A 72,089-nucleotide genomic window follows, 5' to 3' on the forward strand; every position below is an offset into this window, starting at 1 on the left:
TAAGTTCCTCTTTAGGTTGAGCTTCAGAGGGTATGATTTCTCCAGTTCCCATAAGTTTGATTGATTCACTGGATGGAACTTCATCTAGCACATTTGGCAGGTGCTCTCTTTGTGAACCGTTAGTCTCATCGAACCGCAAATCCACTGTTTCAACCACTTTATAATGAAAGAGATTGAAGACTCTGTAGGAGTGCGAATCCTTTCCATATCCAAGCATAATACCCTCATGTGCTTTTGGTGCAAGTTTTGAAGTGTGATGTGGACCTTGATCCAGCACCTGGCGTCAAATACTCTGAAGTAACTGACATTTGGCTTCTTGCCAGTAAGGAGCTCATAAGATGTCTTGTTCAGAAGCTTGTGAAGATAAACACGGTTGATTGTATGGCATGCAGTATCAATGGCTTCAGGCCAGAATTTTCTTGGAGTCTTGTATTCATCAAGCATCGTTCGGGCCATCTCAATGAGTGTTCTGTTCTTGCGTTCGACGACGCCATTCTGCTATGGCATGTACGGAGCTGAGAATTCATGTGTGATGCCCAAAGTATCAAGATATGTATCAAGGCCAGTGTTCTTGAATTCAGTGCCATTGTCACTTCTGATGTGCTTTATCTTGGCGCCATAGTTGTTCATTGCTCGATTGGCGAAGTGTCTGAAGACATCCTACACTTCAGTCTTGTAGAGGATTATGTGCACCCAAGTATATCTAGAATAATCATCAACAATGACAAAGCCATAGAGACAAACAGTAGTATTAAGAGTTGAGTAATGAGTGGGACCGAAAAGATCCATGTGGAGCAGTTCGAAGGGTCGAGTTGTTGTCATGATTGTCTTCGAGGGATGCTTGGCCCTCGTCATCTTTCCTGCTTCACAGGCACCGCATAAGTGATCTTTCTTGAACTTGACGCCCTCGATGCCTATGACATGCTTCTTCTTTACAAGGGTGTGGAGGTTCCTCATGCCAGCATGCCCTAGCCTCCGATGCCAGAGCCAGCATTCTGAAGCTTTTGCCAGAAGACATACGGCAAGCTGTGGTCCTGCTGAGAAATCTACCACGTACAAATCATCTTTCCTATACCCTTCAAACACTAGAGACTTGTCAGATTCCATTAGAACAAGGCAACGATATTTTCCAAACATCACGATCATGTTTAAATCGCAAAGCATTGAGACAGACATTAAGTTGAAACCAAGGGATTCAACAAGCATGACTTTATCCATGTGTTGATCCTTTGAGATTGCAACTCTACCTAGACCCAATACCTTACTTTTACCAGTGTCGGCAAATGTGATGTGACTCTTGTCGGATGGACGTAAGGTTGAGTCCATAAGAAGGCTTCTCATGCCAGTCATGTGATTGGTACACCCACTATCAATAATCCATTCTGAAGCTGCTGGTGTCGTACCCTACAGTGCAGTTAGGGGGATAGGCTTCACGAAGAGAATTGTGAAGCAAAAACATTTGACGAACCAGTGGGTTATGAAAGCTTAGATCGAGATTTGGACTGATAGGGCGAGTAGCAAGCGATTCAGGAACAAAGTACATAATAAGACCATTCGGGCATTTGATCTTGCGCCCTACAAGATGTTTAAGGTCCCCAGCAATAGCGTCAGACGATTTTGGTTTTCTGCTGGAGACCCTTCCCTGCAAAAGAGAGTTAAGCTTTCTTAGCCACCCACATCTTCAAGGGTGGCTTAGAAGCAATAAGTCTAAGTGCAGCATCTGAGAACTTTGTCTTTGGAGCCCTAGCAAAAAGTCTTGCAGGAGGACAATAGTACTCATAATAATAAGCAGAATAGTTCTTGGTCTTATGAACATGGCGGTTTGATGAACCGCGCTCATATTCATAGGCCTGAGTATGGCTTCCCTGCAAAACATTTGCGTTAGTGCGACTCAGGTGAGTCCTCTGTCTGTATGAAGCCTTTGGACCGTATGAAGCCTGTGGTCTGGGGTTTATCTTCTTCACCTATGGTGTCATGATGACATTCACAGGAAGATTCTCCAAACACCTTTTCGGCACCCAGATCTTCTTCACAGGCGGTCCATTCCTGCAGTTAGTACCAATATACATGGCAAACACTTCACCATTCTGATTCTTAAACAGTTTATAGTTTGTATCAAAGGATTCATCAATAACGATGGGATTAGCACAAGTGAATCCAGATAGGGTGGATGGATCCGCTGAGGGTTCCTTTGCAGCAACCCATGTGGTTTTGGGGTATTGCTCAGGTTTCTAGTAAGAGCCATCAGCATTCATTTTCCTTTCGAACCCAACACCCTCTTTCCTAGGGTTTCGGTTCAGGATCTGCCTTTTGAGGACATCACATAGTGTCTGATGCCCTTTGAGACTTTTGTACATCCCTGTTTCAAGCAGTGTCTTCAACCTAGCATTCTCATCAGCAATAGCAGTGGTATCCTCAGCGGAGGGGTTAGTTACCACATCAACAGTTGAAGATATTGCAATAGTAGCAGCAGTAGAACATTCAGCAACAGAGGTAGCGTTATCACGCTCAATGCATTTAAGACATGGTGGTTCAAATCCTTCCTGAGCGGAACTGATCTGTTTGGCGTGAAGTGACTCGTTTTCCTTTTGAAGATCTTCATGAGCCGCTCTCAATTTCTCAAGATCTTGCTTACTTGAAGATAATCATAGGAAAGCCTTTCATGAGTTGTTGAGAGCGTTTCATGACGACTTTCAAGTTCCTCATACTTAACATGAAGATTTTTTATGTCTTCAAAAAAGGACTGAGATCGAGTCATTTCAGTGTCTAGCAGATCATCACTTTTGTCTAACAGTTTTTGAATATGTTCCATAGCTTTCTGTTGTTCAGTTGCAATTTTAGCAAGTGCTTTGTAGCTGGGTTTGGAATCACAATCAGAGTCATCTTCACTAGATGTTTGATAGTGAGTAGTGCGTGTGTTTACCTTGGCACCGCGTGCCATGAAGCAGTAGGTAGGAGCGGAGTAGTCCTTGTCATTTGCATTGGTGTCGGTGATGAAGTCGTTGTCTTCAGTGTTGAAGATGGACTTGGCAACGTATGCTGTAGCCAGACTCGCAACGCCAGAATCGGACTCCTCCTCAGACTCCATTTCCTTGCCAACAGACGCACGTGTCTTGCCAGATGAGCTCTTCTTGTGTGATGAAGACTTGGAGGAAGACTTGGAAGAAGACTTTGAGTATTTCTTCTTCTTCTTGTCGTCAGAGTCATACTGCTTGCTCTTATTCTTCTTGTTATTCTCATTGTCCCACTGCGGACACTCAGAGATGTAGTGGCCAGGTTTCTTGCACTTGTGGCATGATCTTTTCTTATAGTCATAAGCAAAAGCTTCATCATTCCTTGAGCTTGATCGTGAAGACTTTCTGAAGCCTTTCTTCTTGGTGAATTTTTGGAACTTCTTCACAAGCATAGCAAGCTCCTTTCCAATGTCTTCAGGATCATCAGAACTGCTGTCGGATTCTTCTTCAGATGTGGAGACAGCTTTTGCCTTCAAGGCACGAGTTCGCCCATAGTTGGGACCATAGATGTCTCTTTTCTCAGAAAGCTGAAACTCGTGTGTGTTGAGCCTCTCAAGTATGTCAGACGGATCGAGTGTCTTGAAGTCAGGACGTTCTTGAATCATCAGGGCTAGGGTGTCAAACGAGCTGTCAAGTGATCTCAGGAGTGTCTTGATGACTTCATGCTTGGTGATCTCAGTGGCGCCGATCAAATGTGATATCAGTGAGTCGATCAAATGTGAGCTGGACATTCTCATTGTCATTTATCTTGAAGCAGTTGAAGAGGTTGCGAAGGATGTTGATTCTCTGATCTCTCTGGGTTGAGACGCCTTCATTGACCTTGGAGAGCCAGTCCCATACTAGCTTAGATGTTTCCGAAGCACTTACACGGCCATACTGTCCTTTGGTCAGATGACCACAGATGATGTTCTTGGCAATGGAGTCCAGTTGAACGAACTTCTTGACATCAGTAGCAGTGACACCTTCACCAACCTTAGGAACGCCATTCTTGACGAATACCATAGGTCGACATCAATGGCTTCAAGATGCATGCGCATCTTATTCTTCCAGTAGGGATATTCAGTTCCATCGAAGACGGGACATGCAGCGGAGACTTTAATTATCCCTGCAGTCGACATAGCTAAAACTCCAGGTGGTTAAACCGAATCACACAGAACAAGGGAGTACCTTGCTCTGATACTTGAAAGTGCGTTATATCGACTAGAGGGGGTGAATAGGCAATTTCTATTGAAAGTCTTCAAAACTGTGGAAGTTTCGAAAACAAACGATAGAAATAGACCTATTACCATGCAGCGGAACGGTAGACTACACTAGGCAAACCATAGTCAAGTATTCAATGAAGTGAAAGCACAATGACCTATAGCAGCTAGGTAGTTAGGATCAGGTAGGAAGATATTATGAAGCCAAACAGAACACGCAGTCACTCAGTGAAGACAAAAGATAGTGCAATCATACAATGACTTCACAAGGACCAACAGTAAGTAAAGGGAAAGAAGGATGAAACCAGTGAACTCGTTGAAGACAATGATTTGTTAGGACCAGTTCCAGTTGCTTGTGACAACTGTACGTCTGGTAGGGCGGCTAGGTATTTAAACCTGAAGGACACACAGTCCCGGACACCCAGTCCTGAACAGGCAGCTCAGGACACCCAGTCCTCACCGTATTCCCCTTGACCTAAGGTCACATAGACCTCGTCCAATCACTCTGGTAAGTTCTTCAAGTAGACTCCCAAACCTTCACAGACTTCGTTCACCGGTGATCCACAATAACTCTTGGATGCTCAGAAACGCGACGCCTAACCGGCTGAGATTCACAGTCCTCAAGTGTAATAAGTCTTCAGATCACACAGACAGGAAGACTTAAGTGATGCCTAACACTCTTTGGCTCTGGGTGGTTAGGGCTTTATCCTCGCAAGGAATTCTCTCTCAAAGGCTTCGAGGTGGGTTGCTCTCAAATGACAAAAGTCGTACTCTAACTCTGAGCAGCCAACCGTTCATGGTTGTAGGGGGTGGGCTATTTATAGCCACTAGGCAACCCGACCTGATTTGTCCGAAATGACCCTGGGTCACTAAGGAACTGACACGTGTTCCAACCAGATTTCAAACACACACGACAACTTTACTTGGGCTACAAGCAAAGCTGACTTGTCCGACTCTGGACAAGATTCGCTCTCATAGTCTTCACTCGAAGACATAGGTTTTGGTTAAGCATCACTTCAGTCATTCTAACTGGTTCTTTTGGACCCCACTTAACAGTACGGTGGTTCCTATGACTCAACAAAGAAGAAAAAGAACTACGAAAGATCTAAGTGTTTGAGCTCCATAGGCTTCATGTGATGTCTTCTCTTGCCATAGTCTTCAATGTGAATATCTTCACATGCCACCTTTGACATCAATGTCTTCATACATTTTTAGGGGTCATCTCTAGTAGGAAAACCGAATCAATGAGGGACTTCTACCTGTGTTATCCTGCAATTCTCACAAACACATTAGTCCCTCAACTAGGTTTGTCATCAATACTCCAAAACCAACTAGGGATGGGACTAGATGCACTTACAAAGTGGGAGCAATTAGCTAGAGTAGCTCCGTGCAGAGCATTGTAGACATAGAAATTTGCAAAATACATACGGTTCTAGATGTGGCAGACCCATTGACTAAACTTATCTCACAAGAAAAACATGATCACACCTTAGTACTCTTTGGGTGTTAATCACATAGCGGTGTGAACTAGATTATTGACTCTAGTAAACCCTTTGGGTGTTGTTCACACAGCGATGTGAACTACGGGTGTGAATCACATAAAGATATGAACTATTGGTGTTAAATCACATGGTGATGTGAACTAGATTGTTGACTCTAGAGCAAATGGGAGACTGAAGGAAATATGCCCTAGAGGCAATAATAAAGTTATTATTTTATATTTCCTTATATCATGATAAATGTTTATTATTCATGTTAGAATTGTATTAACCGGAAACTTGATACATGTGTGGATACATAGAGAAAACACCGTGTCCCTAGTAAGCTTCTACTAGACTAGCTCGTTAATCAAAGATGGTTAAGTTTCCTAACCATAGACATGTGTTGTCATTTGATGAACGGGGTCACATCATTAGGAGAAGGATGTGATGGACAGGACCCATCCGTTAGCTTAGCATATTGATCGTTCAGTTTTATAGCTATTGCTTTCTTCATGTCATATACATATTCCTTTGACTATGAGATTATGCAACTCTCAGATACCAGAGGGATACCTTTGGTGCTATCAAACGTTACAACGTAACTGGGTGATTATAAAGATGCTCTATAGGTATCTCCGAGGGTGTTTTTTGGGTTGGCATAGATCAAGATTAGGATTTGTCACTCCGAGTATCAGAGAGGTATCTCTAGTCCCTCTCAGTAATGCACATCATAATAAGCCTTGCAAGCAATGTGACTAACGAGTTAGTTGCAGGATGATGTATTACGAAATGAGTAAAGAGACTTGCTGGCAACAAGATTGAACTAGGGATTAATATACCGATGATTGAATCTCGGGGAAGTAACATACTGACGACAAAGGGAATAATGTATGTGGTCATCCAGGTTCCGTTGTTGTTATTGACCAGAGAGGTGTTTCGGTCATGACTACATGGTTCTCGAACCCGTAGGGTCCGCACGCTTAACATTCGATGACGATTTTGTATTATATGAGTTATGTGATTTGGTGAACGAATGTTGTTCGGAGTCCCGGATGAGATCATGGACATGACGAGGAGTCTCGAAATGGTCGAGAGGTAAAGATTCATATATAGGATGATGATATTCGGACACTGGAAGTGTTATGGGGGTACCAGGTACATATCGGGTCACCGGAAGGGGTTCCGGGCATCCCCCCGGCAACTACATGTGCCTAATGGGCCAAGAAGGGGACAGACCAGCCCCTATGGGGCTGGTGTGCCCCATGTAATCCAAATAAGGGGGAAGGAAAGAGGGGTAGAGAGAAAGGAAGGGGAGCAATTCGGCCACCCCCTTCCTTCTCTCCTCCCACCTCCTTCCTTCCCCCTCCGGATGAATATGGAAGGGGGGAGGTCAAATAGGGAGGCGCCCAAGTAGGATTCCTCCTACTTGGGGTGCCCCCTTGGCTGCCTCTCCTCCCCTCCAACCTATATATATGAGGGTAGGGCACCGCTAGAACACAGATCAAAAGTTTGTTAGCCGTGTGTGGCGCCCCCCTCCATATAGTTTACTCCTTCGGTCATATTCACGTAATGCTTAGGCGAAGCCCTGCGCTGATCACTTCACCATCACCATCACCATGCCGTCGTGCTGACGGAACTCTCCCTCGACACTTTGCTGGATCAAGAGTTCGAGGGATGTCATCGAGCTGAACGTGTGCAGAACTCGGAGGTGTCGTACGTTTGGTGCTTGATCGGTTGGAACTCGCTCGCTTCGCTAAACAAGACGTCCCTGATGAAAAGAGCATGATTTATCAATTCAGAGGTGGCCTCAGAGAAGATCTACAATTAGCACTCGTGCTTCTTGAGCCGACTAAGTATGATGAATTCTACAACATGGCACTAAAGAAAGAGGCTGCTCAGCTTAAGTGTGATGCTTCTAAAAGAGAGTCAGGGATGCAGCTCAATCATCTTCTTCAACTCAAGTGGCGGCTAAGAAACAGAAGTTATGGTTGCCTCCTCCTCCTCCGTTTTGTTAGCCTTACCAGCAAAAGAGCAAAGGTAGCAATGGATCTTCCCACCCACCCAACCCAGGCTATCAGAACAAAGATTAGTCTCATACTCCAAGGTCAAGTGCTCCTTATCACCGTCCGCTCTCAGAGGTTACTTGCAATAAGTGTCAGCAGAAAGGGCACTATGAAAACAAATGCTTCAACCAAAGGCGCCTTCCGCCTCCCCCTCCTGTGAGATCTGCCAGCAATGCAGTGGTCAAGCATAATCTCAAGCATGCTAAGGTCAACATGATGAACGCAGCTCAGGCAGAGGATTCTTCAGAAGTGATCATGGGTAACCTTCCAGTTAACTCCATTCCTGCTAAAGTTCTTTTTGATACTGGTGCATCGCACTATTTCATTTCAAAACCTTTTGCATCAAAGTATGAGTGGGGTTATCAAGAATTGCCTAGAACTTTTTCAATTGTGTCCCCGGGTAAGCAAATGTCAGCTAATAATTGCGTCCCGGATGTTTCTATCGAGATGGGCGACTACAAATTTCTGGCTTCTCCAATTGTTCTTGGTAACTCGGATATTGATCTAATTCTCGAGATGGACTGGCTTTCTAAGCACAAGGCTCAGCTTGATTGTGCTGCCATGCAGATTCAATTTACACACTCTTCTGAGGATGTGATTGTGACGCCCCCGATTCAATCGTACACTAATCATACACGCAAACGTGTACGATCAAGATCAGGGACTCACGGGAAGATATCACAACACAACTCTATAAATAAAATAAGTCATACAAGCATCATATTACAAGCCAGGGGCCTCGAGGGCTCGAATACAAGAGCTCGATCATAGACGAGTCAGCGGAAAGAACAATATCTGAGTACAGACATAAGTTAAACAAGTTTGCCTTAAGAAGGCTAGCACAAACTGGGATACAGATCGAAAGAGGCGCATGCCTCCTGCCTGGGATCCTCCTAAACTACTCCTGGTCGTCGTCAGCGCCCTGCACATAGTAGTAGGCACCTCCCGAGTAGTAACAGTCGTCATCGACAGTGCCGTCTGGCTCCTGGGCTCTGTCGTCTGGTCGCAGCAACTGAGTATAGAAAGGGGGAAAAGGGGGAGCAAAGCAACCATGAGTACTCATCCAAAGTACTCGCAAGCAAGGAGCTACACTACATATGTATGCATTGGTATCAAATGGATTAAGGGTATCATATGTGGACTGAACTGCAGAATGCTAGAATACGAGGGGGATAGCTAGTCCTTTCGAAGACTATGCTTCTGACCACCTCCATCTTGCAGCATGTAGAAGAGAGTAGATGGTAAGTTCACCAAGTAGCATCGTGTAGCATAATCCTAACCGATGATCCTCCCCTCGCCGCCCTGTGAGAGAGCGATTGCCGGTTATATCTGGCACTTGGAAGGGTGTGTTTTATTAAGTATCCTTTTCTAGTTGTCATAAGGTCAAGGTACAACTCCAAGTCGTCCTGTTGCCGAAGATCACGGCTATTCGAATAGATTAACTTCCCTGCAGGGGTGCACCACATTTCCCAACACGCTCGATCCCCTTTGTCCGGACACACTTTTCTGGGTCATGCCCAGCCTCGGAAGATCAACACGCCGCAGCCCTACCTAGGCACAACAGAGAGGTCAGCACGCCGGTCTAAATCCTATGGCGCAGGGGTCTGGGCCCATCGCCCTTTGCACACCTGCACGTTGCGAACGCGGCCGGAAGCAGAACTAGCCCCCTTAATACAAGAGCAGGCTTACGGTCCAATCCGGCGCGCGCCGCTCAGTCACTGACGTCACGAAGGCCCATAACTGTCCCCGCGTAGATGGTTAGTGCGTATAGCCAGTGGCCAGACTCAGATCAAATACCAAGATCTCGTTAAACGTGTTATCTTGAAATAACCACGAACGCCGACCAGGGCCAGGCCCACCTCTCTCCTAAATGGTCTCAACCTGCCCTGTCGCTTTGCCACAAAGATCCACACAGAGGGCTGTCGGGAAAGTATGTCCTTCCAGCCCCCAATTCGTGAATCAACCGCGGGTACTCCTCGAGCCAACCCGACTTTAGTCATCAGATGTATCATGTATAAAGTATATAGTATATACCCGTGATCAACACCCGACGTGATCACGGCCCGATAGTATAGCATGGCAGACGGAAAAGAATGTAGGACCACTGATGATGAACTAGCATCCTATACTAAGCATTAGGATTGCAGGTAAGGTATCAACAGGTGGAGCAACAATGACAGGCTATGCATTAGAATAGGATTAACGGAAAGCAGTAACATGCTACACTACTCTAATGCAAGCAGTAGAGAGAAGAATAGGCGATATCTGGTGATCAAAGGGGGGGGCTTGCCTGGTTGCCCAGGCAAGAAGGAGGGGGTCATCGACACTGTAGTCAATCGGGGTACCAGCAGCAGCGTCAGTCTCATAGTCTACCGAAGAGAAGAGGGGGAAGAAACAATGAATACAATGCAAACAGATGCATATCGATGCATGACATAACAAGTAGCGGTGCCAGGTGTGCCCTAACGCGGTAGGAGGTAATACCGGCGAAGGGAGAAAACATCCGAGGAGGTATTCCCGGTGTTTCGCGTTTTCGGACAGATGAACTGGAGGGGGAAAGTTGCGTGTTTGATATGCTAGGGATGTGTGGCGGATGAACGGGCTACGTATTCGGATTCGTCTCGAAATTATGAGCAACTTTCATGTACACAGTTTTTCCATCCGAGCTATGGTTTATTTTATATTAATTTAAAAAGGATTTTATCCTTTTCTAGAATTAACAGAATTAATTTAATTAGAAAATGGTAATTATGACGTCGGCATGATGTCGACATGTCATCAGCAGTCAACGTTGACCGTTGACCGGTCAACTGACGCGTGGGTCCCATTTGTCATAGTCACAGTTTAATTAAACATAATTAATTAGTTAATTAATTATTAGGTTATCCAATCTGAGTTAATCAGGTTAATTTGACAGATCTAATTAAGTTAATTAATTATTAAATTAATTAATTATTAATTGTTTTTAGTTATTTTGATATTCTTCTTTTTTTGTTCTAACAGGGGCGAGCCCAGTTAGCACTTAAACTAATCTGGGGGTTTATCCCCACTAATCCAACACGGACCGGCTTGCTCGCCCAATAGAAACCATGGCGGGGTGTGCCGCCGGCGATGGCGCGCGGGCAGGCGTCGCAAAGGCCAGCAGTGGGCGTCGCCGGCGGAGGGCGGGGCGCGCGTGGCAGGCGGGCGGGATGGCGCCAGCGAGCGGGGGCAGCCGTGGGAAAAGCGATCGCAGCGGGGTGAGCTGCAAGCAAAGTGAGGCACGGACATAGGGCGCGAGGAGGAGGGCTACGCAGGCAACATGAGGAGGCGACCGGCGACTGGAGACGGGAGTGGGGCCGGGGCGGTTGGCCGCGACGAGCAGCGGCACTAGCGGGCAGGAGCGGCAGCGGCGGACGGGCACGCGCGCGCGAGTGGCAACAGGCGAGCGCAGATGCAGGGTAGGCGCGTGCGGTGCGCAGAGAGGCGTCGGGCCAGTGTGCATGCGTGCGATGGACGGCAAATGGGCACGCGATGTCGAGGGTGACTGAGGCGCGGAAGCCGGACATCGCCGTCGGGCGCAGGCAGCGTGACGGCCACAGGTGTAGGGAGCAGAGGGGAGTGGAGAGGGGCGAGGCTCACGGGCGATGTAGAGACTAGGGGGCGGCGAGGCTCGAGGTGGCCTTTGGGGAGGAGGACGAGGAGGCGAGCTACGGGGTCGAGGCGGCACCGGATATGATGAGCGACGCTAGGGGAACGTCGATGGTGAGGTGGGCAGCGGGGCACCGGGGTCGGAGCCCGAACTCGATCGAGGGAGGGAGAGGGAGAGGGGATCGTGCGGGGGTTGGGGAAAATATCTCGGGCTGGCGAGGTCGAGGCCGAGGGGGAGACTTATCCCCTCGGGGGCGTAGGTGGGCTCGAGTGGGCCAAAGCCCAGGGGGGCACGGGGCTGCTCTTGTCTTTTGCTTTGTCTTTCTTTTACTTTTTATTTAATTTTCTTTTCTATTTTCTTTTAGTTTCCTTTTATTTATGTTTTAGCAAAATACCAAAAGGGGACCTAATTTGAGGTTACCAAATATGCCACAGCCACACTAACTTGCTACCCAAACTAAAGTAGTTTCTTAATTATTTATTATTTAAAAGTATTTAGATAATATTTTCGCTATTGTTTTATTCATCTAATAGTATTAAATATTTTATAAAGGTGAGGTTTCTCCACCACAATTACCTGTGCACTATTTGGTTCACTCCGAACATTTCAGTTTCAATATTCGAAAACTTCTATTGTTTGCTTGACACTGAATTTGAATTCGAACCGGTTTTGAACTAACGCGAGATTAGCAACAGCAATCAAAGTGATGTGGCATCATTAGCAGAGGTTTACTGTAGCTTGATTATCCGGGCGTCACAATTCTCCTCCACTACAAGAAATCTTGTCCCGAGATTTAAGAGGGGTGTAAGGGGAAAAGTTCTTGTTATGAAATTCTAACGGATCTTCTCGTCTTTGGTTGCTCTTCTCGAAGAGGTCGATCCATTACATTGACATCTTCATTTCTATTCTTCGGGTCATCATGATGAAGTCATCATCCTTGCTTCGGAAATTTCATCATACTTACGAAAGGACAAGGGGTAACTTCGAAAGAACGGACCTTACAAGGGTGACTATCTGGCAGATAACTCAGGGAATGTGGTAGAAAGTAACTCTCGAGTAGATACATAAGAAATATCGAGAGTAAAGTAAGAAGGTGCCATGAGAAGTTTCCAATGGGCAGGCAATCGTTGGATGGCCTAATCAAAAGGTGAAGGGGTTCAGAGCAACGAGAAGAAGTATTGCTTCTGATATCAGAATAGATCACTTGCCAGGTGGCCCGTGAATTACATAAGGAGTCAAGCGCGAGGAATAATTTTGACAACAGGGTGTCAGGAGAGTCAGGTTTCGATCGTGTGGAACTGTTGGTTATGGGCCCACCATGTGGGTTAAAAGCAGGAAGGGCGGTGACGTCTTGCACGATCATGAAAAGCAAGGCATGTCAGAGGATAGTCTATCGGTTAGGTCGGCAACAACATCGGTACCAAGGGCGAGGGACGAAGAGAACCATTTTCTTGCTCATTGAACAAGGCGGACCAATAGGCAAAGTTCTCGTCCATCGGTGGTTACCGGAATGCTATCAACAAAAGCAACAGGGTCTTACTGACAGAGTTGTACACTGAGGTGCTTATAAAAGCATTGAAGTATTACTGCTTAGATCATATAAACCTCAAGAAGGTTAAACAGAACAATGGAAAGGAAAATGTGTTTAAACACATATTTCAGGGGTATATCCTTCCCAAGAACAAGCAGAGCATGATATCCAAGACGAGATAGAAGGTAGAAAACCACTTAGGTAAGGGGAGAGGAATTTCATGACATTACCCATACAGTGGTGTTTGGGTAATTGAGCAGGAAACATTTAGCATTGGGCTTCAAATGTTCTCTTTGAAAATCGGAGTACCACAGACAAGCTTCGAGATAGCATTGACATGGTCACTGGGTAAAGATCAGACTTTGGATACTCAAAGGATCCATCAGGAACAACTTATAGAATAAGTCATACAATTTCCTCATGGAAGAATGGCTAATCTTGCTAAAAAGGAAACCATAAGAATAGGTCTTCCGGCCAGGTGTGCTAGGCATGACCTCACCTTACCGGATCATATAAAGACCAATGTTATAACTCTTGGGAATATGTACCAACCATCATATCTGACTAAGATTCAGATCTGATTGGTGCCAGGATACCTCAAACTCGAGATGCATGAGAAGAAAAAGTGTAACACAAATTGACGAGATGACATTGTAAGATCCTCGGGAAATGAAGTATGGAAGCGAGTTCCGAAACAAGAGTTCATCATTAAATCAAGGAGAGGGTGAGGAGGTGGATGATGGCTCAGCGACCATTCCTCCAAATTTCCAAAAAGATGGGTTTCCACAATAATGTGAACAAGGAGATAACATTTGTCAGATCAAATGATATAATGGGGTGCTCGAGGAAAGCATTCACAATCGAACATTGATTGAAAGGTGCACACGAAATATGGGCTGGGTCGCACGATCAATGTTAGAATGGTGACTAAATGATCAAAAGAAGTAAACTATCGACCATTCACTTCCAGGCAATAGAGTTGCTAGAAGTTTTGAATTTACACCTCAAAGTTCGATAGCCGGTATTCCGATTAGAAACCACACGGGGACCAAGAAACGAACGGAGATGGTGAGAAGTAATACTATAACAAGAATTCTTAAGAGGTGGAGCATTTCTCACAACATCCTTGATATAAAAGATGATGATAATCCAAGGTGGAACATAACACAAGCTAGATAGCAAGGAGCTCCATAACAAGATCAGGTTTGTGTCGGAGGGAAGGCAATGATGTCAACGATGATAATACAAGTCATCGAGGGGCAAGGATGGTATTTCTCATCAAGAATTCAATTGATATCCTGGAAGACCTCAAAATGTTGATGATGATCACGACACATTTGTCGAGAGGTGTCAAGAAGATGTAACTGATCGGCGAAGACATCAAGCCAACGGAATGATGGAGCGAAAAGTTATTGAAACCATAGGTACGACACAAACTTGAAATCAATCTTGTTGTCAAGGACAATTGATATGATGAGGAAGATCGACGTAAGATTAGCTCACCGTCGAAAATTTTGCTCTGGGAAGAAGGACCAGGTAGCACAGTTAAAATCGGCATGATAAGGATATAGCCAAGCAGGCTAGGAATGACGTGATCGAGTTTATCACCTCAAGAGTTGATTAATCACGGTGCAAACTTGAGTCAGTTATCGGTGTCTTTGAGTGTTTAATAACTCAGAGCCCGTGAAAAATTGGAATCAATGGGAATGTAGTACTTGATGAAGAACTCATAAGAAGTTATGTGGTTCCATGATAATCTCGAGATACCAGGGGGGCAATACTCAACGACAGATCAAAGTAGAGGTTGGACTAGGGTAAAGCTCCGCAAAAGACAAGTGCCAAACTTGCAAGAGAAATGGAATCATGGAGAAACATGGTCGGATCCACGTCCACAGATACAAGATGAATTTATAACAAGGGGGTAATTATTTGAAGAAAAGCTTCCATGATAAGGTATACATCGGGTCCATGAGCATGAACACAGGATTCAAGGTCGACTCCCACTTGTTCAACGCATAACCTTTCATTCAACTCCCGTATTTCGAAAATGACATTAGTTGTTGAAATTTTTACCTGGTGCAATACCAGATAAGTATGACCCGTGAAATCTTTCGGGTTCACACGTATTAGGGAAGGCGTAGGTTCAACCCATCAGAGCATCTTAGGAACATATACCACAACTTTGGAGTAATTAATACAAGCTCGAAAGTAGAGTATGGTTCACCAAGCAGAGGATACAATTTACCAAAGGCATTATATACCCATGGAAAGGCTCACAAGGTTATTCAATATGAAGGACACAGTCGGATAAAATCCGACAAAGGGTCTGGTGGTCCACAAGGGATTTGATGTGAGCATCGGTACTCAACTAGAGGAAGAAAGAGTGCAAGGAGGTCAGATTATAGAAACAACTGACTAACTCAAAGCTCAAATGCAAAGGAATTATGAATTCCAAGACAAGGGGTCAGAAGCAATGCTCTGATTAGGGATGAATAAGTTGAATAGCCTTAGGGGTACAGTCGATGGAAATTTGATTAGTCGAGATCTAGCTCATGTTTAAAATGACGTCTAAGCCGGAAGGATAATCCTAGGATTTGACTGATGATTGTGAACATTTGCAACTTATTGAATCAATGGACTCAAAGATGATAGTGACCAAGGATGCCACTAAGATTAGTATACTTATGGGATTAACCATATTGCAAGCAAGCAAGAATTTCGAGAACAACTGACGGTTGAGGATTTTCGAAAGATCAATTAGTATTTTGAAGACTTTGGTGAAACACATGAACAACCGGGGAGAAACAAATCCTTGGGGTGTGTGAGGATTAATTTATAGGTGTATTCAGGTGACAAGAAACTGCCAGGCAGTAGGCCCAAGGATTCTCGGAACAACAACGAGTATTTTGAGGTATCTCATAATAAAAGGAGCAACTGGGGTCCAATGTAAGACTGGCAAGTGCATGTAGTTATCTATAGGGTTGACGGTGGAAGGGAAATGCAAACGCAATGAGCACAAGTTCTCGGGATAATATCAGAGAGTATCTTCGGAATCCTTCGACGCACCAAGCAATCATCTTGGGTGAGGGGCTCTCCAGGAGAAAGTAACTACAAGAACCTAGAGTCAAATTTAGTAAAATCATTTAACCCGAATAGAAGAGAGATCAGAGTCCCAGAGTATAGGTTGAGGAATAAAATATCCTAATACCACCCAATGGCGACGTGGGCCCATGGGCCGCACAACCATGTTAGTAAAAGTTTTGGCAATGTCTAGACTCGACTTCGGCCAAGGAGTTTGGAAGGGGGATTCCTACAGGCAGTCGGCTTTGATACCAACTTGTGACGCCCCCGATTCAATCGTACACTAATCATACACGCAAACGTGTACGATCAAGATCAGGGACTCACGCGAAGATATCACAACACAACTCTACAAATAAAATAAGTCATACAAGCATCATATTACAAGCCAGGGGCCTCAAGGGCTCGAATACAAGAGCTCGATCATAGATGAGTCAGCGGAAACAACAATATCTGAGTACGGACATAAGTTAGACAAGTTTGCCTTAAGAAGGCTAGCACAAACTAGGATACAAATCGAAAGAGGCGCAGGCCTCCTGCCTAGGATCCTCCTAAACTACTCCTGGTCGTCGTCAGCGCGCTGCACGTAGTAGTAGGCACCTCCCGAGTAGTAACAGTCGTCATCGACAGTGGTGTCTGGCTCCTGGGCTCCGTCGTCTGGTCGTAGCAACTGAGTATAGAAAGGGGCAAAAGGGGAAGCAAAGCAACCGTGAGTACTCATCCAAAGTACTCGCAAGCAAGGAGCTACACTACATATGTATGCATTGGTATCAAATGGATTAAGGGTATCATATGTGGACTGAACTGCAGAATGCTGGAATACGAGGGGGATAGCTAGTCCTTTCGAAGACTATGCTTCTGACCACCTCCATCTTGCAGCATGTAGAAGAGAGTAGATGGTAAGTTCACCAAGTAGCATCGTGTAGCATAATCCTAACCGATGATCCTCCCCTCGTCGGCCTGTGAGAGAGCAATCACCGGTTGTATCTGGCACTTGGAAGGGTGTGTTTTATTAAGTATCATGTTCTAGTTGTCATAAGGTCAAGGTACAACTCCAAGTCATCCTGTTACCGAAGATCACGACTATTCGAATAGATTAACTTCCCTGCAGGGGTGCACCACATTTCCCAACACGCTCGATCCCCTTTGTTCGGACACACTTTTCTGGGTCATGCCCGGCGTCGGAAGATCAACACATCACATTCCTATCTAGGCACAACAGAGAGGTCAGCATGCCGGTCGAAATCCTATGGTGTAGGGGTCTGTGCCCATCGCCCTTTGCACACCTGCACGTTGCGAACGCGGCCGGAATCAAAACTAGCCCCCTTAATACAAGAGCAGGCTTACGGTCCAATCCGGCGCGCGCCGCTCAGTCGCTGACGTCACGAAGGCTTCGACTGATACCACGACGTCGAGTGCCCATAATTGTCCCCTTGTAGATGGTTAGTGCGTATAGGCCAGTGGCCAGACTCAGATCAAATACCAAGATCTCGTCAAACGTGTTATCTTGAAATAACCGCGAACGCCGACCAGGGCCAGGCCCACCTTTCTCCTAGGTGGTCTCAACCTGCCCTGTCGCTTCGCCACAAAGATCCACACAGAGGGCTGTCGGGAAAGTATGTCCTTCCAGCCCCCAGTTCATGAATCAACCACGGGTACTCCTCGAGCCAACTCGACTTTAGTCATCACATGTATCATGTATAAAGTATATAGTATATACCCGTGATCAACATCCGACGTGATCACGGCCCGATAGTATAGCATGGCAGCCGGACAAGAATGTAGGGCCACTGATGATAAACTAGCATCCTATACTAAGCATTAGGATTGCAGGTAAGGTATCAACAGCTGGAGCAACAATGACAGGCTATGCATCAGAATAGGATTAACGGAAAGCAGTAACATGCTACACTACTCTAATTCAAGCAGTAGAGAGAAGAATAGGCGATATGTGGTGATCAAAGGCGAGGCTTGCCTGGTTGGCCTGGCAAGGAGGGGGTCGTCGACACTGTAGTCGGTCGGGGTACCAGCAGCAGCGTCAATCTCATAGTCTACCGAAGAGAAGAGGGGGAAGAAACAATGAATACAATGCAAACAGATGCATATCGATGCATGACATAACAAGTAGCGGTGCCAGGTGTGCCCTAACGCGGTAGGAGGTAATACCAACGAAGGGAGAAAACATCCGGGAAGGTATTCCCGGTGTTTCGCGTTTTCGGACAGATGAACTGGAAGGGGAAAGTTGCGTGTTTGATATGCTAGGGATGTGTGGCAGATGAACGGGCTACGTATTCAGATTCGTTTTGAAATTCTGAGCAACTTTCATGTACAAAGTTTTTCCATCCGAGCTATGATTTATTTTATATTAATTTAAAAAGGATTTTATCCTTTTCAAAAATTAACAGAACTAATTTAATTAGAAAAGGGTAATTATGTCGTCAGCATGATGTCAGCAGTCAACGTTGACCGTTGACCGGTCAACTGACGCGTGGGTCCCATTTGTCATAGTCACAGTTTAACTAAACATAATTAATTAGTTAATTAATTACTAGGTTATCTGATCATAGTTAATCAGGTTAATTTAACATATCTAATTAAGTTAATTAATTATTTAATTATTTAATTATTAATTGTTTTTAGTTATTTTGATATTCTTCTTCTTTTGTTCTAACAGGGGCGGCCCCACTAGTCATACCCACAGGGGGTTAGCACTTAAACTAATGTGGGGGGTTATCCCCACTAATCCAACAGGGACCGGCTTGCTCGCCCAACAGAAACCATGGCGGGGTGTGCCACCGGCGATGGCGCGCGGGCAGGCGCCGCGAAGGCCAGCAGTAGGCGTCGCCGGCGGAGGACGGCACCGGCGTAGGCGGGGCGCGCGTGGCAGGCGGGCGGGATGGCGCGCGGCGAGCGGGGCGGCCGAGGGAGATGCGACTGCAGCGGGGTGAGCGGCAAACAGAGCGAGGCCCGGACGCAGGGCGCGAGGGGGAAGGGCTACGCAGGCAACGGGAGGAGGCGACCGGGGGCTGGAGACGGGAGTGGGGCCGGGGCGGTTGGCCGCGATGAGCAGCGGCACTAGCGGGCAGTAGCGGCAGCGGCGGACGGGCACGTGCGCACGAGTGGCAACGGGCGAGCGCGGATGTAGGGTAGGCACGTGTGGTGCGTAGAGAGGCGTCGGGCCGGTGTGCGTGCGTGCGATGGACAGCAAATGGGCGCGCGATGTCGAGGGTGACTGCGGGCGCGGAAGCCGGACATCACCGGCGGGCGCGGGCAGCGTGACGGCCACAGGTGTAGGGAGCAGAGGGGAGTGGAGAGGGTCGAGGCTTACGGGCGATGTAGAGACCAGGGGGCGGCGAGGCTCGAGGTGGCCTTTGGGGAGGAGGACGGGGAGGCGAGCGACGGGGTCGAGGCGGCGCCGGATACGACGAGCGGCGCGAGGGGAACGTCGACGGTGAGGTGGGCAGCGGGGCACCGGGGTCGGAGCCCGAACTGGATCGAGGGAGGGAGAGGGAGAGGGAGAGGGGATCGTGTGGGGGTGGTGGAAAATATCTCGGGCTGGCGAGGTCGAGGCCTAGGGGGAGACTTATCCCCTCGGGGGCGTAGGTGGGCTCGAGTGGGCCAAAGCCCAGGGGGGCACGGGGCTGCTCTTTTCTTTTGCTTTGTCTTTCTTTTACTTTCTATTTAATTTTCTTTTCTATTTTCTTTTAGTTTCCTTTTATTTATGTTTTAGCAAAATACCAAAAGGGGACCTAATTTGAGGTTACCAAATATGCCACAGCCACACTAACTTGCTACCCAAACTAAAGTAGTTTCTTAATTATTTATTATTTAAAAGTATTTAGATAATAGTTTTCGCTATTGTTTTATTCATCTAATAGTATTAAATATTTTATAAAGGTGAGGTTTCTCCACCATAATTACCTGTGCACTATTTGGTTCACTCCGAACATTTCAGTTTCAATATTCGAAAACTTTTATTGTTTGCTTGACACTGAATTTGAATTCGAACTGGTTTTGAACTAACGCGAGATTAGCAACAGTAATCAAAGTGACATGGCATCATTAGCAGACGTTTACTGTAGCTTGATTATCCGGGCGTCACAGTGATCATCTATGACGCTCGTGATGATACCATTCGACTGTTTTCTCTCAATGAGAAGGGCGAGTTGAATGCCATCTCTCAGATTCCAGTCGTTTGTGAATATCAAGACGTTTTTCCAGAAGAGCTTCCGGGAATGCCTCCTCACCGGCCAGTTGAATTCGTTATCGATCTGGAGCCTGGCACGGAACCTGTTTGCAAGCGTCCTTACAAGCTTGGACCAGAAGAGTTGAAGGAGTTGAAGAAACAACTCGATGAACAAGAGCGTATGGGTCTGATCAGACCGAGTTCATCTTCATGGGGTTGTGGTGTTCTTTTTTTCAAGAAGAAGGATGGAACGGAATGACTTTGTGTTGACTACGGCCCATTGAACAAGAAAACAATAAAGAACAAGTATCGACTTCCCAACATCAATGAGCTATTCGAGCAACTTAAAGGTGCTCAAGTATTCTCCAAGCTTGACCTCCGTATGGGTTATCATCAGATTCGCATTCGTGAACAAGATATCCCCAAGACAGCATTCAGAACAAGCTATGGTTCGTATGAATATATTGTCATGTCTTTCGGCCTTGTCAATGCTCCTACAACGTTCTCTCGCATGAGGAACTTCATCTTCAACCCTTACACAAATGATTTCGTCCTCGTGTCTCTCGATGATATTTTGGTATTTTCCAAGAATAAGGAGGATCATGCCAAGCATTTGAAATTGGTACTTGACAAACTGAGAGAGCATCAATTCTATGCGAAGTTTTCCAAGTGTGAGTTCTGGCTTGACGAGGTTCTTTACCTTGGTCATATCATCTCAGCCAAGGGCATCGCTGTTAATCCCGAGAAGGTGTCTGGAATTGTGAATTGGGAACCTCCTCAGAATGTCAAGCAGCTCCACAGTTTTCTTGGGCTTGCAAGCTATTGTCGAAGATTCATTGAGAATTTCTCTAAGATTGCAAAGCCTCTTTCCAACCTCCTCCAGAAGCATGTAAAGTATGTCTGGACGCCTGAATGTGACGTGGCTTTCAACACCCTCAAAGAGAAGTTAGTCGCAGCTCCTGTCTTGACTCCTCCTGATGAATCCAAGCCATTTGAAGTTTTCTGTGATGCCTCCCTGCGAGGTCTCGGTGCTGTGTTAGTGCAAGAGAAGAAAGTTGTGGTTTATACCTCTCGTCAGTTGAAGCCCAACGAAAAGAACTACCCCACTCATGATCTTGAGTTGGCGGCAGTTGTCCATGCTCTATTAACGTTGAGACATCTCTTGTTGGGAAGGAAAGTGGACATCTTCACGGATCATAAGAGCCTCAAGTACATCTTCACTCAGCCCAACCTCAACCTCAGGAAGACTCGTTGGGTCGAAATGATTCAAGAATACAATCCGAGTATTGAATATACTCCAGGCAAGGCCAATGTCATTGCAGATGCTTTGAGCAGGAAGGCTTACTGCAACAGCTTAATTCTCAAGCCCTTCCAACCGGACCTTTGTGAAGCTTTCCGGAAACTGAATCTCCAAGTTGTTCCTCAAGGCTTTCTTGCCAACCTCCAAGTCTCTTCTACTTTGGAAGATCAGATTCCTGAGGCACAACTTCTTGATTCCATGGTGAAGAAGGTTAAAAATGGGATTGCCAAGAGCCAACCCAAATACAAGTGCTATCGCATTGATGACAAAGACACTCTTTTCTTCGAGGATCGAATTGTAGTTCCTAAAGGTGATCTAAGGAAAGTCATTATAAACGAGGTGCACAATTCCCTTCTATCCATTCATCCTAGAAGTACAAAGATGTACCATGAGCTCAAGCAGTTGTATTGGTGGACTCGAATGAAGCGAGAAATTGCACAGTTCGTGAATGAATGTGATGTCTGCAGAAGAGTGAAAGCAGAACACCAACGGCTAGCGGGTCTCCTCCGACCTCTTGCTATTCCAGAATGGAAGTTAGACCATATTGAGATGGACTTCGTGACTGGATTTCCCAAGTCCAAATGTGGAAATGATGCTATCTTTGTTGTCATTGACAAGCTTACTAAAGTGGCTCATTTCCTTCCAATCAAAGAATCTATCACATCAGCTTAGTTGGCAGAGCTATAGACCTCCAGGATTGTCTCTTTGCACAGAATTCCGCAATTGATATCTTCAGATCGTGGAAGCATTTTCACTTCTAAGTTCTGGGACTCCTTTCAGAAGGCCATGGGCACCAACATTCGCTTTAGCACAGCCTTCCATCCTCAAACTAGTGGCCAATTCGAGCGAGTCAATCAAATCCTTGAAGATATGCTCAGGGCTTGCATCATTTCCTTTGGTATGAAGTGGTAAGATTGTCTTCCATATGTCGAGTTCTCCTACAACAACAGCTTCCAAGCGAGTTCGGGCAAGGCCCCATTCGAAATTCTCTATGGCAGAAAGTGCCGTACTCCTTCTTAATTGGTCAGAGACTGGTGAACGCCAACTTCTTGGCAATGACTTAATCACAGAGGCTGAAGAAATGTGTAAAGTCATCCGTGAAAATCTCAAAGCCGCGCAATCGCGCTAGAAGAGTTACTATGATAGCAAGCACCGTGACTTGGATTTCGAGATCGGAGACCATTGATAACCCACAAGTATAGGGGATCGCAACAGTTTTCGAGGGTAGAGTATTCAACTCAAATTTATTGATTCGACACAAGGGGAGCCAAAGAATATTCTCAAGTATTAGCAGCTGAGTTGTCAATTCAACCACACCTGGAAACTTAATATCTGCAGCAAAGTGTTTAGTAGGAAAGTAATATGATAGTAGTGATAATGGTAGCAAAAAGGTAACAATAGTAAAAGCAATGTTTTTGGTATTTTGTAGTGATGATAGCAATAGCAACGGAAAAGTAAATAAGTGAAGAACAATATATGGAAAGCTCGTAGGTAACGGATCGGTGATGGAGAATTATGCCGGATGCGGTTCATCATGTAACAGTCATAACCTAGGGTGACACAGAACTAGCTCCAGTTCATTGATATAATGTAGGCATGTATTCCGAACATAGTCATACGTGCTTATGGAAAAGAACTTGCATGGCATCTTTTGTCCTACCCTCCCGTGGCAGCGGGGTCCTTACGGAAACTATGGGATATTAAGGCCTCCTTTTAATAGAGAACCGGAACAAAGCATTAACACATAGTGAATACATGAACTCCTCAAACTACGGTCATCACCGGTAAGTATCCCGATTATTATCACTTCGGGGTTAACGGATCATAACACATAATAGGTGACTATAAACTTGCAAGATAGGATCAAGAACACTCAAATATTGATGAAAACATAATAGGTTCAGATCTGAAATCATGGCACTCAGGCCCTAATGACAAGCATTAAGCATAACAAAGTTATAGGAACATCAATCTCAGAACATAGTGGACACTAGAGATCAAACCCTAACAAAACTAACTCGATTACATGATAGATCCCATCCAACCCATCACCGTCCAGCAAGCCTATGATGGAATTACTCAGGAACGGCGGTGAGCATCATGAAATTGGTGATGGAGGATGGTTGGTGATGACGATGGCGACGGATTCCCCTCTCCGGAGCCCCGAACGGACTCCCGATCAGCCCTCTAGAGATGTTTTAGGGCTTGGCGGCGGCTCCATATCATAAAATGCGATAATTTCTTCTCTCTGGTTTTTTTCTCATCGAAACTCAATATATGGAGGTGGAGTTGGAGTCGGAGACGCAACAAGGGGCCCAAGAGGTAGGGGGCGCGCCCTGGGGGGCAGGCGCGCCCCCCACCCTCGTGGCAAGGTGGTGGCCCCCTGGCCTTCATCTTTGGCAGGTATTTTTCTTATTTTCTGAAAAGTGTCTTCGTGAAGTTTCAGGTCATTCCGAGAACGTTTGATCCTGCACATAAATAACACCATGGTAATTCTACTGAAAATAGCGTCAGTCCGGGTTTGTTCCATTCAAATCATGCAAGTTAGAGTCCAAAACAAGGGCAAAAGTGTTTGGAAAAGTAGATACGTTGGAGACGTATCAACTCCCCAAGCTTAAACCTTTGCTTGTCCTCAAGTAATTCAGTTGACAAACTGAAGGTGATAAAGAAAAACTTTTACAAACTGTGTTTGCTCTTGTTGTTGTAAATATGTAAAGCCAGCATTCAAGTTTTCAGCAAAGATTATAACTAACCACATTCACAAAAACGGATAGGTCTCAAGTTACTCATATCACTAGCATAATCAACTAGCAAGCCATAATAATAAAACTCGGATGACAACACTTTCTCAAAACAATCATAATATGATATAACCAGGTGGTATCTCGCTAGCCCTTTCTGAGACCGCAAAACATAAATGCAGAGCACCTTTAAAGACCAAGGACTGACTAGACATTGTAATTCATGGTAAAAGAGATCCAGTCAAGTCATACTCAATGTAAACTAACAGTAATGAATGCAAATGACAACGTGCTCTCCAACTGGTACTTTTTAATAAGAGGATGATGACTCAGCATAAAAGTAAATAGATAGGCCCTTCTTAGAGGGAAGCAGGGATTTATAGAGGTGTCAGAGCTCGGTTTTGAAATAGAGGTGAAAAATATTTTGAGAGGTATACTTTCATTGTCAACATAACAACCAAGAGATGGCGATATCTTCCATGCTACACACATTATAGGCGGTTCCCAGACAGAATGGTAAAGTTTATGCTCCCCCTTCCACCAACAAGCATCAATCCATGGCTTGCTTGAAACAACGAGTGCCTCCAACTAACAAGAGTCCCATGGGGAGTTTTGTTTGCAATTATTTTGATTTAGTTTGCATAAAGCATGGGACTGGGCATCCCGGCGACCAGCCATTTATCTCATGAGTGAGGAGCGGAGTCCACTCCTGTTGAGAATAACCCGCCTAACATGGAAGATACAGACAGCCCTAGTTGATACATGAGCTATTCGAGCATACAAAACATGATATTTATTTGAAGGTTTAGAGTTTGGCACATACAAATTTACTTGGAATGGCAGGTAGATACCATATATAGGTAGGTATAGTGTACTCATGTGGAATAACTTTGGGGTTTAAGGAGTTTGGATGCATAAGCAGTATTCCCGCTTAGTACAGGTGAAGGCTAGCAAAAGACTGGGAAGCGACCAGCTAGAGAGCGACAACAGTCATGAACATGCATTAAAATTAATCAACATCTAATGCAAGCATGATTAGGATATAATCCACCATGAACATAAATATCGTGAAGGCTATGTTGATTTTGTTTCAACTACATGCGTAAACATGCGCCAAGTCAAGTCACTTAAATCATTCCGAGGAGGATACCACCCTATCATACCACATCATAACCATTTTAATAGCATGTTGGCACGCAAGGTAAACCATTATAACTCATAGCTAATCAAGCATGGCACAAGAAACTATGATCTCTAGTTGTCATTGCAAACATGTTTATTCATAATAGGCTGAATCAGGAATGATGAACTAATCATATTTACAAAAAACAAAAGAGGTCGAGTTCATACCAGCTTTTCTCATCTTAGTCAGTCCATCATATATCATCATAATTGCCTTTCACTTGCACGACCGAACGATGTGAATAATAATAATAGTGCACGTGCATTGGACTAAGCTAGAATCTGCAGGCATTCAATAAACAGGAGAAGACAAGGCAATATGGGCTCTTTTGTCAGATCAACAATAATGCATATAAGAGCCACCTCAACAATTTAATTATGGTCTTCTCCTATCGACCCCCAAAGAAAAGAAAAGAAATAAAACTATTTACACGGGAAAGCTCCCAACAAGCAAAAGAAGAACAGGAAATATTTTTGGGTTTTCTTTTTAATTACTACTACAAGCATGGAAATTAAACTGATAAAAGCTACAACTATTTTTTTGGTTTTTCTTAAGGTTTATTAAACACACAAGAAGAAAACATAAAAAGGAAAATAAACTAGCATGGATGATACAATGAAAAAGTATGAGCACCGACATCTAGCAATGAGTGTGTGAGCATAAATGTAATGTCGGTGAGAAATACGTACTCCCCCAAGCTTAGGCTTTTGGCCTAAGTTGGTCTATGGCCACGGCTGGCCTGGCGGATATCCATAATAATAGTTATTGGGGTCGTACTGTGATGCAGCAGCTATCGCCTGCTGAGCTGCAACGTGGTGACGAGCGGCCTCCTCTCTCCTCTTGTACTCATCTGCCTCCTCTCTGGTAATAGTATATCCTCCTCTTGCATGATAATCAAAGAAAGCAGGAGCAGGGAGAGTAATACGGACAGCACAGCGTCTGTCAAAGATTAGTCGATACTTGAGAGGTGATTCGTTCCTCTCGACAAACTGGTGGTGAACCATAGCATTAAAATCTAGATAGGTTGGAGGTAATTCAATATCATCTTTGCGCACATCTATACCAAGAAAATTAGCTACGCGGGTTGCATAAATTCCACCAAAGAAATCTCCATTACGTCTATTAAGATGCAACCTATGTGCAACAATGGCTCCCAAATTATATGTTTTGTCTCCTAACACAGCACTCCTAAGAATAGTGAGGTCAGGGACACACACGTGACATGCTTCATCTTTACCATTTATGCATCTGCCTATGAAGAGAGCAAAATAATGTATGGTAGGAAAGTGAATGCTCCCTATGGTAGCTTGTGTAATATCTCTAGATTCTCCCACAGTTATATCAACAAGAAAATCTCTAAATTCAGATTTGCGAGGATCCCTTATACTACCCCATTGTGGAAGTTTGCATGCAGTGGTAAAATCCTCTAAGTCCATGGTATAATATTTATCATAAAGATCAAACAGGACAATTGGAGAATTACGTGAAGTGGAAAATTCAAACCTCCTCACAAAGGAGCTAGTGAGCTCATGATACTGACTGCACTTCTCTTCCTCGAAGCTCACGAGATCAGCGTTACACAAATATGCATTGAATTCTTCTTTTATTCCCGCTTGATCCATAAAATTTTCAGAAGGCCACTCATAAGGATGCACTGGAGCGTCTCTCGGTGGCTCTTCGTCAGCATCACGCATTGCAAGCCTGGGTCCTTGCTTCTTTGAAGAACTACCTTGGAACATTTTCCTAAGCAATTTTCTTCCGCGGAAAAATTCTGAAATTTTTTAGTAACTTCAAAATAAAAGTAAACCAAACTCAATAATATTGATAGTAACTACTCCTACAAGTGCATAGGGCCTATATCATGCATCAAAACTACTTTTGACCATTTGACATGCAAGCTCAAGAACAGGGTCACCTAAGCAGCAAAAGTTTGCAATGAATAAAGCACTAGAACAAAAACTAATTGGACCAATGGAGGAGTCACATACCAAGGAACAATCTCCCCAAGCAGTTTTGTGAGAGGTGCTTTGAGCAAGGAGATCGAAAATGGCAGCAAGATGAGCTAGAACTCGTGCTTGAGCTGGTTATTCATGTTTGTGGGAGGAAGATGAAGTGTGTGGGTGCAGGAATAAGTGGAGGAGGGCCACCGTGGGCCCACGAGGCAGGGGGCGTGCCCTAGAGGGGTGGGCGCGCCCTCCACCCTCGTGGGCAGGTGGTTAGCCCCCTGGTGTGTTCTCAGTTCCATAAATCCTCAAATATTCTAGAAAAAATCATATTTAATTTTCAGGGCATTTGGAGAACTTTTATTTTTTGAGGTATTTTTATATTGCACGGATAATCAGATAATAGACAGAAAATTATTTATTTATATTTTATTTAATATAAATAACAGAAAGTAAAAGTGGGGTACAGAAGGTCGTGCCTTCTAGTTTCATCCATCTCATGATCATCAAAAGGAATCCACTAACAAGGTTGATCAAGTCTTGTTAACGAACTCATTCCGAATAACATGGAACCGGAGAAATTTCGAATAACACTATGTTACCTCAACGGGGATATGCACATCCCCAATAATAAGAATATCATATTTCTTCTTGACAGTAGGAAGAGGAAATTCAAAACCTCCAAATATAATCGATGGAATTTTTCCAATAGAGTTGATACTAGGAACTTGAGGTTGTTTCTTCGGAAAGTGTACCGTATGCTCATTACCATTAACATGAAAAGTGACATTGCCTTTAGTGCAATCAATAACAGCCCCTGCAGTATTCAAAAAGGGTCTTCCAAGAATAATAGACATACTATCGTCCTCGGGGATATCAAGAATAACAAAGTCCGTTAAAATAGTAACGTTCGCAACTACAACAGGCACATCCTCACAAATACCGACAGGTATAGCAGTTGATTTATCAGCCATTTGCAAAGATATTTCAGTAGGTGTCAACTTATTCAAATCAAGTCTATGATATAAAGAGAGAGGCATAACACTAACACCGGCTCCTAGATCACATAAAGCAGTTTTAACATAATTTCTTTTAATGGAGCATGGTATAGTGGGTACTCTTGGATCTCCAAGTTTCTTTGGTATTCCACCCTTAAAAGTATAATTAGCAAGCATGGTGGAAATTTCAGCTTCCGGTATCTTTCTTTTATTTGTAATAATATCTTTCATGTACTTAGCATAAGGATTGGTTTTGAGCATATCAATTAATCGCATACATAAAAAGATAGGTCTAATCATTTCAGCAAAGCGCTCAAAATCCTCATCATCCTTTTTCCTGGATGGTTTGGGAGGAAAAGTCATGGGTTTCTGAACCCAAGGCTCTCTTTCTTTACCATGTTTCCTAGCAACGAAGTCTTTCTTATCATAACGTTGATTCTTTGATTGTGGGTTATCAAGATCAACAGCAGGTTCGATTTCTATGTCATTATCATTACTAGGTTGAGCATCATCATGAACATTATCATTGACATTATCACTAGTTTCAGGTTCATTACCAGATTGTGTTTCAGCATCAGAAATAGAAATATCATTTGGATTCTCAGGTGTTTCAACAATAGGATCACTAGAAGCATGCAAAGTCCTATCATTTTTCTTTTTTTTCTTTTTAGAAGAACTAGGTGCGTCTATATTATTTCTCTGAGAATCTTGCTCAATTCTCTTAGGGTGGCCTTCAGGATACAAAGGTTCCTGAGTCATTCTACCAGTTCTAGTAGCCACTCTAACAGCATAATCATTATCTTTACTATTCAATTCATTGAGCAAATCATTCTGAGCTTTAAGTACTTGTTCTACTTGAGTGGTAACCATAGAAGCATGTTTACTAATAAGTTTAAGTTCACTTTTAACATTAGTGTAAGTGCATCTAGTGCCACCCCTAGTTGGTTTTGGAGTATTGACGACAAACCTAGTTGAGGGACTAATGTGTTTGTGAGAATTGCAGGATAACACAGGTAGAAGTCCCTCATTGATACGGTTTTACTACCAGAGATGACCCTAAAAATGTATGAAGACATTGAAGTCAAAGGTGGTATATGAAGATATTCACATTGAAGACTATGACAAGAGAAGACACTATATGAAGCCTATGGAGCTCGAAGACTTAGATCTTTCATAGTTCTTTTTCTTTTGTGTTGAGTCATAGGAACCACCGTACTGTTAAGTGGGGTCCAAGAGAACCAGTCAGAATGACTGAAGTGATGCCTAAACCAAAAACCTATGTCTTCGAGTGAAGACTATGAGAGCGAATCTTGTCCAGAGTCGGACAAGTCAGCTTTGCTTGTAGCCCAAGTAAAGTTGCCGTGTGAGTTTGAAATCTGACCATTGGAACACGTGTCAGTTCCTTAGTGACCCGGGGTCATTTCGGACAAATCAGGTCGGGTTGCCAAGTGGCTATAAATAGCCCACCCCCTACAACCATAAACGGTTGGCTGCTCAGATTGAAAGTACGGCTTTTGTCGTTTGAGAGCAACCCACCTCGAAGCCTTGAGAGAGAATTCCTTGCGAGGATAAAGCCCTAACCACCAGAGCCAGAGAGAATTGGGCATCACTTAAGTCTTCTTGTCTGTCTGATCTGAAGACTTATTACACTTGAGGACTGTGCATCCTCCAGCCGGTTAGGCGTCGCGTTCTGAGCATCCAAGAGACATTGTGGATTGCCGGTGAACGAAGTCTGTGAAGGTTTGGGAGTCTACCTTGAAGACTTACCAGAGTGATTGGGCAAGGTCTATGTGACCTTAGCTCAAGGAGAATACGGTGAGGACTGGGTGTCCTGAGCTGCGTGTTCAGGACTGGGTGTCCGGGACTGTGTGTCCTAAGGTTTAAATACCTAGCTGCTCCAACCAGACGTACAGTTGTCACAGCAACTGGAACTGGTCCAACAAATCATTGTCTTCAACGAGTCACTGGTTTCATCTTCACTTCCCTTTACTTACTGTTACTCCTTGTGAAGTCATTGTATGTTTGCACTATCATTTGTCTTCACTGAGTGACTGCGTGTTCTGTTTGGCTTCACAATATCTTCCTACCTGATCCTTACTACCTAGCTGCTATTAGTCTTTGTGCTTTCACTTCATTGAATACTTGACTATGGTTTGCCTAGTGTAGTCTACCTTCCGCTGCATGGTAATAGGTTTAATTTTATCGTTTGTCTTCAAAACTTCTATGTTCTGAAGACTTTTATAAAAATCGCCTATTCACCCCCCTCTAGTCGATATAACGCACTTTCAATTAGCCAGATAATCACCCAAGTGTCCAATCATATTTGAATTGTATTTTAATTGTCTACCAAAATAAGCATTAAAATCTTCTTGCTTAGCCATAAATTTATCAAACTCATCTAAGCATGGGCTAGCAAACTTAGTAAACGGGATTACAGCTTTATCATATCTATAGAGAGAATTTACCTTTACTACCTGTGTCGGGTTATCAAGACCATGAGTTTCTTCAATAGGAGAAGGATTTGGATTACATGTTTCTTCAATAGGAGGTAAATTAAGACCATGTATTTCTTCAATAGGAGGTAAATTCTTAACTTCTTCAGCTTTAATACCCTTTTCTTTCATAGATTTCTTTGCCTCTTGCATATCTTCAGGACTGAGAAATAGAATACCCATCTTCTTCAGAGTTGGTTTAGGAATAGGCTCAGGAATTGGCTCCGGAGGTGTCCAATTATTTTCATTTGTCAACATATTATTCAATAGAATTTCAGCTTCATCCGGTGTTCCTTCCCTGAAAACAGAACCATCACAACTATCCAGGTAATCTCTGGAGGCATCGGTTAGTCCATTATAAAAGATATCAAGTATTTCATTTTTCTTAAGAGGATGATCAGGCAAAGCATTAAGTAATTGGAGAAGCCTCCCCCAAGCTTGTGGGAGACTCTCTTCTTCAATTTGCACAAACTTATATATATATCCCTTAAAGCAACTTGTTTCTTATGAGCAGGGAAATATTTAGCAGAGAAGTAATAAATCATATCCTGGGGACTACGCACACAACCAGGATCAAGAGAATTAAACCATATCTTAGCATCACCCTTTAATGAGAACGGAAATATTTTAAGGATATAAAAGTAGCGAGTTCTCTCATCTTTAGTGAACAGGGTAGCTATATCATTCAGTTTAGTAAGATGTGCCACAACAGTTTCAGATTCATAACCATGAAAAGGATCAGACTCAACCAAAGTAATTATATCAGGATCAATAGAGAATTCATAATCCTTATCAGTAACAAAGATAGGTGAAGTAGCCAAAGCAGGGTCAGGTTTCATGCTAGCATTTAGAGATTGCTTACTCCATTTAGCTAATAATATTTTAAGTTCAGTTCTATTTCTGCAAGCTAAAATAGCTAAAGATTCAATATTCAATTTCTCTTAGGAATAGCATAACCCTTAGGAATAGCAAGTGGTTCTTCATCATCACTTTCATCAGTATCATCAGATTCAATATTTTCAATTTCTCTAGCCCTAGCAAGTTGTTCATCAAGAAAAGCACTAAGTGGCACAGTAGTATCAGGCATAGAGGTAGTTTCATCATAAGTATCATGCATAGCAGAAGTGGCATCATCAATAACATGCGACATATCAGAACGGATAGGAGAAGCAGGTGTAGGTGTCGCAAACTTACTCATAACAGAAGGTGAATCAAGTGTAGAGCTAGATGGCAGTTCCTTACCTCCCCTCGTAGTTGAGGGATAGATCTTGGTTTTTGGATCTCTCAAATTCTTCATAATGATAAGCAGATATATATCCCAAGTGACTCAAAGAATAGAGCTATGCTCCCCGGCAACGGCGCCGGAAAATGGTCTTGATAACCCACAAGTATAGGGGATCGCAACAGTTTTCGAGGGTAGCGTATTCAACCCAAATTTATTGATTCGACACAAGGGGAGCCAAAGAATATTCTCAAGTATTAGCAGCTGAGTTGTCAATTCAACCACACCTGGAAACTTAATATCTGCAGCAAAGTGTTTAGTAGGAAAGTAATATGATAGTAGTGATAATGGTAGCAAAAAGGTAACAATAGTAAAAGCAATGTTTTTGGTATTTTGTAGTGATGATAGCAATAGCAACGGAAAAGTAAATAAGTGAAGAACAATATATGGAAAGCTCGTAGGTAACGGATCGGTGATGGAGAATTATGCCGGATGCGGTTCATCATGTAACAGTCATAACCTAGGGTGACACAGAACTAGCTCCAGTTCATTGATATAGTATAGGCATGTATTCCGAACATAGTCATACGTGCTTATGGAAAAGAACTTGCATGGCATCTTTTGTCCTACCCTCCCGTGGCAGCGGGGTCCTTACGGAAACTAAGGGATATTAAGGCCTCCTTTTAATAGAGAACCGGAACAAAGCATTAACACATAGTGAATACATGAACTCCTCAAACTACGGTCATCACCGGTAAGTATCCCGATTATTGTCACTTCGGGGTTAACGGATCATAACACATAATAGGTGACTATAAACTTGCAAGGTAGGATCAAGAACACTCAAATATTGATGAAAACATAATAGGTTCAGATCTGAAATCATGGCACTCAGGCCCTAATGACAAGCATTAAGCATAACAAAGTTATAGGAACATCAATCTCAGAACATAGTGGACACTAGAGATCAAACCCTAACAAAACTAACTCGATTACATGATAGATCCCATCCAACCCATCACCGTCCAGCAAGCCTACGATGGAATTACTCATGAACGGCGGTGAGCATCATGAAATTGGTGATGGAGGATGGTTGGTGATGACGATGGCGATGGATTCCCCTCTCCGGAGCCCCGAACGGACTACCGATCAGCCCTCCAGAGAGGTTTTAGGGCTTGGCGGCGGCTCTGTATCATAAAATGCGATAATTTCTTCTCTCTGGTTTTTTTCTCATCGAAACTCAATATATGGAGGTGGAGTTGGAGTCGGAGACGCAACAGGGGGCCCAAGAGGTAGGGGCGCGCCCTGGGGGGCAGGCGCGCCCCCACCCTCGTGGCAAGGTGGTGCCCCCCTGGCCTTCATCTTTGGCAGGTATTTTTCTTATTTTTTGAAAAGTGTCTTCATGAAGTTTCAGGTCATTCCGAGAATGCTTGATCCTGCACATAAATAACACCACGGTAATTCTGCTGAAAATAGCGTCAGTCCAGGTTTGTTCCATTCAAATCATGCAAGTTAAAGTCCAAAACAAGGGCAAAAGTGTTTGGAAAAGTAGATACGTTGGAGACGTATCAACCATGTCTACCTCCGTGTCTCTCCAATGAAAGGCACTCGTCACTTCGGTATCAAAGGGAAGCTTGCCCCTAGATACGTGGGTCCTTTCAAGATCATTGGCAAAAGAGGCGATCTCGCCTATCAACTTGAGCTTCCGTCTAACTTCGCAAACATGCACGATGTGTTTCACGTGTCACAGCTTCGCAAGTGCTTCAAGACTCCTGAGCGCACCATCAACTTCGAAGAGATTGATCTCCAAGAAGACCTGTCTTACCATGAGTATCCCATTGCTATTCTTGAAGAAACCGAGCGCAAGACTCGCAACAAGTCTATTGAATTCCTGAAAGTGAAGTGGTCACACCATTCTGACCGAGAAGCCACCTAGGAGCGCGAGGATAACCTCCATTCCGAATATCCGGAGTTCTTTCAGTCCTAGATCTCGGGACGAGATCCTTTCATAGTGGCGGAGTGTTGTAACACCCCGGATGTAACTTGCCATATTTGTAGCTCCGACTCCGCCATTTCGGCTTTAAGGTATGAGATTTCCCTTCATGGTTGGGTTTTGTCTTCGTTTTGAATTTTGCTCATGTCATGCATTTCATATCATGTCATCATCTGCATCTCATTTGCATACGTGTTCGTCTCATGCATCCGAGCATTTTCCCCATTGTTCGTTTTGCAATCTAACACTCCTACATGCACCGGCATACCCCTTTTGTCTCTTTTTGTGAGAGGGCGTTAAACATTCTCGGAATGGACCAAAATTTGCCAAGTGGCCTTGGTACACCACCGGTAGACCGCCTGTCAAATTTCGTGCCATTTGGAGTCCGTTTGATGCCCCAATGGTTAAGCGGGTAACCGCGAAGGCCTCTTGTGTGTTGCAGCCCAACACCCCTCCAAAACGGCCCAAAAACCCATCCAAACCCCTTCCATGTCCTCCATCGTCGGATCACGATCGTGTGGGCGAAAACTACACCCCATTTTGGACACTCCTACCTCCTCCTAGCTATAAATATGTGACCCCCTCCGTTTTCGCACAGATGAAACCCTAATTTTCATCCCCCGCCGCCACCGGATGTGTCCATCCCTCACCAGACAAAAATCGCCGCCGCCTGCAGTCACTCGCCTCCCGACACGTGTCCTCCCGCTGCCGTCCACCGCGCCGGCCCGCGGGGCCCGATTGCGGCCCTCCCGGCCCGTTCGCCGCGCACCGCCGCCTGCCTTCCTCCCGCTGCGCGTCCGCGCCCGCGCCCGCGTCGGCCGCCGCGTGCCTCCGCCATCGAGTTCGCCGTCCGGCCGCCCCGCCGAGCTCGCCGCCCGACCAGCGCCGCCGCCTCGCCGCATCTCCCTCCTCCCCGACCAGATCCGGCAAGGATACGGCCGGATCTCGCTTCTCCGACCCGACGACGACTCCTTTGTCCTCCCCGTCAGCTCCGGCCAGGAACTCCGGCGATCCTCGAAGAACGTGTCACGACGAACCCTAGATCCGTTTTTTGCGCGAGGTTTTTTTTCGTCCAAGTCCTTTTCCCCTTATGATTTATGCCCATGTTCATCATGCCATAACTCCATGACTGTAGCTCCGTTTCATGCGCATGTTATATCAAAATGTTCATTGGGAGATTCTCTTCATTTCATTACATTGTGGAGTGCTTGTTTGAGTTCATCTTGATGCCCAAAACATTGATGCAAGAGTGCTATAAATTGTTAGATGTTGTTACTTATCAGAGTATGATGTTTTGTCATTTTTGTCACATTTGATGTGTGTATCATATGAGCATGAGCTCTACATGTGTTTTGAACTATGCCATGCCATCTTTACAGGGGTGCTTGCCATGTATTTTTGTGATCAATGTGGTGACTATCACAAGCATGCAAAGTAGCCTTCGTGATATTGCTGTTTTCAGGGACTTAAGATTTTACAAATCATTTTCCTGCTGTTATTTTTATGCCATGTAAACTTGATGCTACAGTGAGATCCATGCTTGTTTTGAGTTGCTTCAGTAAGGATGTTTTGCACATATGGTTATGCTCTATCCATCCATGCCCCTGTTTGCAATTATGGAGTGCCCTAGCATGTCTTAGTCTTGCTCTACGTTTGCTATAAAATGTTCCTGGCAGATTGTTTACATGTTAATCAATTTTTCCATGATTGTTGCTAGTGATCCAAGCATGCTATGAACTTTCTCTTGCCATGGTTAGCTTCATGGACATGTCATCTTGTTGTTGCCATGCTTGTTTTGTCATGCAATGCCCTTTGGTGAGTGTTTTGGGCTCGTAAAGATGCCTTCATAATCCTATTTATGCCATGCTCAGTTTTCTGCTAAGTCTGAAACTGTTAATAAAACTTGCTATGTTTACATGGGTGCCATCATATCTTCTGTGCCTTTTTGGCTCATGATCAGTAAGGGACTTGTGTTCTATGCATTTAGTAGATTCATGTCATGCCTTGTTTTGCTATGATATGTTCCTGTAGCATGTTGTTTTCTTGCTCTAAACATGGCTTCCTGATGTTATTCCTAGCATGTTAGTTTTTTCACTAAGTCTGTGAAGCTGATATCTTTTGCACTTTTGCCATGCTTGTTTGACCTTGCTCTGGTGTGATTTAGCCATAGCTTAGTGTTCATGTTTTGTCAAGCATCTTGTGTAGATCCCTGCCATGTGCTTTGTTGTTATGTTGGAGTGCAGTAGCTTAGTTTCTTGTTGCATTCTAGATGGCATCGTGCTGTTAATCACAGAATTGTGCCATTCTTGTTTTACTTGCCATTTGTAAACCGTGCATCCGATTCCGCTGATATTTATATCGATTTCGACCGAAATCATCTCATCTTTCTAGCGGCACACTTGGTTTGCCAAGTTGATGCCTTGTTCATCTTTTTCCTTCCGGAGCACGCATATGCATTGCATATCACATCTCGCATATCATGTCATGTTTTGCATCATGTTGATTGTGCATTGCACCGTGATTGATTGTTGGTCCTTTTGCTTGTGTTCTTTCTATGGGTAGAGCCAGGAGACGAGTACGTGATCAAGGAACCTGTTGAGTACGCTAACGAGGATCAAGCTTTCGTCAACTCTGAGGACTTTGCAGGCAAGATGACCATACCCTCGAAATCACTTCTATCTTTGCTTGCTAGTTGTTCGCTCTATTGCTATGCCGCATTACCTACCACTTGCTATATCATGCCTCCCATATTGCCATGTCAAGCCTCTAACCCACCTTTCCTAGAAAACCGTTGTTTGGCTATGTTACCGCTTTTGCTCAGCCCCTCTTATAGTGTTGCTAGTTGCAGGTGAAGTTGAATTTTGTTGCATGTTGGAACATGGATATTGCTGGGATATCATTATTATCTCTTATTTACTTTAATGCATCTATATACTTGGTAAAGGGTGGAAGGCTTGGCCTTATGCCTGGTGTTTTGTTCCACTCTTGCCGCCCTAGTTACCGTCATACCGGTGTTATGTTCCTTGATTTTTGTGTTCCTTACGCGGTTGGGTGTTATGGGAACCCCTTGATAGTTCGCCTTGAATAAAACTCCTCCAGCAAGGCCCAACCTTGGTTTTACCATTTGCCTACCTACCACCATATACCTTCCCTTGGGCTCTGCAGACTCAAGGGTCATCTTTATTTTAAACCCCCCCGGGCCAGTGCTCCTCTGAGTGTTGGTCCGAACTAGAGTCCTTTGCAACGCCACCTCGGGGAAACTCGAGGATTGGTTTTAGTTGTACGGAGTGCTCATCCGGTGTGCACTGAGAACGAGATATGTGCGACTCCTATTGGGATTTGTCGGCACATCGGGCGGCTTTGCTGGTCTTGTTTTACCATTGTCGAAATGTCTTGTAACCGGGATTCCGAGACTGGTCGGGTCTTCCCGGGAGAAGGAATATCCTTCGATGACCGTGAGAGCTTGTGATGGGCTAAGTTGGGACACCCCAGCAGGGTTTTGAACTTTCAAAATCCGTGCCCGCGGTTATGGGCAAATGGGAATTTGTTAATATCCGGTTGTAGAGAACTTGACACTTAACTTAATTAAAATGAATCAACCGCGTGTGTAGCCATGATGGTCTCTTTTCGGCGGAGTCCGGGAAGAGAACACGGTCTCGTGCTATGCTTGAACATAAATAATTTCAGGATCACTTCTTGATCACTATTAGCTTCTCGACCGTGCTTTGCTTCTCTTCTCGCTCTCTTTTGCGTATGTTAGCCACCATATATGCTAGTGCTTGCTGCAGCTCCACCTCACTACCCCTTTCCTACCCTTAAGCTTAAATAGTCTTGATCTCGCGGGTGTGAGATTGCTGAGTCCCCGTGACTCACAGATACTTCCAAAACAGATGCAGGTGTCGATGATGCCAGTGCAGGGGACTCTACCAAACTCAAGTGGGAGTCCGACGAGGATTCGGGCTGTTACTATGTTTCTTTTTCGGATGATCATTAGAGGAGCCCAGTTGGGACGATCGGGGATCTAGCATTTGGGGTTGTCTTTCTTTATTTTGGTTCCGTAGTCGGACCTTTGATTGTACTTTGGATGATGTATGGATTATTATGTATTGTGTGAAGTGGCGATTGTAAGCCGACTCTTTATCCCTTTCTTATTCAGTACATGGGATGTTGAAAGATTACATCTCTTGCGACATGCCTACCATGCGGCTATGCCTCTAAGTCGTGTCCCGACACATGGGAGATATAGCCGCATTGTGGGTGTTACAGTAGATCTCCCACAACAACAATTCATCCAGGCCCCACTGTAAAGTCAGGCTTGCCCACAATTTTTGGTGATCCAATATGGTGATGACAGAATATTGGTGCTCCTTGCAGAACCTTGTCAACTAATGCAAATCGAAAATCTTCTGCTCTCTTATGCCGACTCCACTTGTCTCAGAGTCAATTACTGTAAGTCTATTCTATTGCTAATTAACATACCTACAAATCAAATGCCCACTTTTCTTGTCACTCTGGGATGCCAACAACGTAGTTTCCCTTTCACCTATTTAATTTTTTGGGCCTTCGTATGGGCACAAGCAAACCAAAAATTGAAGATTTTCTCCCAATCATGCAAAGAATAGAGACAAGGCTTTTAGGTTGCTCTACCTTGATCTCCTATGGCATATTTCTATCGATCAAGTCTGTATTTGTATCCCTACCCATCTTCTTTATGTGCACCTTGGCTCTCCCTACTAGAGTAACAGCTTCGCCCTACAAATATCTAAGAAATTTCTTATGGGGAAAATTTGGTATGGAGGACAATGCCACCACACTCATTGCTTAGAGAAAACTCTGTAAGCCAAAATAGCATGGTGGCCTTGGCATTATGAATATACTGTTAACAAAAATCCCTCCTAATAAAGAACTTTTCCAAATTCTTGAACAAAGAATATGTACCTTGGGTCAAGCTCATTTGGGAAAGATATTATCATACAAACATTCCTTTGGAAAATACGGAATGGTCTTTTCGGTGGAGGGCCCACTTGGTTTTGCTACATTATTTCAAGCAGTTTAGCACTTTCTCTGTTATTTTATGGACAAACCATAAAACTTTGAAAGATAAATGGGATGGAGAGCCACTTCACGAAAAGTTTTCAAAGCTCCACTCTTTTACCAGGGATGATACTCTCTAAATACATAAGTTTTGTGCTGCGAGTGATTGGAGTGAGAACTTCCATATGCCCCTCTCCATCCAAGCATTCAACCAATTGACTGAGCTATGAGATAGTATCTGAAGGAAATATGCCCTAGAGGTAATAATAAATTTGTTATTTTATATTTCCATATTCATGATAAAGGTTTATTATTCATGCCAGAATTGTATTGATCGGAAACCTTAATACATGTGTGAATACATAAACAAACACTGTGTCCCTAGTGGGCCTCTACTAGACTAGCTCGTTGATCAAAGATGGTTAAGGTTTCCTAACCATGGACATGAGTTTTCCTTTGATAACGGGATCACATCATTAGGAGAATGATGTGATGGACAAGACCCATCCGTTAGCTTAGCATAATGATTGTTCGGTTTATTGCTACTTCTTTCTTCATGTCAAATACTTATTCCTTCAACTATGGGATTATGCAACTTCCGGATACCAGAGGAATACCTTGTGTGCCATCAAATGTCAGAACATAACTGGGTGATCATAAAGATGCTCTACAGGTATCTCCAAAGGTGTTTGTTGAGTTGGCATTGATCGAGATTAGGATTTGTCACTCCGAGTATTGGAGAGGTATCTCTGGGCCCTCTTGGTAATACACATCATAAGCTTGCAAGCAAACGACTAAGGAGTTAGTCACGAGGTGATGTATGATACGTCTCCAACGTATCTATAATTTTTGATTGCTCCATGCTATATTATCTACTGTTTTGGACATTATTGGGCTTTATTATTCACTTTTATATTATTTTTGGGACTAACCTACTAACCGGAGGCCCAACCCAGAATTGTTGTTTTTTTGCCTATTTTAGGGTTTCGAAGAAAAGGAATATCAAACGGAGTCCAAATGGAATGAAACCTTCGGGAACATGATTTTCTCAATGAACAAGACCCGGGAGACTTGGACCCTACGTCAAGAAACAAGAAAGGAGGCCACGAGGTAGAAGGTGCGCCTCCCCCCAGGCGCGCCCTCCACCCTCGTGGGCCCCCTGTTGCTCCACCGACGTACTCCTTCCTCCTATATATACCTACGTACCCCCAAACGATTAGATACAGAGCCAAAACCCTAATTCCACCGTCGTAACATTCTGTATCCACGAGATCCCATCTTGGGGCCTGTTCCGGAGCTCCGCCGGAGGGGGCATCGATCACGGAGTGCTTCTACATCAACACCATAGCCCCTCCGATGAAGTGTGAGTAGTTTAGTTCATACCTACGGGTCCATAGTTATTAGCTAGATGGCTTCTTCTCTCTTTTTGGATCTCAATACAATGTTCTCCCCCTCTCTTGTGGAGATCTATTCGATGTAATCTTCTTTTTGCGGTGTGTTTGTTGAGACCGATGAATTGTGGGTTTATGATCAAGTCTATCTACGAACAATATTTGAATATTCTATGAATTCTTTTATGTATGATTGGTTATCTTTGCAAGTCTCTTCGAATTATCAGTTTGGTTTGGCCTACTAGATTGATCTTTCTTGCAATGGGAGAAGTGCTTAGCTTTGGGTTCAATCTTGCGGTGTCCTTTCCCAGTGGTAGTAGGGGCAGCAAGGCACGTATTGTATTGTTGCCATCGAGGATAACAAGATGGGGTTTTCATCATATTGCATGATTTTATCCCTCTACATCATGTCATCTTGCTTAAAGCGTTACTCTGTTTTCATTAACTTAATACTCTAGATGCATGCTGGATAGCGGCCGATGAGTGGAGTAATAGTAGTAGATGCAAGCAGGAGTCGGTCTACTTGTCTTGGACGTGATGCCTATATACATGATCATACCTAGATATTCTCATAACTATGCTCAATTCTGTCAATTGCTCAACTATAATTCGTTCACCCACCGTAGAATACTTATGCTCTCGAGAGAAGCAACTAGTGAAACCTATGGCCCCCGGGTCTATCTTCATCATATTAGTCTTCCAATACTTAGTAATTTCCTTTTCTTTTTACTTTGCTTTTATTTTATGTTGCATCTTTATCATAAAAATACTAAAAATATTATCTTATCATATATATATCAGATCTCACTCTCGTAAGTGGCCATGTAGGGATTGACAACCCCTTATCACGTTGGTTGCGAGGATTTATTTGTTTTGTGCAGGTACGAGGGACTCGCGCGTAGCCTCCTACTAGATTGATACCTTGGTTCTTAAAAACTGAGGGAAATACTTACGCTACTTTGCTGCATCATCCCTTCCTCTTCGGGGAAAACCAACGCAGTGCTCAAGAGGTAGCAAGAAGGATTTCTGGCACCGTTGTCGGGGAGTCTACGCAAAAGTCAATATACCAAGTACCCATCACAATCCCTATCTCCTGCATTACATTATTTGCCATTTGCCTCTCATTTTCCTCTCCCCCACTTCACCCTTGCCGTTTTATACGCCCACTCTCTCTCTATCCTCCCTCTCTTTCTCTATTTGCCTCTTTCTGCCCGGTTGCTTTTTGTTTGCTTGTGTGTTGGATTGCTTGCTTGTCGCGATGGCTCAAGATAACACTAAATTGTGTGACTTTACCAATACCAACAACAATGATTTTACTAGCACTCCGATTGCTCCTCTTACTGATGCTGAATCTTGTGAAATTAATATTGCTTTGTTGAATCTTGTCATGAAAGATCCGTTTTCCGGCCTTCCTAGTGAAGATGCCGCTACCCATCTAAATAGCTTCGTTGATTTATGTGATATGCAAAATAAGAAAGATGTGGATAATGATATTGTTAAATTGAAGCTATTTCCTTTTTCGCTTAGAGATCGTGCTAAAGCTTGGTTCTCGTATTTGCCTAAAAATAGTATTGATTCATGGAATAAGTGCAAAGATGCTTTTATCTCTAAGTATTTTCCTCCCGCTAAGATCATCTCCCTTAGAAACGATATTATGAATTTTAAGCAACTTGATCATGAACATGTTGCACAAGCTTGGGAGACGATAAAATTAATGATACGTAACTGCCCTACTCATGGTTTGAATTTGTGGATGATTATACAAAAATTTTATGTCGGATTGAATTTTGCTTCTAGAAATCTTTTAGATTCGGCCGCGGGAGGCACTTTTATGGAAATCACTTTAGGAGAAGCTACTAAAATCCTAGATAATATTATGGTTTATTATTCTCAATGGCATACTGAAAGATCTACTAATAAAAAGGTGCATGCGATAGAAGAAATTAATGTCTTGAGTGGAAAGATGGATGAACTTACGAAATTATTTGCTAGTAAGAGTGTTTCTTTTGATCCTAATGATATGCCCTTGTCTACTTTGATTGAGAATAATAATGAATCTATGGATGTGAATGTTGTTGGTAGGAACAATTTTGGTAACAACGCGTATAGAGGAAATTTTAATCCTAGGCCTTATCCTAGTAATCCCTCTAATAATTATGGTAATTCCTACAACAATTCTTATGGAAATTATAATAAGATGCCCTCTGATTTTGAATCTAATATTGAAGAATTTATTACTTCACAAAAGAATTTTAATGCTTTGATTGAAGAAAAAATGCTTAAGATTGATGATTTGGCTAGGAACGTTGATAGAATTTCTCTTGATGTTGATTCTTTGAAACTTAGATCTATTCCACCTAAGCATGATATCAATGAGTCTCTCAAAGCCATGAGAATTTCCATTGATGAGTGCAAATAAAGAACCGCTAGGATGCGTGCAAAAAAAGTGTCTTTATAAGAGCGTGTAACTCTAGTTCCTATGAAAATAAAGATGAAGATCTAAAAGTTATTGATGTGTCGTCTATTAAATCTTTGTTTTGCAATATGAATCTTAATAATGATGGGACTGAATATGATCCACCTTTACCTAGAAGGCGTTCCAAGAATTTGGAGTTTTTAGATATTGATGCTAAAATTGATGAAAGTGGGATTGAAGAAATTAAAACCCTAGATGTTGCTAAACCCACTATTTTGGATTTCAAGGAATTTAATTATGAAAATTGCTCTTTGATTGATTGTATTTCCTTGTTGCAATCCGTGCTAAATTCTCCTCATGCTTATAGTCAAAATAAAGCGTTCACTAAACATATCGTTGATGTCTTGATGCAATCCTATGAAGAAAAACTTGAATTGGAAGTTTCTATCCCTAGAAAACTTTATAATGAGTGGTAACCAACTATTAAAATTAAAATTAAAGATCATGAATGCTATGCTTTGTGTGATTTGGGTGCTAGTGTTTCCATGATTCCAAAGACTTTGTGTGATTTGTTAGGTTTCCGTGATTTTGATGATTGCTCTCTAAACTTGCACCTCACGGATTCCACTATTAAGAAACCTATTGGAAGAATTAATGATGTTCTTATTGTTGCAAATAGGAATTATGTGCCCGTAGATTTTATTGTTCTTGACATAGATTGCAATTCTTGGTAGACCTTTCCTTAGAACGATTGGTGCAATTATTGATATGAATGAAGGAAATATTAGATTCCAATTTCCGTTAAGGAAAGGCATGGAACATTTTCCTAGAAAGAAAATTAAATTACCTTATGAATCTATTATGAGAGACACTTATGGATTGCCTACCAAAGATGGCAATACCTAGATCTATCCTTGCTTTTTATGCCTAGCTGGGGGCGTTAAACGATAGCGCTTGTTGGGAGGCAACCCAATTTTATTTTTATTACTTGCTTTTTGCTCCTGCTTAGTAATAAATAATTTATTTAGCCTCTGTTTAGGTTGTGTTTTTTGTGTTTAATTAGTGTTTGGGCCAAGTAGAACCGTTGGGAAGACTTGGGGAAAGTCTTGTTAATCTTGCTGTAAAAAACAGAACTTTAGCGCTCAAGAGAACTGCTGCCATTTTTAATTGGAAAGTGATATTTAGTTAATTCTTTTTGCAGATGATTAATAGATAAATTACTCACGTCCACCAATTTATTTTAGAATTTTTGGGGTTCCAGATCTTGCGCTAGCTACAGATTACTACATACTGTTCTGTTTTGACAGATTCTGTTTTTCGTGTGTTGTTTGCTTATTTAGATGAATCTATGGCTAGTAAAATAGTTTATAAACCATAGAGAAGTTGGAATAAAGTAGGTTTAAAACCAATATAAATAAATAATGAGTTCATTACAGTAACTTGAAGTGGTCTTTTGTTTTCTTTCGCTAACGGAGCTCACGAGATTTTCTACTTTAAGTTTTGTGTTGTGAAGTTTTCAAGTTTTGGGTAAAGATTTGATGGATTATGGAACAAGGAGTGGCAAGAGCATAAGCTTGGGGATGCCCATGGCACCCCCAATATAATATAAGGACACCTAAAAGCCAAAGCTTGGGGATGCCCCGGAAGGCATCCCCTCTTTTCGTCTACTTCTATCGGTAACTTTAATTGGAGCTATATTTTTATTCACCACATGATATGTGTTTTGCTTGGAGCATCTTGTATTATTTGAGTATTTATTTGTTAGTTTACCACAATCATCCTTTCTGTACACACCTTTTGAGAGAGCCATACATGATTTGGATTTTGTTAGAATACTCTATGTGCTTCGCTTATATCTTTTGAGTTATATAGTTTTGCTCTAATACTTCACTTATATCTTTTAGAGCACGGTGGTGGATTTGTTTTATAGAAACTATTGATTTCTCATGCTTCACTTAGATTATTTTGAGAGACTTAAATATCATGGTAATTTGCTTAAATAATCCTAATATGCTAGGTATTCAAGATTAGTAAAAAAATTCCTACGAGTGTTTTGAATACTAAGAGACGTTTGATGCTTGATGATTGTTTTGAGATACGGAGGTAATAATTTCAAAGTCGTGCTAGTTGAGTAGTTGTGAATTTGAGAAGTGCTTGTGTTGAAGTTTGCAAGTCCCGTAGCATGCACATATGGTAAACGTTGTGTAACAAATTTGAAACATGAGGTGTTTTTTTATTTTCTTCCTTATGAGTGGCGGTCGGGGATGAGCGATGGTCTTTTCCTACCAATCTATCCCCCTAGGAGCATGCGTGTAGTGCCGAGGTTTTTGATGACTTGTAGATTTTTGCAATAAGTATGTGAGTTCTTTATGACTAATGTTGAGTCCATGGATTATACGCACTCTCACCCTTCCATCATTGCTAGCCTCTTCGGTACCGTGCATTGCCCTTTCTCACATTGAGAGTTGGTGCAAACTTCGCCCGTGCATCCAAACCCCGTGATATGATATCCTCTTTCACACATAAACCTCCTTATATCTTCCTCAAAACAGCCACCATACCTACCTATTATGGCATTTCCATAGCCATTCCGAGATATATTGCCATGCAACTTTCCACCATTCCGTTTATCATGACACATTCATCATTGTCATATTGCTTAGCATGATCATGTAGTTGACATAGTATTTGTGGCAAAGCCACCGTTCATAATTCTTTCATACATGTCACTCTTGGTTCATTGCATATCCCGGTACACCGCCGGAGGCATTCATATGGAGTCATATTTTGTTCCAGCATCGAGTTGTAATCATTGAGTTGTAAATAAATAGAAGTGTGATGATCATCATTTTCTAGAGCATTGTCCCAAGTGAGGAAATAAATAAATAAATAAAAGAGAGAAAGGCCATATAAAAAATAAAAAGAAAAAGGCCTAAATAAAAAAATGAGAGAAAAAGAGAGAAGGGAGAATGTTACTATCCTTTGGCACACTTGTGCTTCAAAGTAGCACCATAACCTTCATGATAGAGAGTCTCTTGTTGTGTCACTTTCATATACTAGTGGGAAATTTTCATTATAGAACTTGTCTTGTATATTACAACAATGGGCCTCCTCAAGTGCCCTAGGTCTTCGTGAGCAAGCAAGTTGGATGCACACCCACTTAGTTTCTTTTGTTGAGCTTTCATACATTTATAGCTCTAGTGCATCCGTTGCATGGCAATACCTACTCCTTGCATTAACATCAATCAGTGGGCATCTCCATAGCCCATTGATTAGCCTCGTTGAGGTGAGACTTTCTCCCTTTTTGTATTCTCCACATAACCCCCATCATCATATTCTATTCCACCCATAGTGCTATGTCCATGGCTCGCGCTCATATATTGCGTGAAAGTTTATAGGTTTGAGATTGCTAAGGTATGAAACAATTGCTTGGCTTGTCATCGGGGTTGTGCATGATGAGAGCATTCTTGTGTGACGAAAATGGAGCATGACTAAACTACATGATTTTGTAGAGATGAACTTTCTTTGGCCATGTTATTTTGAGAAGACATAATTGGTTTGTTAGTATGGTTGAAGTATTATTATTTTTATGTCAATATGAACTTTTTGTCTTGAATCTTTCGGATCTGAATATTCATACCACAATTAATAAGAATTACATTAAAATTATGCCAAGTAGCACTCCGCATCAAAAATTCTTTTTTTATCATTTACCTACTCGAGGACGAGCAGGAATTAAGCTTGGGGATGCTTGATACGTCTCCAACGTATCTATAATTTTTGATTGCTCCATGCTATATTATCTACTGTTTTGGACATTATTGGGCTTTATTATTCACTTTTATATTATTTTTGGGACTAACCTACTAACCGGAGGCCCAGCCCAGAATTGTTGTTTTTTGCCTATTTTAGGGTTTCGAAGAAAAGGATTATCAAACAGAGTCCAAACAGAATGAAACCTTCGGGAACCTGATTTTCTCAACGAACAAGACCCGGGAGACTTGGACCCTGCGTCAAGAAACAAGAGAGGAGGCCACAAGGTAGGGGGCGCCTACCCCCCCCCTAGGCGTGCCCTCCACCCTCGTGGGCCCCATGTTGCTCAACCGACGTACTTCTTCCTCCTATATATACCTACATACCCCCAAACGATCAGATACGGAGCCAAAACCCTAATTCCACCGCTGTAACTTTCTGTATCCACGAGATCCCATCTTGGGGCCTGTTCCGGAGCTCCGTCGGAGGGGGCATCGATCACGGAGGGCTTCTACATCAACACCATAGCCCCTCCGATGAAGTGTGAGTAGTTTAATTCAGACCTACGGGTCCATAGTTATTAGCTAGATGGCTTCTTCTCTCTTTTTGGATCTCAATACAATGTTCTCCCCCTCTCTTGTGGAGATCTATTCGATGTAATCTTCTTTTTGCGGTGTGTTTGTTGAGACCGATGAATTGTGGGTTTATGATCAAGTCTATCTACGAACAATATGTGAATCTTCTATGAATTCTTTTATGTATGATTGGTTATCTTTGCAAGTCTCTTCGAAATATCAGTTTGGTTTAGCCTACTAGATTGATCTTTCTTGCAATGGGAGAAGTGCTTAGCTTTGGGTTCAATCTTGTGGTGTCCTTTCCCAGTGACAGTAGGGGCAGCAAGGCACGTATTGTATTGTTGCCATCGAGGATAACAAGATGGGGTTTTCATCATATTGCATGAGTTTATCCCTCTACATCATGTCATCTTGCTTAAAGCGTTACTCTATTTTCATTAACTTAATACTCTAGATGCATGCTGGATAGCGGTCGATGAGTGGAGTAATAGTAGTAGATGTAGGCAGGAGTCGGTCTACTTGTCTCGGACGTGATGCCTATATACACGATCATACCTAGATATTCTCATAACTATGCTCAATTATGTCAATTGCTCAATAGTAATTCGTTCACCCACCGTAGAATACTTATGCTCTCGAGAGAAGCCACTAGTGAAACCTATGTCCCCCGGGTCTATCTTCGTCATATTAATCTTCCAATACTTAGTAATTTCCTTTGCTTTTTACTTTGCTTTTATTTTACTTTGCATCTTTATCATAAAAATACTAAAAAAATTATCTTATCATATCTATCACATCTCACTCTCGTAAGTGGCCGTGTAGGGATTGACAACCCCTTATCGTGTTGGTTGCGAGGATTTATTTGTTGTGTGCAGATACGAGGGACTCGCGCGTAGCCTCCTATTGTATTGATACCTTGGTTCTCAAAAACTGAGGGAAATACTTACGCTACTTTGCTGCATCATCCCTTCCTCTTCGGGGAAAACCAACGCAGTTCTCAAGAGGTAGCAATGTATTACGGAATGAGTAAAGAGACTTGCTGGTAATGATATTGAACTAGGTATGAAGATATCGACGATTGAATCTCAGGCAAGTAACATACCGACGGACAAAGGGAATTACGTATGTTGTCATAACGGTTCGACCGATAAAGATCTTCGTAGAATATTGATACGTCTCCAACGTATCTATAATTTTTTATTGTTCCATGCTATTATATGTTCTGTTTTGGATGTTTAATGGGCTTATTTATACACTTTTATATTATTTTTGGGACTAACCTATTAACCGGAGGCCCAGCCCAAATTGTTGTTTTTTTCCTATTTCAGTGTTTCGCAGAAAAAGAATATCAAACGGAATGAAACCTTTGGGAGAGTGATTTTTGGAACAAACGTGATCCAGAGGACTTGGAGTGGACGTCAAGCAATCAACGAGGAGGCCACGAGGTAGGGGGCGCGCCTACCCCCCTGGGCGCGCCCTCCACCCTCGTGGGCCCCTCGTGGCTCCACCGACCTACTTCTTCCTCCTATATATACCTATGTACCCCCAAACCATCATGGAGCACCACGAAAACCTAATTCCATCGCCGCAACCTTCTGTACCCGTGAGATCCCATCTTGGGGCCTTTCCCGGTGCTCCGCCGGAGGGGGCATTGATCACGGAGGGCTTCTACATCAACACCATAGCCTCTCCGATGATGTGTGAATAGTTTACCTCACACCTTCGGGTCCATAGTTATTAGCTAGATGGCTTCTTCTCTCTCTCTTTGGATCTCAATACAAAGTTCTCCTCAATTCTCTTGGAGATCTATTTGATGTAATCTTCTTTTGCGGTGTGTTTGTCGAGATCCGGTGAATTGTGGGTTTATGATCAAGATTATCTATGAACAATATTTTAATCTTCTCAGAATTCTTTTATGTATGATTGGTTATCTTTGCAAGTCGCTTCGAATTATCAGTTTGGTTTGGCCTACTAGATTGATCTTTCTTGCAATGGGAGAAGTGCTTAGCTTTGGGTTCAATCTTGCGGTGCTCGATCCCAGTGATAGTAGGGGAAACGACACATATTGTATTGTTGCCATCGAGGATAAAAGGATGGGGTTTATATCATATTGCATGAGTTTATCCCTCTACATCATGTCATCTTGCTTAAAGCGTTACTCCGTTCTTATGAACTTAATACTCTAGATGCATGCTGGATAGCGGTCGATGTGTGGAGTAATAGTAGTAGATGCAGGAAGGAGTCAGTCTACTTGTCACGGACGTGATGCCTATATACATGATCATACCTAGATATTCTCATAACTATGCTTAATTCTATCAATTGCTCGACAGTAATTTGTTTACGCAATGTAATACTTATGCTATCTTGAGAGAAGCCACTAGTGAAACCTATGGCCCCCGGGTCTATCTTCCATCATATTAATCTCCAGTCAACAAGCTATTTCTTGCGCCGTTTATTTTGCTTTCTTTACTTTTAGTCTTTATCATAAAAATACCAAAAATATTATCTTATCTTCTCTATCAGATCTCACTTTTGCAAGTGGTCGTGAAGGGATTGACAACCCCTTTATCACGTTGGTTGCAAGGTTATTATTTGTTTGTGTAGGTGCAAGGGACTTGAGCGTGGCCTCCTACTGGATTGATACCTTGGTTCTCAAAAACTGAGGGAAATACTTACGCTACTTTGCTGCATCACCCTTTCCTCTTTAAGGGAAAACCAATGCAGTGCTCAAGAGGTAGCAAGAAGAATTTCTGGCACCGTTGCCGGGGATTCTACACACAAGTCAAGGCATACCAAGTACCCATCACAAACTCTTATCCCTCGCATTACATTATTTGCCATTTGCCTCTCGTTTTCCTCTCCCCCACTTCACCCTTGCCTTTTATTCGTCCTCTTTTCTGTTCGCCTTCTTTCGTTCCATGTGCCTTCTATTTGATTGCATCTTTGCTTGCTAAAAACCTATTGATATTGATCCACTTATAGTGTTCTACTTGGATCATTTTTGATCCTTATGCGCTCGTGCTGAAACCCCAACTAGCCTAGTTGATGGGAAATCTTTAGATGAGCATGCTCATTTTGTGCGTCACCATTTGTATGAAAAGGGGAGACTCTTATGGGATCAAATAAACAGATTCATGTGTTATGCTTGGAATCATTGTGAAATTTGTGATTTTACTTGTTGCTCTTAGAACCCTAAAAACACCTCCCCTACCTATGTGAGTTTAATGATAATGAAATCTTATCTTCTTATGCAAAGGGTGTTTATAGTTACTACGATATCGAACAAATTGAAGAATTTGTTGCTTTTAAGGGTGCTTATGAAGTTTCTACTTTGATTGAAAAGTATGATATTACTCTCTACGAATCTGAAAATTTTGACATACTTCAATATTGCTATGAAAACTATGCCCATAATGTCCATGTCAAAGAATTTATTGAAAGAATGACATTGCTTGGGAAGAAAATAATGATATGCATGAATATATAGATAATTATGATTCCGATGATTTGATTGAAATATCCCTTGATGAACATGATGCTTGCTATTCTTGTGGCCATGATGCCAATATTTATGAATATGAATTTGCTATAGTTCCTTATGTTAAACATGAGATCGTTGCTATTGCACCCATACTTGATAGTTCCTTCGATGAAAAGCATGATTGCAATGATGTTATCATAAATTCTCTTAATGAAAATTGTGTTAATGATATGCAAAACCTCAAGCTTGGGGATGCTAGTTTTGCTATGACTACTATTTGTTGCAATGATCATGATTGGGGTCATTCTTCTTATGATCTTGAAAATTTATTTAAGCCCCATGATGAATATGAGATTGATAATAGTGTTTGCAATATTATTGAAAGTGGGTTTGGAAGAGTGTCAAATTTAGATCCCACATATTTGGAGAATGTTCAATCTTATGAAATTTTTGATAAAAGTGGGTTTGGAGAGGTCATGACTTTAGTTAATGTTAATCCCACTATTTTGGAAGAGTGTCAACTTTGCATACATGTGGATCGTGTTAAGAATATGTTTTGTGATAGCTATATTGTTGAATTTGATTATGATATTACATGTAATTATTATGAGAGAGGAAAACATGGTGGTAGAAATTTTCATGTCACTAAATTACCTCTCGTTATGTTGAGATTGCTATTGTTTCTTTCCGCTTCCTTGCATATGCTAGTTTTTTATTGCCTTGATAATTTGTTTGCTTATAAGATGCCTATGCATAGGAATTATGTTAGACTTAGATGTGTTTGTAACATGTTTCATGATGCTCTCTTTGTGTTTCAATTATTATCTTTCATGTGAGCATCGTTGAAATTTTATGCCTAGCTAGGGGCGTTAAACGATAGCGCTTGTTGGGAGGCAACCCAATTTTATTTTTGTTTCTTGCTTTTTGATTCTGTTTAGTAATAAATAATTCATCTAGACTCTTTTTATATGTGTTTTTATGCTTTTAATTAGTGTTTGTGGCAAGTAGAACCTTTGGGAAGACTTGGGGAAAGTCTTTGCGATCTTGCTGTAAAAACAGAAACTTTAGCGCTCACGAGAATTGCTGCCATTTTTTATCGGAGTGTGATATTTAGTTAATTCTTTTTTCATATGATTAATAGATAAATTACTCACGTCCAGAAATTTATTTTAGAAATTTTGAGGTTCATAAGTATTCGGAACCTACAGATTACTACAGACTGTTCTGTTTTTGACAGATTCTTTTTTTCATGTGTTGTTTGCTTAATTTGATGAATCTATGGCTAGTAATAGAGTTTATGAACAATATAAAAGTTGGAGTACATTAGGTTTAACACCAATATAAATAAATAATGAGTTCATTACAGTACCTTGAAGTGGTGGTTTGTTTTCTTTTACTAACGGAGCTCACAAGATTTTCTTTTAAGTTTTGTGTTGTGAAGTTTTCAAGTTTTGGGTAAAGATTTGATGGATTAAGGATTGGCAAGAGACTAAGATTGGGTATGCCCAAGGCACCCCAAGGTAAAATTCAAGGACAACCAAAAGCTTAAGCTTGGGGATGCCCCAGAAGGCATCCCCTCTTTCGTCTTCGTCTATCGGTAACTTTACTCGGGGCTATATTTTTATTCACCACATGATATGTGTTTTGCTTGGAGCGTATTGTATGATTTGAGTCTTTGCTTTTTAGTTTATCACAATCATCCTTGCTGTACACACCTTTTGAGAGAGACACACATGATTCAGAATTTGTTAGAATACTCTATGTGCTTCACTTATATCTTTTGAGCTATATAGTTTTCGCTCTAGTGCTTCACTTATATCCTTTAGAGCACGGTGGTGGTTTTATTTTATAGAAATTATTGATCTCTCATGATTCACTTATATTATTTTGATAGTCTTAAACAGCATGGTAATTTGCTTTAATTGATGAGCATAATAAAAACTTCCATATTGAGTTCATTGAAAATCATGAGAAGTTTGATACTTGATAAGTGTTTTGAGATATAAAGGTGGTAATATTAGAGTGTGCTAGTTGAGTAATTGTGAAACTGAGAAATACTTGTGTTAAGGTTGGCAAGTCCCGTAGCATGCACGTATGGTAAAAGTTGTGTGACAATTTTGGCACATAAGGTGTTCTTTTATTGCTTTCCTTATGAGTGGCGGTCGGGGACGAGCGATGGTCTTTTCCTACCAATCTATCCCTCTAGGGGCATGCGTAGTAGTACTTTGCTTCGAGGGCTAATAAACTTTTGCAATAAGTATATGAGTTCTTTATGACTAATGTGAGTCCATGGATTATACGCACTCTCAACCTTCCATAGTTTTCTAGCCTCTACGGTACCGTGCATTGCCCTTTCTCGCCTTGAGAGTTGGTGCAAACTTCGCCAATGCATCCAAACCCCGTGATATGATACCCTCTATCACACATAAACCTCCCTATATCTTCCTCAAAACAGCCACCATACCTACCTATCATGGCATTTCAATAGCCATTCCGAGATATATTGCCATGCAACTTTCCACCGTTCCGTTTATTATGACATGCTCCATCATTGTCATATTGCTTTGCATAATCATGTAATTGACATCGTATTTGTGGCAAAGCCACCATTCATAATTTTTCATACATGTCACTCTTGATTCATTGCATATCCCGGTACACCGCCGAAGGCATTCACATAGAGTCATATTTTGTTCTAAGTATTGAGTTGTAACTCTTGGGTTGTAAGTAATAAAAGTGTGATGATCATAATTATTAGAGCATTGTCCCATGTGAGGAAAGGAAGATGGATACTATGATTCCCCCAGAAGTCGGGATGAGATTCCGGACTAAATAAAAAAAGAGGCCAAAGAAAAAAAAAGGCCCAAAAAATGAGAGAAAAAGAGAGAAGGGACAATGTTACTATCCTTTTTCCACACTTGTGCTTCAAAGTAGCACCGTGATCTTCATGATAGAGAGTCTCCAATGTTGTCACTTTCATATACTAGTGGGAATTTTTCATTATAGAACTTGGCTTGTATATTCCAATGATGGGCTTCCTCAAAATGCCCTAGGTCTTCGTGAGCAAGCAAGTTGGATGCACACCCACTTAGTTTCTTTTGTTGAGCTTTGATACATTTACAGCTCTAGTGCATCCGTTGCATGGCAATCCCTACTCCTCTCATTGACATCAATTGATGGGCATCTCCATAGCCTATTGATTAGCCGCGTCAATGTGAGACTTTCTATCTTTTTGTCTTCTCATAACCCCCATCATTATACTTTACTCCACCCATAGTGCTATATCCATGGCTTGCGCCCATGTATTGCATAAGGGTTGAAAAGGCTGAAGCGCGTTAAAAAGTATGAACCAATTGCTCGGCTTGTCATCGGGGTTATGCATGATGAGAATGTTTTGTGTGGCGAAATTGAAACATAGCCTAACTATATGATTTTGTAGGGATAAGCTATCTTTGGCTATGTTATTTTGATAAGACATAATTGCTTGGTTAGCATGTTTGAAGTATTATTGTTTTTATGTCAACATTAAACTTTTATCTTGGATCTTTTGGATCTAAATATTCATGCCACAATAAAAAGAATTACATTGAAAATTATGCTAAGAAGCATTCCACATCAAAAATTCTGTTTTTATCATTTACCTACTCGAGGACGAGCAGGAATTAAGCTTGGGGATGCTGCAGGAATTAAGCTTGGGGATGCTTGATATGTCTCCAACGTATCTATAATTTTTGATTGTTCCATGCTATTATATATTCTGTTTTGGATGTTTAATGGGCTTATTTATACACTTTTATATTATTTTTGGGACTAACCTATTAACCGGAGGCCCAGCCCAAATTGCTGTTTTTTTTGCCTATTTCAGTGTTCCGCAGAAAAAGAATATCAAACAGAGTCCAAATGGAATGAAACCTTCGGGGGCATGATTTTTGGAACAAACGTGATCCAGAGGACTTGGAGTGGACGTCAAGCAATCAACGAGCAGGCCATGAGGCAGGGGGCCGCGCCTACCCCCCTGGGCAGGCCCTCCACCCTCGTGGGCCCCTCCTGGCTCCACCGACCTACTTCTTCCTCCTATATATACCTACATACCCCCAAACCATCGGGGAGCACCACGAAAACCTAATTCCACCGCCGCAACCTTCTTTACCCATGAGATCCCATCTTGGGGCCTTTTTCCGGCGCTCCGCCGGAGGGGCATTGATCATGGAGGGCTTCTACATCAACACCATAGCCTCTCTGATGATGTGTGAGTAGTTTACCTCAGACCTTCGGGTCCATATTTATTAGCTAGATGGCTTCTTCTCTCTCTTTGGATCTCAATACAAAGTTCTCCTCAATTCTCTTGGAGATCTATTCTATGTAATCTTCTTTTGTGGTGTGTTTGTCGAGATCCGATGAATTATGGGTTTATGATCAGGATTATCTATGAACAATATTTGAATCTTCTCTGAATTCTTTTATGTATGATTGGTTATCTTTGCAAGTCTCTTCGAATTATCAGTTTGGTTTGGCCTACTAGATTGATCTTTCTTGAAATGGGAGAAATGTTTAGCTTTGGGTTCAATCTTGCGGTGCTCGATCCCAGTGACAGTAGGGGAAACGACATGTATTGTATTGTTGCCATAGAGGATAAAAAGATGGGGTTTATATCATATTGCATGAGTTTATCCTTCTATATCATGTCATCTTGCTTAAAGCGTTACTCTGTTCTTATGAACTTAATACTCTAGATGCATGCTGGATAGCGGTCGATGTGTGGAGTAATAGTAGTAGATGCAGGAAGGAGTCAGTCTACTTGTCACGGACATGATGCATATATACATGATCATACCTAGATATTCTCATAACTATGCTCAATTCTATCAATTGCTCGGCAGTAATTTGTTTACCCACCATAATACTTATTCTATCTTGAGAGAAGCCACTAGTGAAACCTATGGCCCCCGGGTCTATTTTCCATCATATTAATCTCCAGTCAACAAGCTATTTCTTGCACCATTTATTTTGCTTTCTTTACTTTTAGTCTTTATCATAAAAATACCAAAAATATTATCTTACCTTCTCTATCATATCTCACTTTTGCAAGTGGCCGTGAAGGGATTGACAACCCCTTTATCGCGTTGGTTGCAAGGTTCTTATTTGTTTGTGTAGGTGCAAGGGACTTGAGCGTGGCCTCCTACTGGATTGATACCTTGGTTCTCAAAAACTGAGGGAAATACTTACGCTACTTTGCTGCATCAACCTTTCCTCTTCAAGGGAAAACCAACGCAGTGCTCAAGAGGTAGCAAATATGCAGGAGCCAATATGGGCATCTAGGTTCTGCTGTTGGTTATTGACCGGAGAGGTGTCTCGGTCATGTCTACATAGTTCTCAAACCAGTAGGGTCCGCATGCTTAATGTTCGATGATGATATAGTATTATATGAGTTATGTTATTTAGTGACCGGATATTGTTTGGAGTCTTGGATGATATCATGGACATGACGAGGAGTCTTGAAACGGTTGAGAGGTAAAGATTGATATATAGGACGATGGTATTCGGACATCAGAAGTGTTTCGGGGGGTACCGGGCACCCCCGGCAAAAGATATGGGCCTTATGGGCCAAGAGGGGAAACGCACCAGCCACAAGGGGCTGGTGTGCCCCCAATATGGGTCGGCCTAAGAGGAGAAGGAAAGAGGGGAAAGGGAAAGGAAAGAGTGGAAGGGGATTCCCACTTCCTTCCCTCTCCCCCCTCTTTCATTCCCCTCCGACAAATATGGCAGGGGAGCGGCTTGGGAGGAGCCCAAGTAGGATTCGGTCCTACTTGGGGCACCCCCTGGCCTCTCCCCTCCCAGCTATATATATGTGGGAGGGGAGCCTAGCACACCCCAGACAATTGTTAGCCGTGTGTGTCGGCCCCTCCACCGTTTACACCCCCGGTCATATTTTCATAGTGCTTAGGTGAAGCCCTGCGATACCATCACCGTCACCACAACATCGTGCTGACAGAACTCATCTACTACCTCGATGCCTTGCTGGATCAAGAAGGCGAGGGACGTCACCGGGTTGAACGTGTGCAGAACGCGAAGGTGTCGTGCGATCGGTACTTGATCGATTGAAGCACGAAGAAGTTCGACTATATCAACCGCGTTGTGGAACGCTTCTGCTTACGGTCTATGAGGGTATGTAGACACACTCTCCCCCTTGTTGCTATGCGTCTCCATGGATAGATCATTTAAATTGTTTTCCATGCAACGATTCCCAACAGTGGTATTAGAGTCAGGTCTATGCGTTAATGATATGCACGAGTAGAACACAAAGAGTTGTGGGCAGTGATAGTCATACTGCTTACCACCAATGTCTTATTTTGATTCCGCGGTATGATACGTCCATTTTGCATCATGCTTTTATATCAATATTTATTGCATTATGGGTTGTTATTACACATTATGTCACAATACTTATGCCTATTCTCTCTTATTTTACAAGGTTTACATAAAAAGGGAGAATGCCGGCAGCTGGGATTCTGGGCCGGAAAAGGAGCAAATATTAGAGACCTATTCTGCACAGCTCCAAAAGTCTTGAAACTTCACGAAAGTTATTTTCCAGAATATATAAAAAATACTGAGCGCAAGAAGTACCAGAGGGGGCCACACCCTGGCCACGAGGGTGGGGGCGCGCCCCCAGCCTCGTGGGCCCCTGGTGGCCCTCCGATGCCCATCTTCTGCTATATGAGGTCTTTCGTCCGAGAAAAAAATCATAAGCAAGCTTTCGGGACGAGACTCCGCTGCCACGAGGCGGAACCAATCTAGGGCTCTGGCGGAGTTGTTCTGCCGGGGAAACTTCCCTCCGGGAGGGGGAAATCATCACCATCGTCATCACCAACGATCCTCTCATCGAGAGAGGGTCAATCTCCATCAACATCTTCACCAGCACCATCTCATCTCAAACCCTAGTTCATCTCTTGTATCCAATCTTTGTATCCAAACCTCAGATTGGTACCTGTGGGTTGCCAGTAGTGTTGATTACTCCTTGTAGTTGATGCCAGTTGGTTTACTTGGTGGAAGATTATATGTTCAGATCCATTATGCATATTAATACCCCTCTGATTATGAACATGAACATGCTTTGTGAGTAGTTACGTTTGTTCCTGAGGACATGGGAGAAGTCTTGCTATTAGTAGTCATGTGAATTTGGTATTCATTCGATATTTTGATGAGATGTATGTTGTTATCCCTCTAGTGGTGTCATGTGAACGTCGACTACATGACACTTCACCATTTTTTGGGCCTAGAGGGAGGCATTGGGAAGTAATAAGTAGCTGATGGGTTGCTAGAGTGACAGAAGCTTAAACCCTAGTTTATGTGTTGCTTCGTAAGGGGCTGATTTGGATCCATATGTTTCATGCTATGGTTAGGTTTACCTTAATACTTCTGTTGTAGTTGCGGATGCTTGCAATGGGGGTTAATCATGAGTGGGATGCTTGTCCAAGTAAGGACAGTACCCAAGCACCGGTCCACCAACATATCAAATTATCAAAGTACCAAACGTGAATCATATGAACGTGATGAAAACTAGCTTGACGATTATTCCCATGTGTCCTCGGGAGCGCTTTCCTTCATATAAGAGTTTGTCCTGGCTTGTCATTTGCTACAAAAAGGATTGGGCCATCTTTCTGCAGTTTATTTACTTTTATTAGTTGCTACTCGTTACAAATTACCTTATCACAAAACTATCTGTTACAGATAATTATAGTGCTTGCAGAGAATACCTTGCTGAAAACCGCTTATCATTTCCTTCTGCTCCTTGTTGGGTTTGACACTCTTACTTATCGAAAGGACTAGATAGATCCCCTATACTTGTGGGTCATCAAGACTCTTTTCTGGCGTCGTTGCCGGGGAGTGAAGCGCCTTTGGTAGGTGGAATTTGGTAAGGAAAAATTTATATAGTGTGCTGAAATTTACCGTCACTTGTTACTATGGAAAGTAATCCTTTGAGGGGCTTGTTTGGGGTATCTTCACCCTGACCGGTAGAGAAAATAGTTGCTCCTCAACCTACTGGTCCTACTGAAATTGAAAATGTTTACTTCGAAATTCCTTCGGGTATGATAGAGAAACTGCTGGCTAATCCTTTTGAAGGAGATGGAACATTGCATCCCAACTTACAATTAATCTATGTGGATGAAGTTTGTGGATTATTTAAGCTTGCAGGTATGCCCGATGATGTAATCAAGATGAAGGTCTTCCCTTTATCTTTGAAGGGATATGCATTGACATGGTATAGGCTATGTGATGATATGGGATCATGGCACTACAAACGGTGATGATATGGTGATCGTAATTATATATATAATTTTTGGCCTCACGAAGGAGAAAGCATCGATCAAGCTTGGGGGAGGCTTAAGTCAATGTTATATTCATGCCCCAATCATGAGCACTCAAGAGAAATGATTATTCAAAAATTTTATGCTCGGCTTTCTGACAACAATCGCTCCATGCTCGATACTTCTTGTGTTGGTTCCTTTATGATGAAGACTATTGAATTCAAATGGAATTTATTGGAGAGAATTAAACGCAACTCTTAAGATTGGGATCTCGACGAAGGTAAGGAGTCAGGTATAACACCTAAGTTTGATTGTGTTAAATCTTTTATGGATACCGATGTTTTCCGTAAATTTAGCACTAAATATGGACTTGACTCTGAGATAGTAGCTTCTTCCTGTGAATCCTTTGCTACTCATGTTAATCTCCCTAAGGAGAAGTGGTTTTGTCGGTGGGAACAACACCTATGGGATCACAAGAATCCCTACTACGGTTAGCGGGCGCAGGGTCGTGAGAAGAGCGGATCAAACAGATAGTACACAGTTTGTTTATCCAGGTTCGGGCCACGCGGATGCGTAAAACCCTACTCCTGCTTTGGTGGATGTATATTCCTGTTCTTGAGCTAGCTCTGGGGAATTAGGAGCTCCAAAAAGCTGAATCCTCCTCCTGGTCGCCTCGGGCCTCCTTTTATAGAAAAAGGGGTTGCCACAGTGGCACGCAGGAGGTGGAAAGGGTACAGTGATGCGAGGTTATCCCTCGCATTACATGACAAGGCGCATTTAATGCGTCTTGCTTAGGTGTCCTTGCTTTATCGAGGACGGGGGAGAAACCTGTCTCGTCCGTCGCCGCTCCTTCTTGTGTCGACACGTGCCCTGGCCAGCGATGCCTGTGATGCCATGCAGGTAGGCAGGCAGCTGAGGTGGCGCAGTGGTGGCTCTTCACGAAGATCTGCATGCCACGCAGGTGCCCGCCCAGCTGGTTGGGTCGGCAGCTACATGCGTACGGTGGTGGAGGTTTAGTCAGCGTGGGCGTGATGGTGGCCCTACGGATGTTCTTGGCAAGGGCCTTGTCGGGGCACTTGCTGTCATCCCCGGCAAGGCGCTTGCCGGGGGCCTTGTGGTCTTCCTCGGCTGGGATCCCGCCAAGGGTCGTCATCTTCTATTGTACGTATATGATCTTGAATGTCTTCACAAAGATCTGCATGCCACCACGGGGAGGTCTCCCGAATCCTTGCCCCATGGGGGCAGTGGACTCAAGGGTGATTTGCTCCGTAGGCGTGGGGCGAGTTGCCGCGGCAAGGGTCTTGCCGGGGTTGCTAAAACTGTCTCCCGACAAGGATCTTGCCGGGGGAGTCCGCTTCGTCTCCTTTGTTCTTCGTGGTTTTGGCCTTGGCGTTGTCCTAGTTCCCTTGAGCTTCGGTCTTACCCTGGATCACCTCCCTTGCCTTGCTTGGTGTGGTGGTGCCCGCAGCTCTGACTGCCCGTGCACAGTTATAGGGGTACAAAAAGTGCACCCCTCTTTCTGTACACCGACAGGAGCCCCCGGGCCTGGGCCACACATAAGCGCAACGCGTTGTTGGGCTAGGCCCAAAAATGGTGCGCGGGCAGGCGGGGCGGTTTTTTTACCGTGGTAAGATTTTTCGCGCGTTGCGCTTCCCACGACTCCCGCGTGTGGGGCGGCGTCGGGAGGCGCGTGCGATGTGGGCGGCATGCGTGGGGTTGCTTCCCGCGGGCATGCGTCACATCACAGTTAATGTGAAAGGAGGCGGCCCGTGTTTTCCCCCATAAAAAAGGAATAACCGTGGGCGCGCTGCTCACTTTCTCCTCTTTCCTCGTGCCTTCTCCAATCTTAGAGCCGCCGTTTCCTCTCTTCCTTCCTTCCTAAGCTTCCGCCGTCGTTGCTTCGCCATCCCCCTCCCTCAGTCCTCTAACTTTCTTAGCCGCCATGGCGCCCAAATCCATCAAGGGCAAGGGGGTGGCCAAGGGCGCTGGGACTATGGAGCCGCCGGAGAGTGCCCTATTGGGGGACCGGACGAAGTCCACCTTCTTCTTCCCCTCGACAGTTGATGTTCGTGAGCTCCGGGCCTCCTTCAGGCCTCTATGGGGAGTTAAGACGGGGGGAGAGAATTCAGGACATCCGGCGACGCGCGTCATTCCTGCCACTTGCGCCGATCCTGCCCCAAATCGGTATCCCTTTTTCGTCGATTATCTTTCTTGCGGGTTATGCCCCCCTTTTTCCGATTTCTTCTGCGACATTATGCACACCTTCGGCTTTCGCCTCTTGGATTTTACTCCGAATGCGGTGGTGTGCATGGTTTTCTTTGCGCATCTTTGCGAAGGCTCTTCCGGGGTGCAGCCCAACACGGCACTCTTCTGCCATTATTTCTCCCCTCGGATCCAGCCGGGAGGTGCCGTCTCTGGTTGCGTCACCTGGATCCCAAGATCCAAGGGGGCGTACCCGGACGGTGCCGTGAAGGAGAGGTGGGAGGAATGGCGTGGCCGGTGGTGCTGGATTGAAGATGAAGACCCGCCGGAATTCTACAAGGTCCGCTGAGTGCCGCCGGTTCGCGGCAGCGATTGGGGTGATGTCGCCGCCGCCGACGGGATGCTCACTGTCACCACCACCAGGATTCTCCGGCTGACCAGGGCTGGACTCACCCTTGAGATGATCGGGGCGGACTTCATTCGCCGCCGGATCGCCCCGTTGCACAACAAGGGGAGGCCAGCCTGGCTCTTTACGAATCCGGCTGACATTATGCGACTCCGCCCTGGCCTCGACCATAATTTCACGGTGATGGCGCTTGCCCACTTCTGCCAGCGGCTTTTTCAGCTTGATGTGGGTCGCGACGGCGAGGTCGAACGGACCGGCAAAGCCGCGAGGGCTGCCGCAAAGGTCGGCAAGGCCCTCAAGGGGCCGTTTTTCAAGTTGCCAGCGGGGGTGGTCCCGTTGTGCAATAATTCATGTCGGTCCAAGATCATCGCTATGATGCCGGACTGTAATGCGCATGGCCCTGTCCCGAGCTGGAAGGAGCCGAAGGATGCGAATGTGCAGCAATTCTTTGACACCCTGATCGAGGTATATGTCAATGCTGACGCCGAGCGGTGGCTTGTCATGGACACTACCCAGGCAGAGCTGGACTACATCGCCACTAGGGCGAGGGAGGCACAGCTTGCCATGGAGGCCGGCAGCGCCGGGTGTGTGGAGGACAAGGCCGCAACGGCTGCGGAGGAAGAGGAGCTCACCCGATGGGCGGCGGCCTCCGGGGAGGTTAGCAGCGCCGACACGGGAGCTCCACTTGTCGAAGATGCGGCCGAGGAGTCGTCGGGGGAGGAGGATGTGGCGGCGGGCTCGACGCCAGCCAGGGGAAGAGGGTGAGTCCTGCGGCAGTCTGGCTCCGGCGAGCCGGTTCGGCCCGGCAGGGCTATACGGCCTCAATTGACCCTGGAGGGGTCCGGGCGTCACCCGAGGGCCACGGCAGCGAAGAGGCTGACAAAGGCCGCTAAGAAGAAGAAGACAACAGTCCCTTCCTCATCTGGGCGCGCACAAACCTCGCCTTCTTCGCCTCCTCCAGCAGATGTCGACTCGGATGTCGACGCGGAGGTCGCTTTTGATCTCGGGCCTCTCAGCCCAAAGAGGAAAAGGAAAGTGGTGGAGGAGGAGGAGATGGATGACGAGTAAGTACTCCGTTCCTTACTGCCATTTCCATTCCCCCAAATTAAGTCACCTCTCCTGATCCGTTTTTGCTTTTGTAGGGATGCAGAGACATTAGCCCAGAGGGTGAAGAGGGTGAAGGCCTCGGCGAGCAGTCAGCCCCCGGCTGGGGCTTCAAAGACGCCACTGGTGGTGTTGAGTAGCCCGGACAGCAGCCCCCGGCACAGCCCCCAGCGTAAGTTCTTCACCCTCCTCTTATTCGACATGTGGTAGGCGTTCGATGCTATGGTGTTGACCTTGTCGGGTTTGCAGGAGGGCAGTGGCAGCTGGAGGAGCCGCAGAGGGCTACCCCCAACACACCACCCCCGTCGACTACGCCGCCGCGAGGGGCGTCCCCGGCAAGGGCATCAAGCACGGAGCCCACACCCATGGAGGAAGAGGGGAACTTGGGCGCTGGTGACTCTGCCACGACGCCAAATGCTGGCGGGGAGGGGACTTCCGCTTCACAGCTTGGCACTGGTGAGTCGCCTGTCCTCCGTCTCTGTTTTTCCCTTATTCTTTTTCTTGGCTTCATTGCTCCCATTACTGCCCAGGCCCTCCTTCAATAGATATGGAGGACGTGGATACTGTTGTTGGGAATATTGCTGAGGAGGTCGCGGCGGAGGCCGATAGGATTGCCGCCGAGGAGGCCGCCAGAGATGCTGACAAGGTCGCCGCCGATGAGGCCGCCAAGGATGCTGCCGAGGACACCGCTGCGGGGGCCGCGAAGGCGACCGGCGAGGCTTCTGCCGAGGGTGCCAGCGGTGGGCCTGCCGGGGAGGCCGGCAAGGCCACCGCCGAGGAAGAGGTGGTTTATGATCAGCCTCCCTCCTCCTCAACCTCGGGCCCCGGCAGATATCTGAAGGTGGGCGACGATCTTTTTGTCCATCTTCCAGGGGCGTCAAGTTCCCGAGCGCCCGCCGAAGGAGAAGTCTTTGACGGCGAGGTGCTTGCTGCCACTGGGCTCGAGGTGGTCGATGAACCGGGCGTTGGCGGTGATGGTTCTCCAGAAGAGCGGCTTTTCCATGCCATGGGGGCCAATTTCCGAAAGCTCCAAGTGCTCTACCGTGCTCGCCTGGACAAGGTCAAGTCCAGGATGGCAACGGTGGACAAGGCAGAGGTGGACTTCAAGGCGCGCGTTGCTGAGATGCAGACCTGGTTTCACCAGACTTGCGAGGAGCAGAGGGCCTTTCAGGGGGAATTGGCCAAGCGCGATGTAGAGCTCACCATGAAGATGGCTGACATCGAGAAGGCCCAGGAAAAGGCGGCGAACTTGGCTGTCGCGGCCGAGGCCGCCCGGAACCAGCATCAAGCCGCATTGGATTCCCAGGAAGAGGACCTCTCCGTGCGTGAGGCGAAGCTTGCCGCAACGCACCGCGGCAAGGATGAGGACCTCGAGGCCCTTATCGTGCGACGGACTTGCAAGCTGGAGCAGAGGCACAAAGAGGCACTCGATGCCCAAGCTCTGGCCCATGCCGCCAAGGTGAAGGAGTTGGAGGTAGAGCGGGACGAGCTGAAGGAGCAGGCCCTCAAGCTGTCCAACGAGAAGAGCATGCTCAACAGCGCCTTGGTAGAGGCGCAAGGAGCGGTCATCAGCAGGGCTGGGGAGCTCTCTGAAGCGCAAAACTCCATCAGAGATCTCAAGCTGAAGCTGGAGAATCTCGAGAAGATGTTGTCGGGGAGCAGAGCTCGGGAGGAGACCTTGACCAGGAGCCTGGAGGAGGAGAAGCAGCTGCGGGCGAACGAGGCCGCCTCCCACCAGGAATATGTGGCGGGCGAGAACAGATGGATCAGCCATCTGGAGGACGTCGACGGCAGGGTCACCTCGCAGTTGGTCACCATGGGGATGCCAAACGTGAGGTATGCCCCTGAGCGCAGCGGGGCCGTCAACGCCAAGTTGACCCAGTTCTTCGAGGGCGTCCTTGGAGCCTTGGCTTATCTTCACTCCAACAGAGCGACCATGTTGGCCAGGGAGGCCCGGCGACTTTGCCGGGGGGCCATGACCAAGGTCCTCACCAAGATGGCGTACTGGAATCCCAACCTCGACTTCGAAGCCGCGATGGATAGCTTGCCGGATGGTACTGACCTCATGGTGCTCAAGGAGCGCATCAAGCCCATCATCAGCAGTATCGGCGAAATCAAGAGGGTGGAAGGCCAGCGCCGGGATTAGGCATCCCGTTCTTCTTCGCCGCTGCAGGTTCCCGACCAAGACAAATTTTATCTTTAGTTAGAACCGCAGCAATGATGTGATGTAACATAACTTTTGCAGTACTCTTAATTTTCATGCATGTTATTTCCCCGTTCAATTTCTCTTTGTATGCGCGCCCTACGTCGATTGGGTAGGTTCGCCGGCGCGGAAGCCCCTAGCGGCGTTTTGGGGACGGATCCCCATGGGCCTACCGGGTATGCGTGCTGCCGGACGAGCCACCTTACCGTTCTGAACGCGGCCGCTCGAACTGTCGAGCTTGACTCGAGTCAGAATCGAGAGCGTTGTTGATCGCGGAAGGCTACTCTGCCATTCTCGACGCAGCCGCTTGAGCTGTTGAGCGGACTCAAAATAGGGCAAGGGCATTGCTGATCGTGGGAGAGCCCCCTGGCGTGCAGGTTTCTCATACAAAGGCGTGACATCTCCGGGGGGAATAATCTCATATAAGAAGGATAGAACAAATAAGGGTTCAGTGCAACTTAGCTTCTGTTTGCAGTCGCTCGAGTGCCGATCTTCTGGCCTCCTTTCTTCTCCAAGGGCCACGAAGACGAAGGAGTGCTGGGCTAACTGCTAGAGCCAATTCTCACAACTGCGCCCCCTACCTGGCGCGCCAAAGATGTCGGTGGGAACGACACCTATGGGATCACAAGAATCCCTACTATGGTTAGCGGGGCACGGGGTCGTGAGAAGAGCGGATCAAACAGATAGTACACAGTTTGTTTATCCAGGTTCGGGCCGCGAGGATGCGTAAAACCCTACTCCTGCTTTGGTGGATGTATATTCATGTTCTTGAGCTAGCTCTGGGGCATTAGGAGCTCCAAAAAGCCGAATCCTCCTCCTGGTCGCCTCGGGCCTCCTTTTATAGAAAAAGGGGTTGCCACAGTGGCACGCAGGAGGTGGAAAGGGTACAGTGATGCGAGGTTATCCCTCGCATTACATGACAAGGCGCATTTAATGTGTCTTGCTTAGGTGTCCTTGCTTTATCGGGGACGGGGGAGAAACCTGTCTCGTCCGTCGCCGCTCCTTCTTGTGTCGACACGCGCCCTGGCCAGCGATGCCTGTGATGCCATGCACGTAGGCAGGCAGCTAAGGTGGCGCAGTGGTGGGTCTTCACGAAGATCTGCATGCCGCCACGCGGGTGCCCGCCCAGCTGGTTGGGTCCGCAGCTGCATGCGTACGGTGGTGGAGGTTTAGTCAGCGTGGGCCTGATGGTGGCCCTACGGATGTTCTTGGCAAGGGCCTTGTCGGGGCCCCGGCAAGGGTCTTGCCAGGGCGCTTGCTGTCATCCCCGGCAAGGCGCTTGCCAGGGGCCTTGTGGCCTTCCTTGGCTGGGATCCCGCCAAGGATCGTCATCTTCTATTGTATGTATCTGATCTTGAATGTCTTCACAAAGATCTGCATGCCACCACGGGGATGTCTCCCGAATCCTTGCCCCATGGGGGCAGTGGACTCAAGGGTGATTTGCTCCGTAGGCGTGGCGTGAGTTGCCGCGGCAAGGGTCTTGGGGTTGCTAAAACTGTCTCCCGGCAAGGATCTTGCCGGGGGAGTCCGCTTCGTCTCCTTTGTTCTTCGTGGTTTTGGCCTTGGCGTCGTCCTAGTTCCCTTGAGCTTCGGTCTTACCCTGGCTCACATCCCTTACCTTTCTTGGTGTGGTGGTACCCGCGGCTTTGACTGCCCGTGCAAAGTTATAGGGGTACAAAAAGTGCACCCCTCTTTTTGTACACCGACAGGTTTAAATATCATCCTCCCATAGAAGTAAAAGTAGTTGAACCTATTAAAGTTGAAGAAAAGACTCTCACTTATAATGATCCTATTGTTCCTACTACTTATGTTGAGAAACCGCCTTCCCTGTTAGAGTAAAGGATCATGCTAAAGCTTCAACTGTGGTTCGTAAAAGTAATACTAGAACTTATGAACCCCCTGAGCAAGTTAAAGTTGAACCTAATATTGCTATTGTTAAAGATCTCTTGGCTGATAATATTGATGGGCATGTTATTTACTTTTGTGATGAGACTGCAAGAATTGCAAAACCTGTGCTAAAGATAAACATAGACCTGTGGTAGGCATGCCTGTTATTTCTATTAAAATAGGAGATCATTGTTATCATGGCTTGTGTGATATGGGTGCTAGTGCTAGTGCAATACCTATTTCCTTATTCAAAGAAATTATGCATGATATTGCACCAGCTGAGATAGAAGATATCGATGTTACCATTAAGCTTGCTAATAGGGATACTATTTCACCAATTGGGATTGTTAGAGACATTGAAGTCTTGTGTGGGAAGGCTAAATATCCTGCTGATTTCCTTATTCTTGGTTCCCCTCAAGATAGCTTTTGCCCCATTATATTTGGTAGACCCTTCTTGAATACTGTTAATGCTAAGATAGATTGCAAGAAGGATGTTGTTACTATTGGTTTGGATGATATGTCTCATGAGTTTAATTTTTCTAAATTTCGTAGACAACCCCATGATGAAGAATTTCCTAGTAGAGATGAAATTATCGGTCTTGCTTCTATTGTTGTGCCTCCTAATGATCCTTTAGAACAATATTTGCTAGACCATGAGAATGATATGTTTATGAATGAAAGAAGGGAAATAGATGAAGTATTATTTAAACAAGGACCCATTCTGAAACACAATTTGCCTATTGAAATCCTAGGGGATCCTCCTCCACCCAAGGGTGATCCCGTGTTTGAGCTTAAACCATTGCCTGATACTCTTAAATATGCTTATCTTGATGAAAAGAAAATATATCCTGTTATTATTAGTGCTAACCTTTCAGAGCATGAAGAAAAGAAATTATTGAAAACTCTGAAGAAGCACCGTGCTGCTATTGGATATACTCTTGATGATCTTAAGGGCATTAGTCCCACTCTATGTCAACACAAAATAAATTTGGAGAAGGATGCCAAACCAGTTATTGATCACCAACGACGGCTAAATCCTAAGATGAAAGAAGTGGTAAGAAAGGAAATATTAAAGCTCCTTGAGGCAGGTATAATTTATCCCGTTGCTGATAGTCAGTGGGTAAGTCATGTCCATTGTGTCCCTAAGAAGGGAGGTATTACTGTCGTTCCTAATGATAAAGATGAATTGATTCCACAAAGAATTATTACAGGTTATAGGATGGTAATTGGTTTCCGCAAATAAATAAAGCTACTAAAAAAGATCATTACCCTTTGCCTTTTATTGATAAAATGCTAGAAAGATTATCCAAACATACACATTTTTGCTTTCTAGATGGTTACTCTGGCTTCTCTTAAATACCTGTGTTAGCTGATGATCAAGCAAAGACCACTTTTACTTGCCCTTTCGGTACCTTTGCTTATAGACGTATGCCTTTTGGTTTATATAATGCACCTGCTACCTTTCAAAGATGCATGATGGCTATATTCTCTGACTTTTGTGAAAATATTTGTGTGGTTTTCATGGATGATTTCTCCGTTTATGGATCCTCTTTTGACGATTGCTTGAGCAACTTTGATCGAGTTTTGCAGAGATGTGAAGAAACTAATCTTGTCTTAAATTGGGAGAAGTGCCACTTTATGGTTAATGAAGGTATTGTCTTGGGGCATAAAATTCTGAAAGAGGTATTGAAGTTAACAAAGCTAAAGTTGATGCTATTGAAAAGATGTCGTGTCCCAAGGACATCAAAGGTATAACAAGTTTCCTCGGTCACGCCTGTTTTTATAGGAGGTTCATTAAGGACTTCTCAAATATTTCTCGGCCTCTGACTAAAGTATTACAAAAAGATATTCCTTTTGTCTTTGATGATGATTGTGTAGAAGCATTTGAAATACTTAAGAAAGCATTAATTTCTGCACCTATTGTTCAGCCACCTGATTGGAATTTACCCTTTGAAATTATGTGTGATGCTAGTGATTATGCTGTAGGGGCTGTTCTAGGGCAAAGAGTTGATAAGAAATTAAATGTTATTCAATATGCTAGTAAAACTCTAGACAATGCCCAGAGAAATTATGCTACCACTGAAAAAGAATTTTTAGCAGTTGTTTTTGCTTGTGATAAGTTCAGACCTTATATTGTTGATTCTAAAGTAACTATTCACACCGATCATGCTGCTATTAAATACCTTATGGAAAAGAAAGATGCTAAACCTAGACTTATTAGATGGGTTCTCTTGCTACAAGAATTTGATTTGCATATTATTGATAGAAAGGGAGCTGAGAACCCTGTTGCAGACAACTTGTCTAGGTTAGAAAATATTCTTGATGACCCACTACCTATTGATGATAGCTTTCCTGATGAACAATTAGCTGTCATAAATGCTTCTCGCACTGCTCAATGGTATGTTGATTATGTTAATTACATTGTTGCTAAATTTATACCACCTAGTTTCACATACTAGCAAAAGAAAAGGTTTTTCTACGATTTAAGACATAACTTATGGGATGCCCACACCTTTATAAAGAAGGAGTAGATGGTGTTATTAGACGTTTTATACCTGAGCATGAACAGGAACAGATCCTACGCAAGTGTCACTCTGAAGCTTATGGAGGACACCACGCTGGAGATAGAACTGCGCATAAGGTATTGCAATCCGGTTTTTATATGCCTACTATCTTCAAGGATGCTCGTAAGTTTGTATTATCTTGTGATGAATGTCAAAGAATTGGTAAAATTAGTAGACATCAAGAAATTCCTATGAATTATTCACTTGTTATTGAACCATTTGATGTTTGGGGCTTTGATTATATGGGACCATTTCCTTCCTCTAATGGGTATACACATATTTTAGTTGCTGTTGATTACGTTACTAAGTGGGTAGAAGCTATTCCAACTAGTAGTGCTGTTCATAACACCTCTATTAAGATGCTTAAAGAAGTTATTTTTCCGAGGTTTGGAGTCCCTAGATATTTAATGACTGATGGTGGTTCACATTTTATTCATGGTGCCTTTCGTAAAATGCTTGCTAAGTATGATGTTAATCATAGAATTGCATCACCTTATCACCCATAGTCTAGTGGTCAAGTAGAATTGAGTAATAGGGAGCTCAAATTAATTTTGCAAAAGACTGTTAATAGATCTAGGAAGAATTGATCCAAGAAACTTGATGATGCATTATGGGCCTATAGAACTGCATATAAAAATCCTATTGGTAAGTCTCCGTATAAAATGGTTTATGGAAAAGCATGTCAGTTACCTCTCGAACTAGAACATAAGGCATATTGGGCTATTAAAGAGCTCAATTATGATTTTAAACTTGCTGGTGAGAAGAGGTTATTTGACATTAGCTCACTAGATGAATGGAGAACCCAAGCCTATGAGAATGCCAAGCTGTTTAAAGAAAAATTTAAAAGATGGCATGACAAAAGGATACAAAAGCGTGAGTTTAATGTAGGTGATTATGTATTGTTATACAACTCTCGTTTAAGATTTTTTGCAGGAAAACTTCTCTCTAGATTGTTTAAAGAAAAAGTTAAAAGATGGCATGACAAAAGGATACAAAAGCGTGAGTTTAATGTAGGTGATTATGTATTGTTATACAACTCTCGTTTAAGATTTTTTGCAGGAAAACTTCTCTCTAAATGGGAAGGTCCTTACGTTATCGAGGAGGTCTATCTTTCCGGTGCCATAAAAATCAACAACTTCGAAGGCACAAATCCGAAGGTGGTGAACGGTCAAAGAATCAAACATTATATCTCAGGTAATCCTATAAATGTTGAAACTAATATTATCGAAACCGTAACCCCGGAGGAATACATAAGGGACACTTTCCAGAACGTTTCAGACCCGAAAAGGAATAGGTATGTGGTACGGTAAGTAAACCGACTCCAAAATAGTTCTAATGGCAATTTTTCTCCGTTTTGGAATATTTAAGAAAAATAGGAAAATAAGAAGTAGTCCGGGAAGGACACGAGGCTCCACGAGGGTGGAGGCGCGCCTACCCCCTGGGCGCGCCCCCCTCGTGGGCACCTCGTGTGCTCTCTCGGACTCCGTTTTCTTGCACGATACTTCTTTTGGTCGGTAAAAATTCATTATATAATCTCTCGAAGGTTTTGACCACCGTATCACGCAATATCTCTTGTTTTGTTTCGAGCTGCTTTTTGTCCAGGGTTGTCAAGGCCAGGCATCATGTCGTCCCCCTCCTCCAACAATGGTGACAACGATGCTTGGCTAATGAAGATAGAGCTGAAGAGGGAAGAACCCATGGAGATCAACAAGGATGAAGGGATCAAGAAGGCACGGAGGACCAAGTTCCGGCAGCAGAAGACATCCTTCAACTTGATCACAATCTTCTTACCCCAACTGAGATCGAAGCTTTCAAGATGATTGAGTTAGAGTATCTCACACATGAAAATATTTTGTTGAAGGAGCATATCATCGCACTCAAGGGCATTATCCGCAAGTTGGAGGACCTCCTACGCTCGATGTGTGACTATCCATCATCACCTCCATTCCTTCACCAACAAAGATAATCACATGGGTATGGGCACTCCCCTTGGCAACTGCCAAGCTTGGGGGAGTGCCCCGGTATCGTATCACCATCACTTTTATCTTTACCGTTTTTCTTAGTTCGATCCTTTTGATATCTTGATCTAGTAGAATAAAGTTTTAGTATGATCTAGTTGTGAGTTTTGCTTTATGATCCTTCTTATGTAATCGAGTGTGAGCTATATATAATAAAGATTAGTGTTGAGTCAAGGGCTTGATTATTTTTCTATGATCTTGACGGAATAGAATAAAAGAGAAGAAATAGAAAGAAATAGAGAGATCATATGGATCTTATGGAGAGTAGTGACTTCACATATAAAGATTATGATGAATAAAAGTTGTTGAGAGTTGACAAACATAGTTTTGGCCATCGTTGCAATTAATATGAAGTAATAAAGAAAGAGAGGTTCACATATAAATATACTATCTTGGACATCTTTTATAATTGTGATCACTCATTAAAGTATGATATGCTAAAGAGTTGACGTTGGACAAGGAAGACAACGTAATGGGTTATGTTTTCTTACATCTGAGATAAATTATATTGTCATGGATCATCCAACATGTTGAGCTTGCCTTTCCCTCTCTTGCTAGCCAATTTCTTTGCACCAAGTAGAGATACTACTTGTGCTTCCAAATATCCCTAAACCTAGTTTTGCCATGAGAGTCCACCATATCTACCTATGGATTGAGTAAGATCCATCAAGTAAGTTGTCATCGGTGC

The sequence above is a fragment of the Triticum urartu genome, chromosome 2 (genome assembly GCF_003073215.2).
Source record: "Triticum urartu cultivar G1812 chromosome 2, Tu2.1, whole genome shotgun sequence".
Taxonomy (NCBI): Eukaryota; Viridiplantae; Streptophyta; class Magnoliopsida; order Poales; family Poaceae; genus Triticum; species Triticum urartu.